This window comes from Humulus lupulus, chromosome 5, assembly GCF_963169125.1.
Source record: "Humulus lupulus chromosome 5, drHumLupu1.1, whole genome shotgun sequence".
Lineage (NCBI taxonomy): Eukaryota > Viridiplantae > Streptophyta > Magnoliopsida > Rosales > Cannabaceae > Humulus > Humulus lupulus.
In genome coordinates this window covers 72,791,787-72,863,875 of record NC_084797.1, presented here as the reverse complement: position 1 = coordinate 72,863,875, position 72,089 = coordinate 72,791,787, and the positions used below count along the sequence as shown (strand labels likewise).

Sequence of the window (72,089 nt, the reverse complement as noted above, 5' to 3'; positions counted from 1 at the left end):
AACTGACTCTAGCTCCCAGGTCGCATCCTCGACCTTGCTATTTCTCCATAAAACTTTAACTAGAGGAATCGTCTTGTTCCTCAGAACCTTGTCCTTTCTATCTAGGATCATAACTGGTCGCTCCTCGACAGACAAATCTGTCTGTAGCTCCAGATCCTCATATCCCAATACATGGGTCGTATCTGACACATACTTCTGAAGCATTAAGATGTGAAACACATCATGAATTCTTGATAATAATGGGAGCAGAGCCAATCTATAGGCTACTTGCCTAATCCTTTCTAGGATCTCGAAAGGTCCTATAAACCTAGGGCTTAGTTTGCCTTTCTTTCCAAACCTTTTTACTCCCCGCAGTGGTGAAACTCATAGAAATACGTGGTCCCCTACCTAGAATTCCATGCCCCTATGCTTAGGGTCAGCTTAGCTTTTCTATCTACTCTGTGAGGCGAGCATTCGGGCTCTGATCTTCTCAATAGCCTTGTTAGTCCTCTGAACCATCTCAGGACCCAAATACTTCCTTTCTCCCATTTCATCCCAATGAATGGGTGAGCTACACTTCCTACCATACAACATCTCATATGGACCTACTCCAATCATTAATTGATCATTTTTATTGTATGAAAACTCAATCAACGGAAGATAATTACTCCAAGACCCCTCGAAATCTAGTATGCTCTAAGCATGTCCTCCAATATCTGAATCATCCTCTCAGACTACCCGTCTATCTGAGGATGATAGGTTGTACTAAACTTCAACTGAGCCCCCATAGCCTTCTGCAAGCTTCCCCAAAATTTGGAGGTAAAAATGGAATCCCAGTTCAATACTATAGATTTTGGAACTCCATGGAGACGTACAATCTCTCTTAAATACAGCTCTGCAAACGAGTCCACAATATAGTTTGTCCTCACTAGCAGAGAATGAGATAACTTGGTATATTTATCTACTATCACCCATATCGAGTCATGTTGCCCCACTGTTTTGGGCAAGCCACCTATTTTTTGTAAAAAATTTATTAGTTTGAATTTTTTGATAAATCTTAGATAATTAATTGTGGTATTTTTGCATAAATTCATAGAATTGCTCATGTAGTAACATGATTAGGCCCATCCAATTATAACATGTCTGTTTGCACTATATGTGGTATTTTTGCAATTGGGCTTAGATGCATATAGTGACCCATATTTTTGTTAGATATATGGTATTTTGCCAAATAAAATATTCATAAAATGATAGGCTTTATTTGGGCCCATTGGAAAATGTAAAGTTTAAATTCCTCTCTTGTGGGTGATTCCACTTGTGAAGGCCCATTTGCTTTGCATGACTATAGTGGGCCTAATCAATTAATAACAATTAAAAAAATGAAGGTTTAAATTCCTGTCTTTTGGGAACGACATACTGGACCCAGCCCTCCTCCATACAAGTCCAATTGTTAAGGCCCATTTACCTAAGTTGGACTTAATTGTATAGGTTCATTATATTAGTTAAACCTAAATATTGATTAGCAACAAATTAATTCTAAATTAATTGAATTTGTTTCAATGTGACACTTTAGAATTAATAGGAAATTATAGGAGTTTGGTTTTAAAATTTTAATCTTTTTCAATTTTTTGGAGAGCCATAGTCATTAATTTTCTAAAAATAAATAATAAAAATACTATTTTCTAATTTTAATAATGAGCTTATTTTAAGATTTTTATTCAATCTCCACCGTTGGTTTAAGATAGTCAATATCTTAATGGGGCCTCGAGGTGCTTTGATTCGTCCTCCTACGAAAGGTGTTCATTAGCTATTTTGACAAGGTTAGATCTCGAAAGATAGATAATTATAGGTCAAATTCTACTAGACTCACCCCTACGGTGACTACGAGGAATAAATCTATGATTATCAAAACCGTGGGTCTAGCTCATAAAATAAGAGATTTTGTTTTCTTATTTTGATCGAATAATAGGTTGTTAATAGTGGTGTCTATTATTAAATGAGTTTACAACTCTATTTAACTAGTAGTATTTTTTTGACTCTCGCCAACCGGGATAAGGATATCATAGATTAGTTAAAAACCTAAAGAAATAGAGATATGATTATTTTTGGTATTTTTTCTCATATCTTACATATTTTGGTATATGTTGTGCTATTTCTTGAAATTTGTGTGAATAGAAGTTTTATTGAGCAAATGTGATTGATTTCAATTTTATTGGTAATTTGTAGTTTTAAGTTATGTAGTGTCTGTGTCTACTCCCATCCTTTCTCAACTTTCGATGGAAAAACTCACTGGAGAAAACTTCCTTAATTGGAAGCAGAATATGAACATAGAGTTGATAGGTGACAACTCCGAGTTTGTCGTGATTGAGGAATCCCTAGAACTAGTACCATGTCCGCACATTCGTGATGGTACCGTCAATGCTCGTGATAGTACCATAAATGCTTGGATAGCACCGTCTCCACACATACGTGATGACACTGTGAATGCTCAGATTGCACCGTGTTTGCACATTCGTAATCAACTCAACTATGGTCCGACGCATCTCATGAACGAGCTTTAGATTTTTTAGCCTATCATGGGTGTGTTAGAAAAACTTTATACAGGATCTTTATTTATTTTCATGTATATCTGATATTAAACAAATTAATACGAGATAGCCTAAAACATGTTTCTAAAATTGAATTCAAAGAGAAACAATGAATAGAATACTTACAGTATACACAGCGAATTAAAGAGTCCTTCCTTCAGTTTCTCTAACTCTTGAATCCTTTCTGTCGCAGAGTATTATCAAGAAACTGAACTGTTCTTCTAATTTCATCACAATCTTCCAATGTATCCTTAGAATCACCTAGACTAGTGTGGGCAATTCTCAACACATGAGATAGATATAGAGAGAAGAAGATAAATTAATCAAGAGGCTTAGAAAAAGGACTTGTGTTTAGAGAGAATCTAAAACTATCAGAAAATCTTACTTGTGACTTATCAAACTTATGTTTTGACTTCTCTCTAAGCACTCCTTTTATAGACTCAATTAGGCCATTTAATTTAATTAAAAAATCAATAAAATAATAGCCATTTTAATGCCCTAGGTCAAAATTATCATGGGCTTTAGGCCCATGAAATTTCTCATTTGATTATAAGTCCATTGGACTTAAAATCAATGCATGTATTATTTTCTATTGATTTAATTAATTAAATAATTATTTAAATCCTTTATCAAATTAATTATTCATAATTTGAACCTTGATTTAAATTTATTTATTAATTTAGATACCAATTTATCTTAATTAATAAATCTGCCATGATTTCTCTTTTCTTCTCAAAATTACATAACTCTGTGAAACTATCCAAAATTGACCTGGTCAACTTTGATAATTCTAATTGATAAGTAAATCAATTAATTGAGACTATCTAGATGATTTTATCAAAGGTACAATGGGGACCATGGGCCTATGAAATCAAGCTCCAATAAGTTTGTACACCCTAAATATCCACAGACTATTGGCGAGCTAGAAAAGGGCCTAATTCGATCTGCCACGTGTAAATCGTCCACCCGGAGTTGTTTTGTTACGGACCTCCATCTGTCTAGCCCGAGTTGATTAGAGAATAAACTGCTACTCGGAGGCATCGTGTCAGCAATAAGAGTGTCACGAGCTGGCGCCACATTAAGCTCGTGATCCGGCAGAGATATGACACCCGAATCCTTGTAAATTCTACCACGCAACATAAACGTGCATATATCAAACATCACATGTTTGTTTTATTCCTGATTTTTCAGATGCGTAGTATAAATGTGCGCATTCAGACATCCCGTATCTAATTTGGACCAGGCAGCCCATTACCCATCCTTACCTGTTGATTAGACCTTACTTCCCTGTAAGGTTTAGGAATTAATCATCAATGTCATAGAGATGACGTGAAGGATAAAGACATCACGAGATGACCCCATTGCCAACCCAGATATCTTCTACCTATAAATACCAAGACCCTGGGTAGTGCAAGGGTGTAATGCCCTACTTTCTTAGAGTCGTTACTAAGTGAGTTTAAAAACGTGCTTTCAACTCGCTAATCGAGGTTTTAAGTCAAACAGTGTAATTAAGCCATAAATAGAGGAAAAACCTTAGAAATAATTCCATTTCATTGAAAATCGTAAAAGTTTGACACCTGGGATACCAAAATACAGTTTAGAAAAATTTACATTATATAAATCGAACCAAGTCGACTAAACGACAAAAGCTAAGTTTATTTACAACCATCTCCCAAAATCCTCTGGCTGTGGCAGCCAGGCTGGCCCAACATGTACACGCCGCCTCACGCCTGCTACACTCATGGTCGGTTGGCTTTCTCCTTACCCTTACCTGGATCACAGAGCATCTGTGAGCCGAAGCCCAGCAAGAAAACCCACAAACAAATAACATATGCAACACATATATCAAGCATATAGACAGGCCACCAATGGGCTAAACACATACGGCCTAGCCGTCCCAGGCGTTTACCAAGCCCTGGGTTCGCAGTCCACACCGTGAGGATATCCCAGGTATCCTTTTAGGGTCTCGTCCTGGCAACTCACACTCCACGTTCTCAACGCTACTCCCGGCCCCTTGCCAAACTCGGCCTTACACTCAACGTGCCTAACGCCGTTCCCGGCCCTATGTCGTTCCCGGCCCTTGCCGACCTCGGCCTAAACCGTTCCCGGCTCTTGCCAATCATTCACATAATTGCACCCATGGCATAACAATCAAGTACATAATACTAGCAAATACAATCAAAGGGCTACGCCCTACAATCCAAACACATTGGGCTCAGCCCTACATACAAGCTCTATGGGAATAAGGGTTTTCTTACCTGAATCTCGAGCTCGCCGAGCACCAATGTCCTGAGCTAGTCCCCTAACTTGAGCCTCACCGAAACCCTAGTCACAACACAATAACCATATCCATCCATCAAGTTCTAATCAATTGAATAACTTCGAGCCATAACTCTAACCTCCGGGACCTTGAATTCTATCAATCCGGGTGATAAAATCCATCCCGAGCCTTAACCATTGAGTTCCCAAACCTAAACACCCTTAAAAACACAAACTAGCTCTAAGAGTCGCGGCCCCATCCTCAAGCGCCGCGGCTAGCCTCAAAACAGAGGCTAGCACTTCCTTGCAACACACACGGGCTGCGGCGCACATGAGACATCTCGGCCTCCCATGGCCGCGGCATGCCCATCCTAGGGTCGCGGCCCTCACCTCCAACCCAGAATTCTTCATCAACTTCCTACACTTTCCTCAAGCCAATTCACCCAAAACTTAGCTAACAATCCCAGATAATTAACACAAACATTCTAGCTCAATATCAACATCAAAACCCCATTAAAACCTGCTCCAAAACTCAACTAAAACACCCAAAAACAGATCAAGTTTTACCCACTTGCATAACCCAAAAACACAACTGAAATCTAAGCATAATTCCCATAATTAAAGCTTACCTTTGCTGTGCTATGCTTCTGAACTGGTTCCTTAAATGCCCAGCCCTTAGCTCCTTAACTCTAACAGCCCAAAGTCCTCCATTCTTGACTAACTCCTCCAAAGTTCTCCTTTGATATGCCTTAGAGAAGAGAAGGTGAGAGAGAGAGTGATGAGAAGCTATCCTTAACTTAAAAGAAAGGTATATGTCGGTTTCCCCAAGTTTCTAAATAATTCTTCCTTTTTGTTTTACTTAACTTAAGTCTATAGGGTTACCTCAAGGCTCGGGGTACCAAAACGTCCCCGAGGGAAAAATTGTAAATTTCCCCAATATCCCCTCCTAGACATTCTATCCTCAAATATATCTCTAAATATTTATTTTCATAACCCGATAACCCCATAATATATCTAATACCCAAATTACCCCTCGACTCGCCCCGAGTCGGATTCTCGACCCCGTTGTGACTTCCTGGCTAACCGCTCCCCTGGACTATCTCGGATCGTGCTGCACAGACATATCACATATATATAGCATTTATCACATTTATTCCCCTAATATCCAGACGGGGCCCGCATGCACATTTAATTCAACTAAACATGCATCATTATCATATTTTCACATTAATTCATATATTAACATAATAATCCATTTATTGCCCTCCAGGCACACTAATCAAGGCCCTAAGCCCTATTAGCAAATTCGGGTCGTTACAAAGGGGTTGGCATATTTTTTTAAAGAAACATTCTGTAAGAAATAGTCAAGAGATATCAATAATATCGACTGGTGGACTATAGGGATTTTAACCTTCGAACCACCTAAAAATAAAGGAGTGACCATCTTCCCATGCTATTAGTTTCTCAAATCCAGAATATAATTATTTTCATATTACGGTTCACCATTTGCACTAATCCATCCTATTTATTCTTATAATTACCTGTTGGCGAAGAACCGCGTCAACAGTTTGGTGCTTTCATTGAGAGGATTTAGATTGGTGCTATCACAAAAACCTGATCACGGTGGTTACTCGTTTGAGGCATGGTAACGAGGCGGATCAACATGATGGGCAGGAGGCCCACCATGCCGCCATATCCGATTAACCAAATCCTGAGGTCCAGCAGCGATCAGGAAAGCAGCCAATGGCCCAGGACGACACCAGGAGTTCGGCGCCCCGACCGCCAAATCTGAACCCGGGTTTCCTGACGGTGATAGAGATGGAGAACATACAGTTGAGGGGTCAGTTATCCAGAGCAAGTAAGCAAATCGAAGAAGTCTTGGCCCGGCTACCCCCTCTTACAACCGACGTTAACGTTGGAAAGAGGCAAAGTGGGACTCGCAAGTCCCGCGGGGATAATCAGCCCAGACCGAGTCGATCGGTCAGAACCTCAACCCCGAGTTCTACACCCATGTCACACCATAACCAGGAAACTATGTTTGAGGAGTTTCCCAGGGCCAATCAACAATTCAGCCGATCAGTCCGAACCTCAACTCCTAGCTCGATTCCACCATTGAACACGCCTAGAAGGGCTCGTGGCAGCTCACGGAGGATATCCGGGGAAGGCTTGCGCAGACAACCTGCTCCGACCAGCCCTCCCGTGCCGCGGTCAGACCGCCGGGCGCAGGATGCTGGAGATGGTAGAGTAGAGCGGCCGCAAGCTAATTTGATCCGCCTGGATGGGACTAGGATCGCTTCACTAGTTAGGTATCCCCCATCGCCGATAAGATACCCGTCTCCTCCCCGTCCAGTTCGAGACATTCCGACACACGGGAGAAGCAAAAGAAATCCTCCTCCCGCCGATCCTTCCCATCGCCCCCGAGCACGTGGGGAGGTCTCGGATCCTCACCCCAGCAGCGAGCTCCAAGATTTTCCAACGGGAGCTACAGGACTGAGAGCCACCGAAGTGGTAGATCCGGTGAAGACCTGCGTAATCGCTTAAGTTCAGCGCAAAGCCCTCGGGCCACCTCGATTGCCGACCTTCGAGACCGCCTCAACTTGCAGAGGGGGAATCCGTCTAGAAATGGAAGTCATGCTTGCCAAGAGGGTGGTCATTCCGAAGTACGTGATAGTGGGAATGTCCCACCTAACCAAGCTCAAGCTTGGAGGGACAATAACCTGCCTAACGCGTACAATGGAACTGGAGCTGTTGAACAACCCCAGAACAACCAAGGGATTAAGGACCAGACCCTAGAACGTTTAGCTCAGATGGATGAGCTAATGAAGAATCTCTTGTCAGAAAAGGAGAAGGATGAGTATGACTCAGGGGACAAACTCGAGCTTTTTGCCTGCAACATAGCAGCCACAACGTACCCGCCGGGTTTCCGGAGGCCCCACCTATCTAAATTCGATGGAGACGGATACCCATCGGACCATTTGGGTATGTTCAATACCCTGATGATGGCCCATAATATCAAACCCGAGTTGAGGTGTTTGATATTCCCTTCCACCCTGACTGGGCCAGCTAGGCAATGGTTCAAGCAGTGTAGAAAGCATTCCATCAGCTCGTGGAAGAATTTTTTTGCTGACATCAAGAGAGCATTCCGAGCTTCTCAAGCTGCCCGCTTCAAAGCTGACACCCTGGCGAACATGAAGCAACAGCCCAGGGAACCTTTGAAAGCCTACCTGAGCAAGTTCGCAAACGTCGTGGCTCTAGCCAGGGATGCAGAAGATAGTTCCAAGCTTATGGCCTTGAGGACTGGAATCCTCGTTGGAGGCGGGCTATGGAAAGATACAGAGAAGAGGTGTCCGTATCATGGATGAATTCCTGAACAAGGCCCAGGAATGGATAAACCTGGAAGAGGCGCGAGAATTAGTCGCGGGAACCAGCCAAACCCTTGATCAGCCCGTTGGAGTGGAAACGAATGTCGTAAAAATGACTCAAACCGTTAACCATAATAACCAAGGGAGTGGAGGCAAGAGAAAAGGGAGTGGCGAGGGCAGCCAGCACAGTCCGAAGAAGAACAAGCTCGTGGAAAAGTTTAAGCCAGTCTACGCGGCTTATACCGAGCTCACAAACACTAGGGAGCACATTTTCCTATCAAATTCTGCCCGCCTTCCCTGGAAAAAGCCGGAACCTTTGAAACACCAGAAGGCTAAGAGGGACCCTTCAAAGTTTTGTCGATTCCACAACGACATCGACCACAACACTGACAATTGTAGGCATTTGAAGGATGAGATCGAGACACTCATCAGAGCCGGACTTTTGGCTCAGTACGCGCGGAACTGGGTTCCTACTAGTCAGCCAGCCCCGGAAGCTCCGGTAAATCAGCACGTGCCCCGGATAAGTCAGGATACCCCTCCTCCTGTAATAGGAGGAGAGATATCCACAATCTCCGGAGGCCCCCATTTGGCCGACACGAGTAGAGGTGCCCAAAAGAAATATGTCAATGAGATGAAGGCTCATAACGGAGTGGAATTCGTCCCGGAGCAGCATCTACCCAAACAGCAACGATTGGAGAGGCAACCAATCATTTTTACCGAGGAGGATGTTGGTCACGTCCAATTCCCCCATAACGATCCTCTAGTCATAACCGCCCATCTCGCCAACCAGAGAGTTAGGAGGATACTAGTCGATAATGGGAGTTTGGTGAACCTGCTATTCTGGTCTACGCTGGAGAAAATGGGATTGTCCATCACCGAGCTGAAGGCCACATCCATGATGCTGTATGGATTTTCCGGAGAAGGTTCGGCAGCGATAGGAACAATAGAGCTAGTAATAACCTTGGAAGAAGGGCCCCGAACTATCTCTAAGCTCCTCGAGTTCGTGGTCATCGATTGTCCCACCGCCTACAACGCTATTCTGGGTCGACCTACGTTGATGGCATTTGAGGCCATAACTTCTATCCGCCATCTCGCAGTCAAATTCCCCTCCTCTACGGGGATATGTACGGTCTGAGATGATCAGCTCACTGCCAGGGAATGCTATAGCATTTCCATGAAGGGAAAATCACGACACGGGCAGCGGACAATGACCATTCAAAGCGGACATGAGGAATCTCAGGAAGTACGATCTATTCCTGAGATAGAAAAACCTTAGGAAGCCAATGGGGAAGGTATCACCTTGAATGATGATATCGAACCCAAGATAGGCGAAGATAGATCCAAGCTCCAGGCCATCGAGGAACTCAAAGAGGTGAACATCGATCCGAAAGACCCCTCAAAGGTGGTGAAGCTCGGGAAAAACCTGTGTAATGAGAGGAAGGCGGAGCTGCTGAGATTTCTACAAGAGAATCTTGATGTGTTCACCTGGTCTCATGAAGACATGATAGGGATCAGCCCAAGCGTCATCATGCACACCCTCAACTTGGACAAAATGTTCCTGCAAAGTCCTAAAAACAAAGGCGCCTGGGCACGACCCGAGCTGAGGCCCTAGAAGAGGAAGTAACTCGACTTTTAAAGTACGGCTTTATTCACGAGGCAAAATACCTGATCTGGGTCACCAATCCTGTTTTGTTCCCGAAGACCAACGGGAAGTGGCGGACCTGCATCGAATTTTCTGATCTGAATAAAGCCTGCCCCAAAGATTGCTTCCCTTTGCCGAGAATTGACCAATTGGTGGATGCCACCGCGGGGCACGAGCTCATGTCCTTTATGGATGCATACTCAGGCTATAACCAGATCACCATGAATCCTGCGGACCAGGAACACACTAGCTTCATGACCCCAACTAACGTTTATTGTTACAAGGTCATGCCCTTCGAGCTAAAGAATGCAGGAGCTACATACCAGAGATTGGTCAACAAGATGTTTGCTAATCAGATCGGGAAAAACATGGAAGTGTACGTTGACGACATGTTGGTCAAGTTGAAAACTTCCAATAACCATGTCCCCGATCTGAAGGAATGTTTTAAGATTTTAAGACAGTACGGTATGAGGCTGAATCCCCAAAAGTGTACCTTCGGGGTCGCGTCAGGAAAATTTCTAGGTTTCATAGTCAACACCAGAGGAATAGAGGCGAACCCCGACAAAATCAGGTCCCTACTCGAAATTCCATCACCCTGGTCACGAAAAGACATCCAAAGTCTAACAGGACGGGTGGCAGCCCTTAATCGTTTCATTTCCAAATCAACCGACAAGTATTTGCAATTCTATAACGTGCTCTGGGGAAATAAAAAGTTTGAGTGGACCGAAGAGTGTGAGCGGGCCTTCCTCAACCTAAAAGCACATTTAGCTGAGTCGCCCATGTTATCTAAGCCAACAGTAGGAGAGCCTCTTTTTCTTTACCTAGCTGTAATGGAAGATGCAGCCAGTACCGTGCTGGTTCGTGAGGAGGACCGATCTCAGAAGCCGGTCTACTACATTAGCAAGAGGCTTCTCGGAGCCGAGTCTAGACATCCAATGATGGAAAAGATGGCATTTTTCCTTATCACGGCCTCCAGAAAGCTCAACCCATACTTCCAGTCCCATTCAATCCACGTCATAACCGATCAACCTTTAAGGCAGGTTTTGCATAAACCTGAGGCATCAGGGCGTCTTTTGAAGTGGGCTATCGAACTCAGCCAATTCGAGATACTGTACGTGCCGTGAACTACGATCAAAAGCCAAGCTCTGGCTGATTTTGTAGCAGAGTGCACGGGATTCCAAGAGGAACCAGTGGAAGAACCGGTAATTGCCTCGTGGAAAGTCTTTGTGGACAGTTCGTCTAACGAGAACGGATCTGGAGCTGGAGTCATTTTAATATCCCTGGAGGGACATCATTTCCACTCCGCGTTACGTTTCAGATTTGAGGCATCCAACAACGAGGCCAAGTACAAAGCTTTATTGGCTGGGCTAAGAGTGGACCAGGAGCTGAAGGCCAGCTCCATCCAGTGCTATAGCGATTCCCAGCTCGTGGTAAATCAGGTATCAGGAGAATACCAAGCGCGGGGAACCAAGATGGCGACCTACCTGGCTAAGGTAAAAAAGGGTTGTCTACATTTGAGTACAGCCTAGTTGAACAGATACCTTGGGAGCAAAATGCCAATGCTGACGCCTTAACAAAGCTCGCCACCTCCAGGGAGGCCGAAACCTTGGGCCTGGTACCGGTGGAATTCTTGGAAAGGCCAAGCATAGAGGAAACTGGAAGGGAGGTCGAGATGATCAACGCCAGGCCGACCTAGATGACTCCCATAGTCGAGTACCTCACAACAGGAAAGTTACTTGAAGAGCGAAACGGCGCGAGGAGGATACTTTACCAAGCTCCGAGGTATACAATGGTAGACGGGACGTTGTACTGGCATGGTCTTTCTTTACCTCTTCTGCAGTGTGTTCTGCCAAGCGAAGCAAAAACTATTCTACAGGAGGTACATGAAGGATTTTGTGGAGATCACGCTGGGGGGCAAAACCTGGCGTTGAAGATATTAAGGCAAGGATATTATTGGCTCACTCTATCGAAGGACTCGATTTCTTATGTCCAAAAGTGCGACAAGTGTCAGCGGTTTTCCACGGTCGCCCAAGCCCCTCCAGTCGAGCTGAAGATGATTTCGTCCCCGTGGCCATTCGCAATCTAGGGAATTGATTTAGTTGGTACCCTGCCCACGGGAAAAGGAGGAGTTCGCTATGCGGTGGTGGCTATTGACTACTTCACGAAATGGGCAGAAGCGGAGCCCCTGGCGATGATTACCTCAAATAGGGTCCTCGACTTTGTGGTTAAGAATATCGTCTGTCGATTCGGGCTGCCGAAGAAGATCGTGTCGGATAATAGAACCCAGTTCGATAGCGACCTCTTCACCGAATTCTGCGAAAGGCATGGCATAATTAAAAAAAATTCCTCCGTGGTCTACCCCCAGGCTAATGGGCAGGTCGAGGCTGTGAAAAAGACACTAAAAGCGAGCCTTAAGAAGAGGTTGGATGAAGCCAAGGGAGTTTGGCCTAAACAGCTCCCCCAGGTGTTGTGGGCGTACCAAACCCCGCACCGAACTTCGATGGGTCACACTCCTTTCTCCCTGACTTTCGAGAGCAAGGACGTCCTTCCTATCGAAACAAAGATAGCCTCGCATAGAGTCTGGGCGTTTGATCAAGACCAGAACGACAAATTTCTCAGCGTGTCCCTCGACCTAATTGATGAAAAATGAGAAGCTTCGCAGCAGCAGCTCGCACATTATCAACAAAAAATCACTCATTATTTCAACTCAAAGGTCAAGAGACGCATCTTTAACTTAGGCAACCTGGTGCTCCGAAGAGTCTTCTTAGCCGGTAAGGATCCCAAGGATGGAGTCTTGGGACCAAACTGGGAAGGACCCTATCAGATAATAAAGGTTGTGAAGGAAGGAACCTTTAAACTAGCTCGACCTAATGGAGAAGCAGTCCCACAGACATGGAACGCTATACACCTAAAGAAATATTATCAATAGTCATACTTTTGTAAGGCTTAATTATGAAAGCCACCTTGTTTTATTAAAAAAATGAGAAGTACTTTTGTATATCGTTGTATGTTCCTGTGTGTGTGTAGTGTTAGAAGAGCATGTTCCAAGTAACCAAGAAAAATCCCTTTCTATTTACTTGGGGGGAATATATCCTGGATACAACAAGGTCCTAAAGCTTAGAAGTTAGTTAAATTGACTAACCAGTTTTTTTCCTAAAGAACACGAGGTGTCGATAAAACTAACGCGAACTAAGCTTTTAAATAAATTTCCTGGATACAACCAGGTCCTAAAGCTTAGAAGTTAGTTAAATTGACCAACCAGTGTTTTTCCTAAAAAACACGAGGTGTCGATAAAACTAAAGCGAACTAAGTTTTTAAATAAATGTCTTGGATACAACCAGGTCCTAAAGCTTAGAAGCTAGTTAAATTGACTAACTAGTGTTTTTCCTAAAGAACACAAGGTGTCGATAAAACTAACGCAAACTAAGTTTTTATATAAATGTCCTGGATACAACCAGGTCCTGAAACTTAGAAGTTAGTTAAATTGACTAACTAGTGTTTTTCCTAAAGAACACGAGGTGTCGATAAAACTAACGCGAACTAAGATTTTAAATAAATGTCCTGGATACAACTAGGTCCCAAAACTTAGAAGTTAGTTAAATTGATTAACCAGTGTTTTCCTAAAGAGCACGAGGTGTCGATAAAACTAATGCAAACTAAGTTTTTAAATAAATGTCATGGATACAACCAGGTCCTAAAACTTAGAAGTTAGTTAAATTGACTAACCAGTATTTTTCCTAAAGAGCACGAGGGGTCGATAAAACTAACACGAACTAAGTTTCTAAATAAATGTCCTGGATGCAACCTATTGACCCAGATTTTGGACAACTAACACGGAGTCAAAATATGCTTGATGTGAATGAATGCGTTGAAAAGAATCGAATGACAAAAATAATAAGAACACGATGTTTTATAGTGGTTCGGCCCCAGGATCTGGTAATAACCTACGTCCACTTAGATTGTTATTGATGTGAGAATCAAAGGAGTGATCAAAGAACAAGGGTTCAATGAGTTTCACTAACCTCTGAAGAACAATACAATATTTCGGGTAGAATTACTCTAGTCTCAAATAATTCGAAAGCCAAAAGTCCCTTCCTTGAGCTATCTTTCTCTATTTATAGGCTCAAGGGGGATTACACGAGATTGTTACAGATATTCTCTCCTGAATAATCGGATACTCAGGAGATTGTGTGAGTTAATTTCGGGATTTACAAAGATCTTTATTGTAACAATATGTTGTATGCGAAACCATCGACCAGACTGGTCGCAGGAAAGACTGGGCCGCCTCCTGCTTATAATGTACCTTTTGGTCGATACACTAGCAGAGTTCCTCCAGATGTCAGCCAAGTATCCAGGGATCACTTGCCACGTCATCAATGCCAATTTTTTGGATAACATTTGCCCCCCAAGTTTATTTATTACGAGCAATAAATAAACTTCTGAGCGAACGACCCTTCGGTGACCCCGCCATACGTGTCAGAATCCTTCGTGCGTTCTTGGAAAAAGCAACCTACTCCTGTCTAATCATGACTTTTCAGTTCCCCAGTAATAATTCAACGGCTATCCCGCTTCCCCATACTTCGAAAAAGGGAAACTGATGATTACACCTTTTTAATACCACAGACAAACTTATATAACATCTCCGAAGTTTTCTTTTTCTTTTTACGCACGCTATTACTCATTTCAAAAACCCTAAAACCAGAGGTTCCATCTTCTCCTGGAGACCGCTCTTCTGTGCTTTCAAGACTGGGCCAGAGAGTTCTTCGACTTCCGAAGACCCTTTACCAGTCTCCACGATCTTCTTTCTGGTAAGTTTTTGAATCCTTATGCTTCATATTTCCGTAATGCATGCTTCTGTATGTTGACTGTTTGAGTTCATCTTCTTCTGGTTTGAGATGTTTGTCAGTAGAATGTCTTGTAGGCGAAAAAGGTTACGAGTTAGTTTGATAGTTGGGATCATACTTTTAGGACGTAAAACCGAAGTAAAAATTCGATTTTTAGGCCAGCCGAAAAATAGATTTTTCCCGCCCTAAGGGGAGTTGAAAAAGCTTTTATGAAAAAACTTTTTTCTTTCACCCTCTGATCCGTTTCTCAAACTGTTCGTGTGGAAAATTTTAATTTTTGTTAGAATGTTGCTGTATAAAAGCTTGGCTTTTATACTCGACCAGCGTTATTCTAAAAAGCCTTTAAAAATTCTCTATCCTCACCTCCCCATTCTTCTGTTTGCAGACTTTGATGCCAGATTTGTGGGGAGGTGAACGGCCCATCGACGACGATCTTCTCGCCCAGCTGCTCGAAGGTAAAGAACAACCGACCGACCGAATCCACGAGATTCCTTTTTCACGATCTTCATCCAGACCTCGTCCTTCTCCTCCTCAAATGGCTCGTTCCAAATCCTTAGGCAAGAAAAGACCTGAATCCGACGATAGTCCAAACCCTCCTGCCCAGCCTAATTCACAGGCCAGGGTTCCTTCGACCAGTGGCCGAGAAAATCCTGCTCCTGACCCTAACATCCAAACTAGAGCCCGCCCTCACCATCAGAATTTGCCTGATGTCAAGTGGTATTTCTCCCCAATCAGCCGAGTGACTCCTAGGATGCTTGCTAACTACCTTAGGAAGTATCCCCTAACAGGGGTTACTCTCAAAATTCCTGCTGCAGACCAAAGGGCTAACCTCCCCGGAGGTGTATACAGTGCTTGGTCTCGGTACCACATAGAGGCGGGGGCTATCCTCCCTCTTCATCCTTTTTATCAGGGGGTGGCCGACTATTTTGGTGTCGCCCCCTTCCAAATTACTCCGAATGGATATAGAATGCTGGCCGCACTCTATATCCTGTACAAACTTAAAAAATGGCTAGAACCTACCCCCCATGAGGTCAATTATCTCTTTGACCTCAAGTCCAACGCTCAACAATATGGGACGAGCTTCTTCCATCTTTGTCACCAGGAGACAAACCGGACGTTCCTGAGTGCCACCACGCACATATCCAACGTGGGGCAGTACAGCAAGGAGTACTTCCTTACTCCAAACATAACCAGCAACAACTTGGCCTTCGCTCGAGGAGGTAAGTGCTGCTTTTATTGGTCGGTACTTTTCATCAGCGAATTTCCCTTCATTTTTCTTAAAGTACATTTTGTCTTTCAGGCCCATGGTTACGTCCGACCCCAACACCATACATGGTGTTGAGGTCCAATGCACTGGCCAGGATGACAGACGCAGAAAAAAGCATCAAGTCCCTGGTCACTGATGAAAATCTGAGGCTAGCTGGCCTCCTGGCTCCTCGCCATGAAACAAGAGGACCCGTGGTAGCCGATGCCACTGTCGAGGGGGTTCCCGAGCAGCAACCCCCTGCGTCCCCTCCACGAAGGAGGCCGACGGGAATTACAATCAGGGAACCCATGGGCAATCCTTCTGCAGAAGGGCCTTCTGCTCCCCAAGGCAAGGGGAAACAAAAGGCAAAAAAGCCGATTGTGGACTTGGGGGAATCCTCCGATGAAAACGGTACAGTAATTTTGCATTTAAATAGCTTGCCAATTCCCTATCACTTGTTTGACGGGGAGGGAAACTTTACATATACTCCAAATCTAGGGCCAGACTTCTTCGTGTCAGATAGTGAGTCTGTGACTAATAGAGTCAATAGTATAGCGACCAGTAGTTGTAGCTCGGGTATTAACCTTGTGACCTCTTTTTTGTTTCATAAAGAGATTTTATCTGCTTTTATCTTATCATTTGCCTGTGTTTACTCGTATGCAGATATGGCCACTCCCAACGTCTTCGACTTATACCAAGCTGAGGAGGAAGTAGAAGTTCCTCTGGTTCGGAGAAAGTCGTCTAGGAGACACACTGGCGAAACAAGCCAAGGGCCTCCTGCCAAGAAGGGTCGAACAGAAGATCTTCCCAAGGACACGCCAACTGGGCAAACTTCTGCTCAGCCTTCGGCTCCTGCTGAAAAGGAAACTCCGCCTGCGACGACGACCCCTCAACCTGCAGCTGCCAAGGAACAGACCCAGCGGGACGAAGCTCTCGGGGCCAAACTCTCGAGCCGCGCTCTACGAGCGGCCAAGGACCTCCTTGCACACATCGTGAAGTACGATCGTTGTAAGGATACAATGGCTGAGGCAGAGAAAATGGTGGTTGACCAAATTCTGAACAGGGCCCTTAATGAAATGGCCAGCGTAAGTGCTTCTTATTTCTTTGGCCTCAATCTTTTATTCTTTGCAACAGGTTCTAACTTTTATCCTTTGTCTACAGGCCTTGCTGACCGCAACTGCTGCTCGTACCCGTGCCCAAGCTACCATCAACCAGGCTCGGGCACAGGCCATCGAGAGGTACCAGGTGAAAGCAACCGAGGACCTTTCGGCTGCAGAGGCCAGGCATGCGAAGGAGTTGGAGGCGATCGTTCAGCAGAGGGATGCTGCGGTGACAAAGCTATCGGAGGCTGAAGCTTTGAAGGCAGCTATAAGGAAGCAGAGGGAGGAGTATCAGGAGTCCAGCCGAGTCCAATATCGCGAATGCAAGAGACTGGGCAAGGAGCTCAAGTCTAAGGATGAGGCCATCACTACTCTTGAGAGCCAAGTAGAGTAGCTGAAGCTTGACAACTCCAAGAATCTGGAAAGGTATAAGAACGAGACGCTCCGATGTTTTTACAACTTCTGGAAAAACAATCAGGGCGCCAACTTCGGTTATCTTTCAGAAGATGTTAGGAATGCTGAGCTGGCCCGCTGCACTGCTCAACTGGCTGAAGAGGAGGCAAGAGCAAGGATCCCTGCTTCCCCAAGCATCGCTGGTGCAGAGGAAGAAGGAGTCGCTGAGGATGCAACCAACCAGAATGCTGATAAAGACCCTCCTGCTCCTAATGCCTCTTGAGCTTTTATTATTATTTTTTCTTTCTTTTGATTACACGACCCACGGGTCATGATGTCAAGACAATATCTTTTTTGAATTTGCTGTATGGGCAGCAAACTTTTCCTTTTATTTGAACAGTTACATCCAAGCAGTGATGCTTGCGGTGTAAGAGATTGCTTTATAATGTTATAATATTTTCATCTACTATAACATCTGTCCGCATGACCGAACTTAGCATAGTACTTTGGCTTGATTTAACAAAATATAAATTTTGAAAAATACTCTAAGTACCTTAGCATGCTTTCACTCATTTTGTTCATGTGCTTACATACCTCATGGTACGCTTTGCTATCGATGTGCCTTATATGCCCCCCAAGTGATCGAGGAGCTTTAGGTCCTTGGTCACTTGCCTTGACCATGACCTGTTCGAACATTTCTGCTCGGGTGAAAGAGTAATACTTGTAATACAGCAAAACAACACACGTAATGAACAAATACTTGTAAATATAAATTTACAAAGGTTGGCAAGAATGACTGGCTGCGCACAGTCCCTTATAATCTCGTATTAAAAATGGACTAAACATGTCTTTACGAGTGATTCTAAAATAGAATCTTACATATACGAGCGATTAGCCATACAGCGTGGCTAACCCTCTTTGCTAAACTTGTAAAAAGAAAAACTTAATACAAGCCAGTCCTTTAAAAAGGATTGTTCACTGATAGTACTTGCGCAGGTGTTCTCCATTCCAATAACGTGGAACGAGATTTCCGTTTAGGCGTGCAAGTTTGTAGGTGCCCGGATGAAGGACTTCTTCAATCTGGTAAGGTCCTTCCTAATTAGGTCCGAGTACTCAGGCAGTGGGGTCGTGGGTATTTAAGAAAACTCATCGTACCACCAAGTCACCGACGTTGAATTTTCTTTCTTTAACTTTGGAGTTAAAGTACCGGGCGACTTTTTGCTGGTACGCAGCAACTCGGAGTTGGGCCTTCTCCCGTATCTCGTCAATTGAGTCTAGGGACTCCATCATTAGTTGGCTGTTCTGGTCCTGGTCGTATGTTAGGCGGCGATGTGAGGGGGGATCTAATTCGATAGGTAACATAGCCTAATATCCGTAAGCTAAGGAAAATGGGGTATGACCTGTCGCTGTTCGGTGAGATGTTCTATACGACCAAAGGACTTCAGGCAGCTGCTCCGGCCATACTCCTTTAGCATCTTCAAGCCTCTTCTTCAAGGTATCTTTAAGAGTTTTATTCACGGCCTCGACTTGCCCGTTTTCTTGGGGATGCGTAACTGAAGAAAAGCTTTTAATAATTCCATGCCTTTCGCAGAAGTCGGTGAATAGGTCACTGTCAAATTGGGTTTCGTTGTCTGAAATGATCTTTCGGGGCAAACCATACTGGAAAATAATGTTCTTGATGACAAAGTCAAGAACTTTCTTGGTTGTGATGGTAGCGAGCGGCTCAGCTTCGGCCCATTTGGTGAAGTAATTAACTGCCACAACTGCGTACTTTACTTCTCCTTTCCCTGTAGGTAGGAATCCAATCAAATCTATCCCCCAGACTGCAAAAGGCCACGGGCTTTGCATCTGTTTCAATTCGTTTGGAGTTTCTCGTGGAATCTTGGAGAACCTTTGACATTTATCGCATCTTCGTACAAACTCCATCGATTCTTCATTCATAGTTGGCCAGAAGTAGCCTTGCCTTAGAAGTTTCTTTGCCAAACTTTACCCTCCAGCATGATCCCCGCAGAAGCCTTCATGCACCTCTTTCATGAGTTCCTTAGCTTTTTCTGGTGTAACGCATCTGAGTAGTGGCATTGAATACCCTCTTCGGTATAGAACACCATCGACCAGTATGTACCTGGCGGCCTGCCTTTGTAGAGTTCTGGCTTTGTTTTTATCTGCTGGTAGCACACCGTTCGTCAGATACTCCAAGTAAGGTGCCATCCATGTATCCTCCATTCGAATCTCCATATTGGTCTCAGCCCCTTGTATGCTTGGCTCACTCAGTCTTTCCACTGGCACAATGTTCAAAGTGTCAGCATCCTTCGCGCTCGCGAGTTTGGCTAAGGCGTCTGCGTTTGAATTCTGATTCCGCAGAATTTGCTTGAGGGTGTACTTCGTGAACTGGGCTAGCAGGTCTTTTGTTTTATTCAAGTAGGCCACCATTTTTTAAGCCTCGCACTTGATATTCCCCTAGAACTTGATTCACCACTAGCTGTGAATCACTGTAAATATCAAGTGTCTTCATGCTCGTGTCTTTCGCCATCCTCAATCCAGCGAGGAGTGCTTCGTATTCGGCTTCATTGGTCGAATCTAATAGCGCAATGAAATTGATGCCCTTCCGGCGTTATCAATATCACTCCCGCTCCTGCGTGGGATTCGTTGGACGACCCATTCGTGAATAACTTCCACGAAGGAGCTTTCTCTTGAGGCTCTAGCGCACTAGGCGATTCGCACTGCTCACTGTCTGGGAGTTCTGTGAACTCTGCAATAAGATCAGCCAAGATTTGTCCTTTTACTGCTGTTCACGGTGAATAAGTTATATCGAACCGCCCTAGTTCGACTGCCCATTTTAGCAACCGTCCAGCCGCCTCTGGTTTTTGGAGGACTTGCCGAAGGGGCTGGTCAGTTAAAACTGTGATAGGATGGGCTTGAAAGTAAGGGCGCAGCTTCCTAGAGGCCAGGATTAAGCAGTATGCTAACCTCTCAATTGGTGGATATCTCAGTTCTGCCCCGATCAGTCTCTTGCTAACATAGTAGACCGCTTTTTGTACGCCTTCTTCCTCTCGCACTAGCACCGCGCTAGCAGCAACTTCAGTAATTGCCAGGTAAATAAACAAAATTTCTCCTTCGATTGGATTTGATAAGATGGGAGGTTGTGCCATATGAGCTTTCAAGGACTGGAATGCCTGCTCGCAGTCTCCTGTTCATTCAAACTTCTTATTTCCCCTAAGTAGATTGAAGAAAGGGATGCACTTGTCTGTTGACTTCGAAATAAATCTACTTAGGGCTGCGATTCTCCCGGTTAAACTTTGTACATCTTTGATCCTTTCTGGAGATTTCATGTCGATCAGGGCTTTTATCTTGTCGGGGTTGGCCTCGATTCCTCTTGAATTTACAATGAACCCCAAAAACTTCCCTGATCCAACTTCGAAGGAACATTTGAGGGGATTTAACATCATTTGGTATTTGTTCAATACATCAAAGCACTCTCGTAAATCCTTTACATGTCTTTCTACCTTCTTAGATTTTACCAGCATGTCGTCCACGTATACCTCCATGTTTACTCCGATCAGCTCCTTAAACATGTGGTTGACTAGCCGTTGGTAAGTCGCACCTGCGTTTTTCAGTCCGAAGGGCATTACTTTGTAACAGTATAAGCCCATGTCGGTCCGAAAGCTGGTGTGATCCTCATCAGGGGGATGCATGCTGATCTGGTTGTAGCCCGAATATGCATCCATGAACGAGAGGATCTCATGTCCTGCAGTAGCATCGACCAGCTGGTCGATTCTCGGGAGTGGGAAACAATCCTTTGGGCAGGCTTTATTGAGGTCTGTAAAATCCACGCAGGTTCTCCATTTGCCGTTAGGCTTGGGAACCAGCACTAGATTGGAGACCCGCGATGGATAAAATGCCACCCTGATGAATCCATTCTCCTTTAATCTTTCAACTTCTTCTTTCAAGGCTCTCAATCTATCCTTATCGAGCAGCCTTCTTTTTTGTTGCACGGGTGGAAAAGTCTTGTCTATATTCAGGACATGCCTGATAACTGCAGGGTCTATCCCAACCATGTCTTTGTGCGACCAGGAAAAAACCTCCTGGTTCTTCCGCAAAAATTCCACCAGTGCGTGCTTCGTGGTGGGCTCTAGGTTTTTCCCGACCTTTACAACTCTAGTCGGGTCTTTTTCGTCGAGTTGGACCTCTTCCAGGTCCTCGACAGGTCCAACGTTTTCTTCAAAATCCCCAAAGCGAGGATCTAGATCTCTGTCCTCACTTTGGGCAACACCCTATTTGGTGACTCCATCACTGGCTTGGGCTTGTGTATCAACTGCCATCTGCAACCTATTCGAGGTAGTGCCCTTTGGTATTCCATTCTTTGCCTTTGTGATTGAGGCGTTGTAGCACTCTCTGGCTTCCCTCTGATTTCCCAATACGCGTCCTACCCCTGTGTCTGTCGGGAACTTCATGGCCAAGTGCCGCATAGAGGTGATGGCCCGAAGATCAACCAGTATAGGCCTTCCAATGACGGCATTGTACGCCGAAGGACAATCGAATACTACAAAAGTAGCGAGTAATGTCCTGGTAGCAGGTGTTGTACCTGTCGTCACTGGTAGTCTGATCGATCTGGTGGGGGCGAGTCCCTCTCCAGAGAAGCCGTATATCGTTTGGTTGCAGGGCTCCAAGTCCTTAACAGACAACTTCATGCATTCCAGCGAAGACTTATACAGGATATTCACCGAACTTCCTGTGTCGACCAGCACTCTCTTTACCATCATGTTAGCCATCTAGATATCCACGACCAGCGGATCGGAATGTGGGAGTCGGACGTGTTGGGCATCGCCATCAGAGAAGGTTATTTCATCCTCTTCTGATCGAACCTTTTTTGGCGCACGGTCCTCCACAGTCATCATCTCGATGTCCTGGTCATGGCGCAGGGTCCGAGCATATCGTTCCCTGGCCTTTCTGCTATTTCCCGCGAGGTGCGGGCCTCCACAAATGGTCAGTAATGTGCCAGTCACGGGGGCAAGCTGTAAGGGTGGCGAGCGTTGGCGTGTGGGTGCCTGCTCGTTGCTACCCGGAGCTTCTCGTTGGGAATTTCCCGAGGCCCGTACATATCTTCTCAAGTGTCCTTGTCTAATAAGGAAGTCGATTTCGTCTTTCAGCTGGTTGCATTCGTTGGTGTCATGTCCGTAGTCGTTATGATAACGACAGAACTTGGTAGTGTCTCTCTTCGAAATATCCTTTTGAATGGGGCCATGTTTTTTATAAGGCACACTAGAACTTGTGGCCTGATAAACCTTTCCCCGTGACTCAATGAAGGCAGTGTAGTTAGTGAACCAAGGTTCATAACGGTTACCTTTAGCTCGTTTATTGTCGGAGGTGGAACGCTCATTGTGCGGCCGTTTTCCACCATTCTTGCCATTGCCGCTGCCGTTCCCGTTGCCTTTGCCGTTGCCGTTAGGTTTGGACCCATTGGCGGCTTTGGCGGGCTTGGCTGCTTTCTTGTCCTTGCCTGAGGGCTTTCCATCATCGGCAATGGCTTCTTCGAGCTTGATGTAACGATCAGCCCGGTCCAAGAATTCTTGGGTAGTTCTAACTCCTTCCTTGCGGAGGCTCTTCCAAAGGGGGGAGTGACGCTTAACTCCTGCAGTTATGGCCATCATTTTGCCTTCGTCCCCCACTATTTTTACTCCAGCTGCTGCTCGCATAAAACGCTGGATGTAATCCTTCAGCGACTCTCCATCCTGCTGGCGAATTTCAACCAGTTGGTTTGCTTCGGTCGGATGCACACGACCTGCATAGAACAGTCCGTAGAATTCCCTTACGAACATTTCCCAGGAAACTATGCTTGCGGGAGGGAACTTAAAAAACCACTCCTGCGCGGCCTCAGAAAGTGTTGCAGGGAAGATCCTGCACTGAGCATCTTCGGACACTTTCTGAATGTCCATTTGTATCTCAAACTTATTGACATGAGATACTGGGTCTCCGTACCCATCAAAATTCGGTAGAGTAGGCATTTTAAACTTTCCAGGAGTCTCTGCCATAGCTATCCTCTGGACAAAAGGAGTGCCTTTCCTCCTATCGTGGTCGATGTAAGATGTCCTTCCCCCGACCAGCTGTTGCACCGCCTGGTTGAGGGCATCTATCTGGGCCTGTACAGCGATAGGAATCGCTGTGGCCTCTGTTGCTGGGGGGACGTTCTCGCCGTGCCACTCGCGGCGATCGTTGAGTACGTCTCGCAAATCTTCGTCACTCGCTACCCTCGAGCCGGTTGAAGACATTATTCTGCCTGGGCTGCCCCCCAGCATCCCGTCCATTAGGTTGGTCATCTTGGGGTATCTGGCTCCCGCCTCTACCTCTTTCTTCATTCCTCTGACCAGTGTTTCCCTTGCCTGAGTCGGCCTCATTATATCCATGGCCATCTCTGAACCTCGATTGGCTATGGTGGGATCGACTGTTCCCTCGATTTCCATCCCTGGCTGAAACGTCCCGAGCATTAGAGGGTGACCTGCGCTGGTCGTTGTGTCCCCGTGCATTATCATGTCGTGGGGGACCCCGGACTGCAGAGCCTAACTCCGAGTTCCTACTGTTACCAGGCGGATACTGACCTCTATTCGGTAGATTTGGCTCATTGCCCCTACGGCGTCTAGGACTGCGAGGCTGATGCTCGATCCTATTCTGCCTCTGCTGCGGGGGATTACCACGACCAGCTTGGGATGGCGGCTGTGCCTCAGGGTCCAATGGGACATCGTCATGAGGCACCTGAGGCTGCTCGGGCCTTTGCGGACTTGAGGGCTGGATTGGTGGGCTAGGATTAGGACCTCTTTGGGGTGGCCCATTTGCTGGTAGATCAGGCTGCGAGGCAGGTGCAGCCTGATTCCTAGCTAACTGCAAGGCTGCCTCGAGGGCTGCCATGGCTTCGCTCTGGCGGTGGTCCATCTCCGCCTGCCTTTCGCTTAACTCTGCGCGCTGCCGTTCAATCTCCTGCTGCTGCCGCGCCATGATTTCAGCAGCACTTTCTTGGCTGGCTCTCAGATTGGCCAGCTCTTCATGCAACGCCCCCAGAGTACTCTTCAGTGTCGCATCATCCATTTCTTCCTCCTCAAAGTCTAAATGTGGCTCATCCTCAGCCACGCTTGCAGGAGGAGGAGGAGGTGGCGGGTTTGATGGTGCAGCGGCGGCCGCCTGTCCAGTTTTCCTTGTAGTTTTCGCCATTGATTTTTTCAACGGTGATATGTCAAGCTCTCAATGAAAGCACCAGAATGTTGACCCAGATTTTGGACAACTGACACGGAGTCAAAATATGCTTGATGTGAATGAATGCGTTGAAAAGAATCGAATGACAAAAATAATAAGAACACAATGTTTTATAGTAGTTCGGCCCCAGGATCTGGTAATAACCTACGTCCACTTAGATTGTTATTGATGTGAGAATCAAAGGAGTGATCAAAGAACAAGGGTTCAATGAGTTTCACTAACCTCTGAAGAACAATACAATATTTCGAGTAGAATTACTCTAGTCTCAAATAATTCGAAAGCCAAAAGTCTCTTCCTTGAGCTATCTTTCTCTATTTATAGGCTCAAGGGGGATTACACGAGATTGTTACAGATATTCTCTCCTGAATAATCGGATACTCAGGAGATTGTGTGAGTTAATTTCAGGATTTACAAATATCTTTATTGTAACATTATGTTGTATGCGGAACCATCGACCAGACTGGTCGTAGGAAAGACTGGGTTGCCTCCTGCTTATAATGTACCTTTTGGTCGATACACTAGCAGAGTTCCTCCAGATGTCAGCCACGTGTCCAGGGATCACTTGCCACGTCATCAATGCCAATTTTTTGGATAACACAACTAGGTCTCGAAGCTTAGAAGTTAGTTAAATTAATTAATTCAGTGTTTTTCCTAATGTCAATAAAACTAACACAAACTAAGCTTTTTAAAAATTAATGTCCTTGGTACGACCAGGTCCTAAAACTTAGAAGTTGGTTAAAATTGATTGGCAATGCTTTGTAGTTTCGAAGAAAAAGTCAATAAACTAATGTGAACTAGGTTTTTATCAATCACATCATATTAAAAAGAAAAATAAATGATGAAATTCAGGGTAACTGAAATCAATTTTCTCGAGGAGGAAAAACCTCGTGATAAATTATTACAGATGAATAAAAAAAGAAAAGTACAAAAAGTGCTAGGCCCCCCTAGGCCGCTCCGACGAGGTCACCCCCTCGGTCTCTTGCTCGCCAACAGCGGAAGTCTCCCCAGTCTCAGAAGGTGGCTCATGTTGAAGACGAGCTTTGAACTTCTCAAGGAATGGCTCCCACACCTCGGGCACCAAAAAGGAGAAGTCGCCATCCTGGTTGAAGGCCCAGCAATGGTAGAGCATGGCCTCCATGGAGGAGCTGGAAGACGCCCTCTCTTCCATGGTGGCGGCCTCGGCCTCCAACTGCATAGTCTTGGCCTCCTCGAGCTCAGTCTTTGCAGTGACCAAGGTGACCTGTGCGGCCTTTTCGCATTCTTTGGCAGCCGTCAGGGCAGCCTTGGCACTTTGCTCTTGCTGTTGTGCAGATGCGAGAGTGGCCTGAGCAGTCTAGAACTCGCCCCTGATCTTGTCAATCTTGGCCCTGGACTGAGCTATGCTGTGGTCTAGAGCCAAAGCCGCCTGCAAAGACATAGATAGTAATGCACGTGCTGGGAAGAAAGCAAAGAAATTTAACTAAGTAAACTTACCATGAGGGTCATCCCCAGCAAAGACTCCATGACATTCTCGGGGCTCCTCGTCTCGATCTCCCTCAAGTCCCTCGGGTTGGCATTGTAATAATGCATCACCGTATAGCTCACGGTCACATAGACCGTCCCTCGAAAGGCCTCGGGGATTTTCTCCAGGGCCTGGGCATTAACCGGGATGCGCACGGTGGGAGGAAGAAGAACTGGTGAGGTTCCAGCTGGTGCCTCCTGTTCCCAAGTAGGGGCTGGAGGTCGCGGGGGAGGTGGGGGCATGTTCTCTATGGCTGCAGGGACCTAGCCCCTCCCCTTGGCGGGAGACTTGGAGGTGGTCCCGGAAGGAGGAGTCTTCTTGGTCAGCTGGGGTTTCTTGACCAGTGGCCCGGATGATCCGAAGGGAGGATTCCCCCCCTAAAAGATGGATCGCAGGACGTTGTCTCCGGGCTGTGCCATCTCTTCGCCTGAAACAAAAAGAAGGGAACGTTAATATACATGTAAGGTTACTTTATTACAAGAAAAATCTAAAGGTGTATTGAAAAGGTCCTACCCTCCGAGCTAGAGGAGGAATCTATTGCCACGACCTCCAGCCTCAGAGCTTCTATAGGGGAGTCTAAGTTTATTACTTCATGGATGAGAGGGGGCTCCGGGTCCGGATTCGCCTGGACTCCTCTACGTGTTGCCTAAGCCCTGGAGAGACTACACCCTCCAGGAGGGAGGGCCACGACCTAAGGTTGGTCCCGTACTCCTCAAAGAAGGTCGACCTAAAGGACAAAGTGTTATCTACTACTACGGTGCCCCTAGGACAGCCCATATCATGGCGGAACACTAGTTGATCTACACACTAGAGTAGGGTTATGTTAAGGTCTGGGTCATCTCGATGATGATGTACGAGCTGGCTTGGGTTAAACCTAGCATGCCTTAGGTCTGAGGCAGCCTTGTCTAAGTCCCTAAACATGTATGGGTTACCTTGGCCGGAGGGGCCAGCTGCTGCCCCCGACTGAATCTAATCCACGTCGAGGGCCTGAGCAGCCTCAAGAGCTCGCTTTCGTCGCACGAGCAACACCTCATCTTCTTCGTCCTGCTCGTCACTGTCCGCGGCATCCCCCTCGGGGATAGGCACCAGCTCGCGAGCTACTGGGACAGCCCGCGACCTCCTCAAGGCCAGAGTCTGGCCTGAAGAAATTAACTTACACGCTAGCATCGTCTCATCAGACACGAGCTGGCGATAATCTTTCTCACTTGGCGGAAGCCCCGCCAAGGTTTCGTATTGACCCCCAAGGGTCGCTGATTTGGTCGTCCTCGCAAAAATGGTTGCACGATGATATTCAAGTCAGTGCGTGCGAAAAGAAATAAAGCAATATGGTGATTTCGCGAGCTGAGAATAGAGAGAACTTACGAGGACGGTTGAAGTAGTGGGTACTCGCAGTTGCAAAACCCCGTCGACATGAAGAACTGGTCCTTGAAGTCATTGGGGTGGCTAGGCAGCTCGATGACTGTGGGAGAGTTGGGAAAACGGGTCAAATAGTAGAACCCGTCGCCTCGCCCCCGTTGATCCGGGCTGGCTTTGAGGCAGAAGAAGTAAAGGATGTCCGTTGGTGTAGGGACCTCCCACTCGTGCCTCAGGAAGAGATACCTTAGCCTCGCAAGCAGATGGTAGGAGTTAGGGGGAAGTTGGAAGGGAGCCAGTTTCATGTAATTCAGGAAATTCGCAAGTACTGGTCGAGAGGTAGGAAGGCCTTGGCCTTGAGGTGTTCGTCGCTCCAAGCTGCGAACTCCTCATCAAGAGGCGTACAGCTCCTCTTGCCCTCGAGGGGAGGTCGGGCAACAAGAGTGCCTGTCCCAATTTTGATGTTATGGGACAGCAGGATCTTGTTGACCCTCCCTTGGGTCGTAATCTTCAATTCTATCCTCTCTGCCTCAAAGAAAGCATCAGCCACCTCGACCTCTTTCTCCACCATGGGACCGAAGTGGGGGATGGGAGAATCCACCGCAATCCCTTTCCCCTTGCTGGCCTGCTGGGATGATGAGCCAGCCATGCTTTTCTTGGGTATGTTCTTCCTGGGTCCCATCTGGTCGCCTAACGAACAAGAATGGAGAAAAGTTTAAATAGGTGACCTAAAAATAGAAAAGGGAATATAGCGCGAGAAATGATTTTCGTACAGGGACTTAGGTAATCTCAGCCCGCGGTATGTGAAGCCACGCGTTGCCATGGTCACGCGCCCACGTTTCCAACAGATCCCCGATTGCTCGAGATCTGTGTGTCAGGAGGGTCAGGATAATGCTTGCCGTGTAAGGAAAGTTTTAAAAAGAAAAACCGCCTAAGAAGCGTGACCCTTAAGCTATCCCGTTTTTTACCCTAGAAACCTCTCACCTTCCATTTTCCTAACAGGCATTCCCTAAAGCTACCCAGAAAAATTACCCATAATTTATCTTGTCCTAAACATCACATTCCTAGACATGTTCTCAAATAGTCGATATGCCTAGGATCAAAACCTATGCACCAAAAACCAGCCAAAAATAACCTACAATGTGCGACTAAGAAAGAGGTTTACCTAACAGAGAAACGGAAAGATCAAAACATGCAACAGGCAGAGGACTTACAGTGTATTTTCCGTGTGAAATTCATAAAAGGCGTAGGAATCGGAGTCCTGGTGGAGTCTTTAAAGCTGGACTGGTGAAGAAACTCTTGTGGCGAGAGCGTAGGGATCTCTAGGATGATAACCGGAAGAAGGAAAACTTCTGAGACTAAAAAGGAGAGAAAATGAGGAAAAAATTTCAAATGAAGGGTGGCTAATAAGGAAGATGGCCAACCTTATATATACGCAAGAGACATAAAGGAACGAGGACCGTTTGATCAAATTAATGCGAGATACGATGGTCATAACTCGAGAGGTGAAACGACGGTCGAAAGCAGGCTAGGCCATTTAATGCAATTCAAGGAAACCGAACAGTCGCCGACCACGGCGCTCCACGTGTCTGATACCCACGAAGTGGGCGGGACATGAAGAGTCGAAAGGGAAACTTAAAAGCCCCCACCGTGAAGGTCACAGATGACATCATGGGTCACGAGCAGGGGCTTGGGGGGCGAATGTACACCCTAAATATCCATGCACTATTGGTGAGCTAGAAAATGGCCTAATTCAATCTGCCACCTGTAAATCGTCCACCCAGAGCTGTTTTGTTATGGTCCTCCATCTGTCCAGCCTGAGCTGATTAGAGAGTTAACTGCTACTCGGAGGCATCGTGTCAGTAGTAAGAGTGTCACGAGCTAGTGCCACATTAAGCTCGTGATGCGGCAGAGATCTAACACCCGAATCCTTGTAAAGTCAACCATGCAACATAAACGTGCATATATCAGACATCACATGTCTGTTTTATTCCTGATTTTTCGGATGCGCAGTATAAACGTGCGCATTCGGACATCCTATATCTGATTTGGACCAGGTGGCCCATTACCCATCCTTACCTGTTGATTAGACCTCACTTCCCTGTAAGGTTTAGGAATTAATCATCAGTGTCACAGAGATGACGTGAAGGATAAAGAGATCACGGGATGACCCCATTGCCAACCCAGATATCTTCTTCCTATAAATACCAAGACCCTGGGTAGTGCAAGGGGTTGGCATATTTTTGTAAATAAACACTCTGTAAGAAATAGTCAAGAGATGTCAATAATATCAACTGGTGGACTAGAGGGATTTTAACCTTCAAACCACCTAAAAAGAAAGGAGTGACCATCTTCCCATGCTATGAGTTTATCAAATCCATAATATAATTATTTTCATATTACGGTTCACCAATTTGCACCAATCCATCATATTTATTCGTATAATTACTTGTTGGCGAAAAACCGCATCAACAAAGTTATCATAAATCTAACAAATAAATTTACTAACTTATTAATTCCTCATGACTCCACTATAGACTCGAAATTGCACTCTTGAATTCATAGAACGCTCTATAACAAATATAGATACGTTATTAATTATCCATTGTTACAACCATAATTGTCACTCAATCCTCTATAGATGGTCTACAGTGAGATAGGACTAAAATATCATTTTACCCCTCATTGTATTTTATCCTTAAAACACTTAGTTCCTTGTAAATGATATTTCAGTAAACTAATTTAATTACTGAAATGAGATCTCTATCATTTAACACCTTGAACCAAACTAAAAGGAAACCATCGTTTCACTTCTTCATCAGAAGCTATAGATGTTCATATTTATGATTAACACTCCCACTCAATTATACTACCGAGTTCCCAAGATGTAAGTATGGGCTAGTTCGTAGGGTAAGTTGGTAACGAACAAGTCAAAGAACTCAAATAATACAATCAATTAGAATACTAACCACTAAGAATTGAGATTGAATTGACCTATGGTCAACTATATGATATGACTAGAATAGATAATAATGGTCCTGTCCGACGTAAGAAATACATCCGATCTTATCTACTTTGCTAATGTTCTGGAAAGAACATAACACTGTAATGTGTAAGTAGATCATATCATAGATTGGCAAGTCAGTGTAAATCCAGTGCAATAACTAATCTTAGGACTAACTTATTTTGAACATATAATCATATTTATATTCCATTATGATTACATCACTATAAATAAGATTAGCTATATGCTCGGGATTTAATAGAAGTTTATATTAAACAAATAATCATGAAAATAAAACATGTGAGAAAAGTGATTGACCAAGTCAAAAAATGATTTCTATTCTTTTATTGATAATAAAATGAGATTACAAAAAATTTGAGTTTTAATTAGGGCATGAAACCCCAACAGGGTGGACCTAGTAAATGAGGAGAAAATGAGACTACTATTGTTGCTGCTGATCCAGCTAAGGTTGAAGCTAACCAAGCTTTGTCTTCGAAAGCAAGAAACAAGAGGAAGAATGGACAAAACAACAACCCCAAGCCTGCAAAGGCTACAAAGAGGAGTGCACAACCAAGTGCATTAACGCCTAAAGGGAAGAACAAGAAAAACAAGAAAGGTAAAGATAAGTGCTTTCACTGCAAAGAGAAGGGGCATTGGAAATGAGATTGCCCTAAGTTTCTAGTAGCGAAAAACAAAGCTTCTTGAATCATGGAGGAAGTGGATGAAGGCGGCTTAAAGCTTAGAGTTGGGAACGGAGCGTTCGTTGCGGTCCAAGATAGAGGAAGAGTTCGTCTGAAGTTCGGAAATAAATTTTTAATTTTAAATGATGTATTTTTTATTCCGGATTTTAGTAGAAATTTAATTTCGATTTCCATGTTGCAATTAGAACAATTTTTTATGACTTTCACAAGTTCTAATGTATCTATTTCTTTCAACGGATCACAATTGTGTATTGCATGTTTGTCAAACGGGCTTTATATTCTGCGACCTAACGAACCCCTCACTCTTAACAATGCTTTATTCAAAGTAGCTAAACCTAGGATCAATAAATGTCAAAAGACCGATAACGATAATATGACGTATTTATGGAACTTGAGACTAGGTCACATTGGCTATGATAGGATTCAAAGACTTACAAAGGATGTGCCCTTGAGGGAACTCACCTTAGGTGAATTACCTGTCTGTGAATCTTGTCTAGAAGGCAAACTGACCAAGCGTCCATTCTCTGCAAAGGGTGATAGGGCTAAAGAACCACTTGGACTTGTTCATTCAGATGTTTGTGGACCTTTGAATGTACAAGCCAGGGGTGTTTTGAGTATTTCCTCACTTTCATTGACGATTACTCTAGATACTCATGTCTTTACCTAATGCATAGGAAATCAGAAACATTTTCAAAGTTTCAAGAACTCCTAGCAATGGCTTAGAACCAATTAGGTAAAACATTAAAGATCTTGCGAACTTATAAGGGTGGAGAATATTTGGATATTCAGTTTCAAGATCATTTAACTGAACTTGGGATTTTATCACAACTTACTGCCCCAAGTACTCCGCAACAAAATGGTGTAGCGGAACGTCGGAACAGAACTTTATTGGAAATGGTTTGATGCATGCTTAGTTATTCAACTCTACCAACTTCGTTCTGGGGACATGCAATTGAAACCGCGAATGACATTCTCAATGTCGTGCCGTCTAAATCAATCCCCAAAACACCTTTAGAACGCTGGAAGGGTCGTGAACCTAGTTTACGCCATTATAGAATCTGGGGGTGTCCTGCCCACGTCCTGATGAAAAAGGAGGGAAAGCTAGAACCGCGAACTGAAGTTGGCTATCCTAAAGGTACTCGGGGTGGACTTTTCTGTAGTCATTCAGAAAAGAAAGTGACTTCTACGAATGCTACTTTTCTGGAAAATGACTATGTCCAAAACTTCAAACCTCGCAGCAAAGTAGTTTTAGAGGAGATGGTTAAATAATTGACTCCAACCAATGTTCCATCATCATCAACAGAAGTTGATGATGAAATTCCCACTCTTCATGTACCGACACAAGTCGATTCAAATGAAGAAAGTACCACTGTTCCTGAGCAAACTGTCACAGAGCCTCATCATAGTGGGAGGGTTTCTAGCAACTCAGTTCGCTATGGTTTGGATGGTGAAACTAATATGGTTGTTGGTAACACTAGTGATGATGATCCGTTGTCTTTCAAACAGGAAATGGCTAGCCCTGAAAAGGAACTATGGCTCGAAGCCATGAAATAGGAAATGGAGTCCATGTACTCAAATTCCATCTGGGATCTTGTGGAAGCACCTAGTGACTTTAGGGCCATTGGGTGCAAGTGGATCTACAAGAAGAAACGAGGTGTTGACAAAAATATTGAGACTTAAAAGCTCGATTAGTGGCAAAAGGTTATACCCAAATAGAAGGCGTGGACTATGAGGAAAATTTTAGTCTGGTAGCCATGCTCAAGTCCATTCGCATCCTCTTATCCATAGAAGCCACTCTTGACTATGAGATCTAGCAAATGGACGTCAAGACAACTTTTCTTAATGGAAAGCTTGACGAAGTCATTTATATGGATCAGCCAGAAGGATTTGAAGTAGCTGGACAAGAAGGAAAAGTTTGCAAGTTGAATCTTAGGTTTGATGAAATAATCAAAACCTATGGCTTTGAACAAAATATTGATGAGCCCTGTGTTTACCAACTGAAGGAAAATCAATGTAGAGTCCAAGAACTTTACTTAGCTAAGATAGATAATAGTATGATAGTATTTATAGCATTATCTTTGTTACTGTGGATTTTTGGTTCAGACCGGGAATTATTTGGACACTCATAGTAGTACTTATAGATTTTCTAAGTTTAACCTATAGTTTAAGAATATTAAGTATAACCTAAGGTTTGATTATATGACTGATAATTAAGGATTATATTTATTATACTATAAGGTTTAGATATCAACCAATAGGATTTTAAGCACATGTTATGAATGGTGATTAAGGATTAAGTATTTTTTAGGATTAAATTTAATAAGGAGTAAAATTTGAATGTTATAGGGTCAGTCAGCAGCTTTGAATACGTTGAGGGCTTAGTCAAGGCTGTTTACTCCATTCAAACTTAGCTAAAAATGTGTAATTTCGTGTTTAAATATTCAGCGTGTGCCGATATATCGCAGCTATAGGGGGCGATATATCGCAGCACGTAGATACGGAAAACACGAATCGATGCACGGTCGCCTCGGGAACAATGGTCCAGGCGATATATCGCCTATAGGGGGCGATATATCGCCTCCTCCAGCATAAATTCAAACATTTTTTAATTCTTTTCCTTTCAGCCATTCAAACTTCTTCAAAAGTCCAGCATCTTTTGAACGAGTCTTCAGCCTCTGCTGAACGATTATTCAAATGATTTTCACCTAAAAAGCCATTATTTTTATTCAAGTAAAATCAAGATACTTTCATTCCCAAACTCTATAAATAGGACCTAGTACCCAGCCATTATTCACCTTTTGCTCTAAGTTCAGAGGCTGCTAGTGCTAAGTGAGTGTGAGAGTGTAAACACCTGGTTTGGGAAATCATAAGCTTAAACATCATAAGCTTATCAAACACTTTGGGAAGTGAGGTTCTATAGTATTTCGGTTGAGGTGTAGATTGATCTTACAAGTCTTTGAGGTAACCAAAACTCTAGTTCATTTCTGTATTATGTTATTTACTTTCTCATAGTCTTCTACTCAATCTCTAACCTTAATCTTCATTTTGGTTAGGGAATCTAAGTTCTTGAGCACATAAGTTTGGTAAGTGTGACTTTCAATGGTTTAGTCTTCCCATTCCTTTTCATTTCTTCTTCTTAAGACTCGCTCTTTCTCATATGGTTATTAGGAGTGTTCCAAAAGGTCCCAACTCAGTCCATCATATCCCGGTAACTTTGGTAAGGAAAATAGGCTAGAATCTATATGTTTATGTTTATGTTATCTTATGTGTTATGTTATGAAACATGCTATGAATATGTTATGAATGTGTATGTTTGTAGGCTTGGGCTTATGCCCTATTTGACTAACAAGACCCCAAAAAGATTATGGGCATATGCCTACTTAGCTAGTAGGACCCCACTAATCTCATGGGCATAAGCTTGTTTAGTCTATGGGACCCCAAGTAATAATGGCCATTATAATAAGTGTGTTAAGTGTTATGATATGTCTTTACATTTATTATGAAATTTATGTGTATGACTATGTGTTAGATTTTCCTTGCTGGGCATTAGGCTCATTCCTTTCTGTTTTATGTGCGGGAAAATAAGCTTTAGAGGTGGTAAGATTCGTGACGCTTAGAGGATGTGTATTGATGGTGAATGGAGTCAAGGGGGCTGAGCGTTATTCGATTCGAGGATGTAGTCTTGTTTATGTTTTTATGGTTTTAGATGTATTTTCCGCATTTTCTATGTAACTCTTTTTACTTTAAGTTATTTTTGTTTTAAAGACAATGGGTACCCATATCCTACTTATTTTTATGAAAGTAACCTTTGTTTCTACAAGTTTATAGTAAATTATGGTATTTTCGCAAATGTATGTTTTAGTAAGAATTTGTATGTATAGTTTGATAATGGTCCAAGAGTCTAGATTAGTGGGTCATTACAATCAAATAGTGGTATTCTTGGTTCTTTATGTAGATGATATCTTACTCATTGGAAACAATGTTAAGAAATTATCAGATGTGAAGAATTGGCTGAGCACTCAATTCCAAATGAAGGATTTGGGTGTAGGAATTTATGTTCTAGGTATCCAAATCATCAAGGATAGAAAGAACAAACTTTTAGCTCTATCTCAAGCAACTTACATAGATAAAGTGCTTGAACATTTCTCAATGAAAAATTCCCAGAAAGGGCGTCTACCGTCCCGCCATGGAATTCATCTTTCAAAGAAGCAGTCTCCCCAGACCCCTAAAGAGGAAGATGCAATGAGAAAAGTTCCATATGCATCTGCAGTTGGAAGTCTAATGTATGCTATGTTGTGTACTAGACTAGATATCTGCTATGCAGTGGGAGTAGTGAGCAGGTATCAGTCAAACCCAGGACCGGAACATTGGATAGCAGTTAAGCATATCTTGAAGTATTTGAGCAGACTAGGATTATATGTTAGTCTACAAGGGTGGTGTTCTGAACCCTATAGGCTGCACCGATTCAGATTTTTAGACTGGTGTCGATGACAGGAAGTCTACGTCTGGAATGGTGTTTACTCTTGGGGGTGGAGCTGTGATATGGAGAAGCGTAAAGCAGTCTGCAATCTCAGATTCCACCATGGATGCTGAGTACATAGCCGCGTCAGAAGCAGCTAAGAAAATAGTCTGGCTAAAGAAGTTCTATTCGAATCTTGGTGTTATTCCAGAAATGGATAAACCACTTATGTTGTTTTGTGACAATACAGGAGCGATAGCCAATTCGAAAGAACCTCGAAGTCACAAGAGGAGTAAACATATAGAAAGGAAGTATCACATTATTCGAGAATATGTTGTCATGGGAGATGTGAAGGTTTTGAAGATTACAACTGAAGACAATCTTGCGGATCTGTTTGCAAAGACACTACCAGAAGCTACATTTGATAAGCATATCAAGGAAATGGGATTAGTAGAATTAAGGAATTAGTTTCAATTAGTGCAAGTGGGAGTTTGTTGGGGTCTTATGCCCTAATTAAAACCCAAATTCTTTGTAATCTCATTTTATTATCAATAAAAGAATAGAAATCATTTTTTGACTTGGTCAATCACTTTGCTCACATATGTTTATTTTCATGATTATTTGTTTAATATAAACTTCTATTAAATGAGCATATAGCTAATATTATTTATAGTGGCGTAATCACAGTGGAATATAAATATGATTATATGTTCAAGATAAGATAGTCCTAAGATTAGTCAGTGCACAAGATTTACACTGACTTGCCAATCTATGATATGATCTACTTACACATTACAATGTTATGTTATTTCCAGAACATTATCAAAGTAGATAAGATCGAATGTATTTGTTTCATCGGACTGGACTGATATTGACAGTTGATAAGATAAGTAAACATACTGTTATTTTCTATTCTAGTCATATCATATAGTTGATCATAGGTCAATTCAATCTCAATTCTGAGTGGTTAGTATTCTAACTGATTGTATTATTTGAGTTATTTGACTTGTTCATGACCAGCTTACCCTACGGACTAGCCCATACTTACATCTTGGGAACTCGGTAGTATAATTGAGTGGGAGTGTTAATCATAGATATGAACATCTATAGCTTTTGATGAAGAAGTGAAACGATGGTTTCCTTTTATTTTGGTTCAAAGTGTTAAATGATAGAGATCTCATTTTAGTAATTAAATTAGTTTACTGAAATATCATTTACAAGGAACTAAGTGATTTAAGGATAAAATACAATGAGGGGTAAAACTGTATTTTAGTCCTATCTCATCGTAGACCGTCTATAGAGGATTGAGTGACAATTATGGTTGTAACAATGGATAATTAATAGCATTTCTATATTTGTTATAGAGCATTCTATGAATTCAAGAGTGCAATTCCGAGTCTATAGTGGAGTCATGAGGAATTAATAAGTTAGTAAATTTATTTGTTAGATTTATGATAACTTATTGGAGCTTGATTTCATAGGCCCATGGTCCCCATTGTACCTTGGATAAAATCATCTAGATAGTCTCAATTAATTGATTTAATTATCAATTAGAATTATCAAAGTTGACCAGGTCAATTTTGGATAGTTTCATAGAGTTGTGTAATTTTGAGAAGAAACGAGAAATTAGGGCATATTTATTAATTAAGATAAATTGGTATATAAATTAATAAATAATTTTAAATCAAGGTTCAAATTATAAATAATTAATTTGATAAAGGATTTAAATAATTAAATCAATAGAAAATAATACAAGTCTTGATTTTAAGTCCAATGTGCTTATAATCAAATGGGAAATTTCACGGGCCTAAAGCCCATGATAATTTTGACCTAGGGCTTCAAATTGGCTATTATTTTATTAATTTTTTAATTAAATTAAATGGCCTAATTGAGTCTATAAAATGAGTGCTTAGAGAGAAGTCAAGACAGACGACAGATGTAACGACCCGAATTTGCTAATAAGGCTTAGGGTCTTGATTAGTGTGTCTGGAGGGCAATAAATGGATTATTATGTTAATGTATGAATTAATGTGAATATATGATAATGATGCATGTTTAGTTGAGTCAAATGTGCATGTGGGCCCCGTCTGGATATTAGGGGCATAAATGTGATAAATGCTATATATATGTGATATGTCTATGCAGTACGATCCGAGACAGTCCTGGGGAGCGGTTAGCCAGAAAGTCACAACAGGGTTGAGATTCAGACTCGGGGCGATTCGAGGGGTAATTTGGGTACTAGGTGTGTTATGGGATTATTGGGTTATGAAAATAAATATTTGGAGATATATTTGAGGATAGAATGTCTAGGAGGGAATATTGGGGAAATTTACCATTTTGCCCTCGGGGACATTTTGGTACCCTGAGCCTTGAGGTAACCACATAGATTAAGTTAAATAAAACAAAGTAGAGGAATAGTTGGGAAACTTGGAGAAACCGGCATACACTTTCCTTCTCAGCTGAAGAAAGCTTTCATCTTCCTCTCTCTTTCACTCTCTAAGACAAACTCAAGGAAAACTTGGGGGAAACTAACTTGAAGCTAAGGGATTGCAGCTGGGGATTCAAGGAAGCTTGAAGCTTGGAACATAGGGAATTGGTTCTGAGGCTTTAACCAGCAAGGGTAAGCTTTAATTATAAAGGTTATGTTTAGAATTGCTGTTGGTTTGTTAGAGTTTGCATGTTAGTTAAGTTTGATCTGTTTTTGGGTATTTTAGTTGAGTTTTGGAGCAGGTTTTTTGATGGGTTTTGATGTTAATAATGAGCTAGAATGTTTGTGTTGATTGCCTGGGATTGTTAGCTAAGTTTTGGGTGAATTGACTTAAGGAAAATATAGAAAAATGATGAAGATTTATGGGTTTGGAGAGGAGGGTCGCGGCCCTAGGATGGGCATGCTGCAGCCCGTGTGCGCGTGCGACCATGGGAGGCCGAGAAGTCTCATGCGTGTCGCGGCGCTTGGTGTGCGCGCCGCGGCCCGTGTGTGTTGTAGGGAAGTGCTAGCCTCTGTTTTGAGGCTAGTCGCGACGCTTGAGGGTGGGGTCGCGGCTCTTAGAGCTAGTTTGTGTTTTTAAGGGTGTTTAGGTTTGGGAACTCAATGGTTAAGGCTCAGGATGGATTTTATCACCCGGATTGATAGAATTCAAGGTCCCGGAGGTTAGAGTTATGGCTCGAAGTTATTTAATGGATTAGAACTTGATGGTTGGATATGGTTATTGTGTTGTGACTAGGGTTTCGGCGAGGCTCAAGTTAGAGGACTGTGCTCAGGACATCAGTGCTCGGTGAGCTCGGGACTCAGGTAATATTTTCTAATAGTTTTAGATTCTCTCTAAACACAAGTCCTTTTCTAAGCCTCTTTGTTATTTTCTATTCTTCTCTCTGTATCTATCTCATGTGTTGAGAATTTCCCACACTAGTCTAGGTGATTCTAAGGATACATTGGAAGACTGTGAAGAAATTAGAAGAATGGTTCAGTTTCTTGATAATACTCTGCGACAGAAAGGATACAAGAGTTGGAGAAACTGAAGGAATGACTCTTTCATTCCGTTGCGTATACTGTAAGTATTCTTATCTTTGTTTATCTTTGAATTCAATTTTAGAAACATGTTCTAGGTTATCTCATATTAATTTGTTTAATTTTAGATCTACATGAAAATAAATAAAGATCCTGTATAAGTTTTTTCTAACACTAACTTGTTTGAAAACTTCTAAGATGTCATTATATTGGCCGCCTTTATTAATTGGAAGTAATCTTTGTGGGAATGGGGCTTTTGGAATGAAAGGATGGATTGGATTTTCCTTGTTTGAAGAGTCATTGGCATTAGAACTAGAAGACTGACTCTTTTCTTTTTCTTTTTCTTTTTCAACCTCGGCTATGTAATCGGGTTTGACAATGTTCTTTCCGGACCTAAGAGTTGAAATTGATTTGACTTCTCCATTATGACTATACTTTCCTATCCCATATTGACTTTTTGGATTAGGGATAGGTTGACTAGGGAATGTTCCTTTTTCTCTATTAGCTAAAGCAATGGCGAGTTATCCTACTTGTGTCTTGAGTTTGGTAATTGATTGAGACTGATTTTGTAGGATTTGTTGAGTGGATTGCATAAATTTTTGTAAAGTATCTTCTAAGGAAGGTTTCCTTTGTTGAGGATATGGTTGATTTTGTGGGGCATGACTTTGGTTTTGCGTGTTGTATTGGTGCCCTTGATTCATTTGAGGTTGGTTTTGTCTCCATGAAAAGTTTGGATGGTTTCTCCAATTTGGATTATAAGTGGATGAAAATGGGCTATCATTTGGTTTCCCATAAGCATGAAGAGCATTGGCCTCCTCAGAGAAGGCTTCTTGGTAGGAAAGACATGATTGGGCATTATGGCAAGGATTATAACATATAGAACAAACATCTTTCCTTGGATGTGTTCGAGAATTTATAGTTTGGCTTATGGCTAAAGCTTCTACTTTTCTCGCTAATTTGTCTAAGAATGTTCTTAAGTCTAATTCCTCTTTTACTTTATACCTTCCTCCTCTTTTTGGTGAATTAGTTGACCTAGACCTAGGATCAAAAAAATTCCATTGTTGTGAATTGACAGATAAATCTTCAAGGGCGTCCCAAGCCTCTTGTCCTTGAAATTTAAAAAAAATCCTGGTATGCATAGATTGAATCATTTGACGATTAGAGGGAGTCAAAACCATCATAAAAATATTTTACAAGTCTCCATTTTTCAAAACCATGATGAGGACATTTTAATAATAAATCTTTAAATTTTTCCCAACATTCATAAAATTCTTCATTATTTTTTTGAAAAAACTCGGAGATTTCTCTCCTTAGATTATCAGTTTTAGACATCGGAACAAATTTCAGCAAGAATTTATTATAAAGTTGATCCCATGTAGTTATAGACCCCGTGGGAAGGGAATTTAACCAAGCTTTTGATTTGTCTTTTAATGAAAAAGGGAATGGTCTTAGTTTGACCGACTCATCAAAAAAATTTTGAAATTTAAACGTCGCCAAAAACTTGATGGACCCAAAACGGGTATGTTTTAAAAATTTATAACTCGCAAGCGCATGAGTCGTATATGAAGTATAGTGTTCGTGTAAGCACGAGATCGAACCTAAATGAGTTGTCTAAAATAAAAAAGAAAATTATTTTAAACCAAAATTAATAAATCCTAACCTAGCTCCAAAGATTGATGAGATTTAATGTCATGAACATAAAATAAATTTATTCAAGAGAATGAAAATAAACCAATAATGATTTGAAAATAAGTGTTAAAAGGAAAAATTATTAAGATACTAGAATCCACAAAATGTAAGTTTAATAATACTTATTATTATATTGATTCCCAAGTTTTAGTGATAGTCAAAATAAGTCAAACTATCATTTTCCAAATATATTTATAATTTGAAGCACAAATTATTTATAAAAAGATAGGATTTTTCTTCACTTTTCAAAAAAGTATAATTTCAAAGTATTTAATATAAATCAACCTAATGAAACAACAAAAAATCAAATAACATTATTTATAAGGAAAAACATAGTATTTTTGTTCTAAGCATTGGATGTGTACAATTTAATGACACATCTTACACAAAGTGCAATATTATCTAACAATCCAAAATATGAGATATCAAAGATGAAAGACATATATGAAGAAGAAAAATCTATAAACTTTGTTGCATTACAAGGGAAATCACCATACAACATAAATATTATCCAGTTACAAGTTGCTTCATCGTAATCTTAATAATCTTATGAAAAAGATTAGAAGCACATAACTAGAATAGAAATTACAAAATAAATAAAATACAAATTTGAAAATGCTCTTAAAAAACACCAAACTGGAAGAGAGAATGGTAGAAAAGAATATGGTAACCCAAAAATTAAGCACCCTAAAATGGTCTTGAAATTCCATATTTATAGCCAAAATGAGAACATTAAAATAATCAACTTAAATTAATTAAATTGATTAAATTAATCAAATAAAGTAAATATGGTATGTAAAGGTAAATTATAGGGTGTAATGATGATGTTGTGGTGAAATATGTGGAAAAATTGAGTAAAAAATGGCAATTTTATAAAAAAAAAAAAAAAGGGGGGGACAAGGGAACATTGACGCTTTTGTTGGGCTCAAGAAGAAACATAAAAAGGTGGCTTGGTGGCTGATGGCAATGGTGGGCCGAAAAGGGGCTTCGGGCTGGGCCGTGGGCTGTGAAGGCTGCTGGGAGAGGCAGTTGGGTGTGGGCCGTGGGGCTTGGGGAGATGCAGCTGGACCACGGGCCTGGTGGAGAGGGGAAGGCCCAAGCATGACTTGAGGGGCTTCTGGAGGCGTGATGGGCCTGGAGGCGTGGGCCCGTGTGGCTGAAGGCTGGAGGGGGAAATGGCTGGAGCTTGGGCCTCCTTTTTGCTCTTTCTTTTCTCTCAAAAATGCCATTTTTTCCTCTATTTTTCTTGCTTTTCAAGAGCAAAAAATGCAACAAATTCTCTACAAAATAAATATAAATTAAATCATAATTAAATATTTTCAATTATAAAATAAATCAAGTTAATTCTTTGAAAATATTAATTATAACTTAATTTATATTTAACACTTAAGTTCAATATAATACAACATTTTTTTTACCTCAAGCTAAACAACAATAATTCAAATAATTAACTACAACATTTTACAACAAAATAACTATAAAAACACACAAAAATATATAAAATCAAAATAAACCCAATAAATTCAAAATTACTTAAAAACTTAACAAATCAATTAAAAACTCAAGAACTAAGCAACAATTAGCAAATAAAATATAGTAAAATAACTCTATTTTGTAGAGTTATCATTAATTCCAGTTTGGTTCATTCTTACTTGTGGCCTACATTGACTATGTTTTGACTAACTGAAAATAGGCGAGCAAGATTAGATCTAATGTTTTCATATTATGTGTTGGCAGTAGGCAATGGATTGCCACCCAACACAAAAGATGAAATCATAAAAATACCAAATGGGATGCTTGTTCCCTATGATGATGCCAAAACTTCATAAGATCACTTAATAGAAGACGTTTTCCACAACATTCAAGAATATCCAGGAAATATGTCAACTATGATGAACCGGGCCATACTAACACCAAAGAATAGTTTTGTCGATGAAATAAATGCATTGTTAATTCAAAGATTTCCAGGTGAAGTCCAGCGATATTACAGTGTAGACGAGACAATAGATAAAACTGAGCAATCGGTTATGGAAGATTTCTTAAACACATTAACGCCTAATGGACTTCCACCTCATGAATTATTACTAAAGAAAAATTGTCCCATCATGCTCCTAAGAAACATTAATCCTTCAGAGGACTATGTAATGGAACCCGTTTGATTTGTCGGGCTTTTGATCAAAATATCAAAGATGTTGAAATTGTCGTTGGACATCATATGGGAAAAAGAGTCTTCATTCCAAGGATACCATTCTTACCAAATGTGGATGATAATAGTGGTTTTCCATTTAAGCGAACTCAATTTCCTATAAGATTAAGTTTTACAATGACCATAAATAAGTCACAAGGCCAAACATTGGATTATGTTGGAATTTATTTACCACAACCAGTATTTTTTCATGGTCAATTATACGTGGCTTTATCAAGGGCAGAGACAGCATCTACAGTGAGGATTTTAATTCAATCAGCGACCACTGATAAACTTGACAAAAACTACACCAAAAATATTGTGTACACAGAATTATTATCATTATCATGTTTAAATTAATGTTTACGTAGGTAACATTCACAAATGTTATTAATCTATTTTCAATCAATTATTCAATTATTTCATAAATTAATAATTCAAATACATTATACTTATGTGTGTAATATTCTTCTATCTTTACGGGAAAAAAAATGCTGACAATACGTACCTCGAACAACGAGATCACCCCAAATACAAAGCCTTGGAAAATCAAGATGATTGTGGCAAACAAATCTCCAAAGTAAACAAGTCGTAACTCAGCAGTCAAATACCAAAATCTAATATTATTCAACCAATAGGTGTCATATTTGTTAGAATATACATTGCTTTGAAAATTATTAATACTCTCCTAAATGAATATAGCCTACCTCTATTTATCTTTTGCAACTCATATAATACAATGGTAATCATTATTTCTTTAAATTTTGGTTCAGGGGAATCAAATCCAATTAGTAATTTATGGAACGAATATTGACTCTAGGGAAGACACTTTAAAACAGTTTCACTCTTATTATATCAGTAACGCCCTTGTCAAAAACACCAACCCAAGGTACAAGATTGGAACATATGAATATGATTGGACCCTCAACTCAAGAACACTAATAGAAGATGTAGAAGAACAAGGCAATCAAATAGAGGCGCCAAAATATAACATCGTTCTATTTATAGACTTGCACTCTTACAAAGACTCAGCTGAACGAAAAGGTATTTCAAATTTAATTATTATACAAATTGATTATCATCAAAATAACAATTTTCTTATTTCAATATGTAGATTTCTTAGCTGTTGCAATCCAAATTAAACAAACAAAAGTGATAACCACAAAATTTCAACAACAAACAATCCAAGAGATATATCTTATCGATGAAAGGTAAAAAAATAAAAACATACTTTCAATTAAATTTAGTATTGATATCACTTTAAAAAATGTACACTAACATTTTTTATTCAATCTAATTTGTCAGCTTCAACCCAATACAATTGACTATGTGGGGTCGGTTTGTCCAAGACGAATGCCAAACAATAACAAAAATTATTGAAGAATACCCAATAATATTGGAAACACAAATAGTTGTTCGAACATATAGAGATACTTAGAAATACATAACTTATATATTCTTCTATCTTTGATACTTTCATTAATATAAATCTCAATTTGAACAAAGGATTGTCCCTATCATCACGTTCATCAAGTACCTTCACAATTAATCCTCAAATTCCAGAGGCAACTGCATTGAAGCAATGGTAATACTCGCATATTAAAATACACATATTGCTCAAATTACATTACATTTAATTATATTATTTTCATATAATCTTCCTATATTTATTAACTTGTATTACTATTCACTTTCCATTCTAAAGGGCAGATAACAATACACTAAAAATCAAAAGTATCATTGAAACATTGTTGACACATCCATCTACTACTCTATCATCTCTTGGACTTCAAAAAACCGTGAAGATTTGTGATATTCCCTATGCGATGAAGGCTTTGAAACCTATGGAGGTAAATATTACTCTTTATGTTAATTTAATAACAAAATACAACTTTAAACTTTATAATAAATAATTCTTATTTGATGTAGAAAGCATACTTTTGGATAGAAGCAAAGATAAATATAATTGATTCTGCCCAAATGTATTATTACATGTCGTGTGCGACATGCCACAAAAAAATACAACAAAAGTATGGCGAAATAATTGTTTGAGAAAATCCAAACTGTCAACAGCGAGGGACCCCCACACCACAGTGAGTACTTTTTATTTAAATTTGTAAATAAATTAAATTTTTTTTAAAAATTACTAATATTCACATTAAAACTAATATATTTAAATACATTTTAAGTGCTAGGGCATATGTGCAACTACAAGATGATATTGGAAAGCTCGATGTTGTTATGTTCGGAGAAGTAGTAGAAGAGACATTTGGTTGTTCTGCAGTCCAGTTGATGGAAAATTCTACAAAGGTATTACTACATTTCAAAATAATACATATGAAAAAAATAATAATTTATATAAAGTAACTCTAAATTGTTCTTGTAGGAAATTCCTCAATATATTGAAAGTGTTGCGAAGAAATTAGCAACAAAAAAATGGACAATCAAATTGTCTGCAGATGAAGAAAAAAATGAAGAATATCAAATGCAAGCATTTTACTATTCTGTCTATTGAAGCCACACAAGATGACAACAACGATGAATCATCATCATAAATTACTAACACAAATTAACTCCCTTCTTCATTATTTATTTATTCAAATAAAATCTCATTCTTTATTAAACTATAGACAATTTTATTTTTATTTTTTATTTACGAATGTCTAGCCTTTAAAACCATTCACTAGAAAAATCAATCTTTCGGAAACAAAACTACCAAATACTTATCAACAATGTTACTGTTTGAATTCCAACAATACTTTTAGTAATATCTTTATGTCATACATTATATTAAATATTGTCTTTTAAAATATATGACAGTGATTATAGGAAATTTACTCATTTGGTACCAAATGGTTACCTACCATTGATTATATAATAAAATTTAATATGAAAGTTAAAAAATAAAACTCAAATGGTTACCTACCATTGATTATATAATAAAATTTAATACGAAAGTTAAAAAATAAAACTAAGGTCACACATTTTCTCAATACAACTAAGCAAACGTGCATTGCACGTTGCTTTCTGCTAGTATATTTATATATGTGAGGCAATTAAAAAAAAATCAATTGTTTTGGATTTGTATCTTTAATTCCTTAATAAATGATATATTTTTGTGCAAATAAATATCTTTTTGGTAAAAAAATTTCTAAAAAGAGAAGATATATATTTTTTTTCAAATGGGAACAATTGAAGTAATTTTTATTTGATTGATATTTTGAAGATTGATTGAATTAAAATTAATTGTGATTAATTAATTGATTGATTTCATGAAATTGATTGATTATTTTTTTAGCTATTCATTTATTTTGGTAATAAATGTGTACATGCATAAATTAGTAACATGACATATAGATTGTATGTTAGACCCGTCCAATTAATTAACATGTCATGCACCATTATAATTGTCATTTTTGCAAAATTGTGCTTAAATAATAGGCTTACAAAGATGTTCCATTATTTTAGATAATGGGAAAAAGATCAAATAAAATGGGTCATAATCTTGATAGGTTTTATTTTGGTCAAATTGAACATGTAAAGTTTAAATTTCTGCTCTTGTGAATGGTTTTACTTGTGAATGCTCATTTGTTTTGCATTACTAGATTGGACCTAATCAATAGAATAACGATCAATAGAATGAAGGTTTAAATTCATGTCTTTTGTGTTATGTATGAAAGTTAGGGAGCCTTGTAGTGGGAATGACAATTGGACACAGCCCCCCTCCATGCAAATCTAAATTGTTAAGGCTCATTTAACTAAGTTGGAATATTTATATATACTATAGAAATATAATTAATTCTTTTTTTTATATATATTTAAAAAAAATAATAAACCAATTTTTATTAAAATTGTAGACAATGTTTACAATTTTAAAACTAAGCAAACGTGCATTGCACGTTGCTTCTACCTAGTAGTATATATAAGTATGTGATATTTTACAATGTGGTCATAGTTATTTCTTTTATAATTAAAACTTAAAATATAATGGTTGACTTTATTAAAATTTTAATTATTATTCATAAAATTTATTCCCGCAAGAATATAGTTTTATCTTTGTTATGACTACTGCTCTTTAAAATAAAAGAAGTAGAAGTTAATCACTTTTTAGTTATTTTTTTAAGAGTAATGCTAGAGATACTCAATTTACACATTAAATTTATACATTGTCACAAATATCAACTATTTAATATTTTTAAGTAATTTCCTCACACTTTAAATTGTATGATTACAAATAATGACACAATATAGTGTACAATATTTGTGTGTAAATTAAGAGTGTATCAACCATTGTTTTTTTTTAATAATTCCAACTCCTATCTTTAACTAAAATAGAAGAAAAATCAAAAACAAAATTATGATTATTTAACGGTGTATGATCATGACCGCCAATAAATAGAAAATTTAGCAACCAACTTGCTATAACTTATACAAAATTTAAAAACTATTCATACAAATAAATATTTTTATAATTATTTTTACAAGTATTTTTTATAATTATTTAGGTCCGCTATTTTCGTAAGATTTTCTTTTTCTATTCATACCAAATTAAAGCATCACACATGAATTTATTAATTTCTTCCAAATCAACTAAGACTATTTCACATTCAAATATTTTTTTCCACATCAAAACAAAATATCGCTTCTATTAATTGAAACTTTTAATTAAATTTCCATTTCATATGAAGTATTTACAAATACTATTACAGTACAATAATTTTATCAACAAAGTAAAATTTCGACGTATCTGCATGTCTGCTTAAAAAACCACGTCCACTTTGCATTGAAAAGCACAAAATGTAAAACTTAGAAAGATACGAGAGTATCATACAAACCAAAAAAAATATAATATTGTATATCACTCTCGTGCATCCATATGGGCTTGCTAATATTTCGTTGTCTTGGGGTCACTAAGATGGGAGCTCCACAAGTCATAAATAAATACAAAGAGTGAAGAGAGCGCAATATGGATGATAAAAGTAATAATATCTCTAAAAGAGAGTTTGGAAGCAACCAGAGCTCTTGAGAATGTTTCCAAGAACCATAACAATAGACCTTTAAGAAGATAAAATTTAAATACTTTAACATAAACAGAATAATAATTTCAGACTTTTCTTACATACAGTCAAACCAAAAACTAAAGAATATGGAACATAACATGAATATATATCCCTACAAAAGCGACCCTTTCTCTCCCTAAAAATATTATGTGTATATATATATTCCACACTTAACAAATTGTGTCACTAACACAAGAATAAATCCAATTAATGTATTAAGCTTACATTAAAAAAACTGACCTCACCAAACCTAAACTCAATAACCAACTATATGAATAAATTTCTTTTCAGTTTTTGCTTCGTTTTTTTGCCCTTCCCATTTTCTTCTGTCTGTTGTTCACAAGGTAAGAAAGACAATAAAAGAAAACCCACCAATGCATAGAGCTCACCAACAAAATCTGTTAGCCTAATAATCTCTTTAAGCTGTGATGAATTTTGATGTAATGGAGGGCTTTCTCAGCCATAAATTTCTGGAGCAGAGATGAATCAAGAAATACTAATTTTGAGCTCTTATCGACCTGTTTTAGCACGCTTCATTCCACTTGTGTTGAAGGGAGAGACACTGCCACTAGGTCCAGGACTCTCTTCTCTGAAATTGGAATTCAGCATAGCTAGTTCACGCAACTGCTGCCTCTTGATATAATCTTGTGACTCATCCTGTGTGTGAAAGGATTTTGTTCCAAAAGGAAGAGCCAAGGTCAAAACTAAGACGACGAGGCCAACTTAGTTAATAGAAGTTAGAAGATTGTAAATAACATCCATAATCAAGTGGTTCAAGCAGGGGAAGTATTGGACCATGAGATCATAAGATATGCAAAATTATTCAGGTTAGCTTTCCGTCAGTCTCTCCATATGCACCTCAAAAATAAGACTTATCAGAGAGCATTGGACACTCAATTTAGCTTAACCAACCGAATTAACACATGTTCTATTACAAATATCTGCTGACTAGTAAACAAGTAATATGCGAGGAAGATAATGTTTCAAGAACAATATGTGAGCAGGAGCCATGACCAATGTTCCACAATTTTTTTTGATTAGTTAACAGGACAAATAAGGTTGCAGAAATTACCACAGGTTTGAGCAATTCTTCGATAATTTCCTGTGCCTGTCTGAGCCTCATATCAACTATATTGGCAGGTAAATCAGCTTCAATTAAAATGTGAAGCGGCTCATTCAGGTGCTCATAGCCTGGTCTTCCCCTTAGCTTCTCTTCCTTCATAGGAAAGAATTAAGAAATAAATGTCCAACCAGTCTAGAGCAAATGTCGTATAATCTATCACAGTTTTACAGACAGCTTGAATAACAGTAACTCTACTATTAAACCAAGAAAGAAAGAAAAAGAAAAAGAAAAAAAAAGGTAGATTTTACCTTGTCTGGATCCTTTATAGACCCCTTGCCTCTGATGTATACACGGCAGCCAGTAGTAGCTTCAACCCTTTTCAGAGAATTGCCTCTAGGTCCCAAAAGTCGGCCTACAAAATTGAACTATATAGTTGCATTGTTCAATTAGTTATAACATTTTGACAAGTTAAACCCATCCAATCAGACAGTTTTTTATATGCTAGCCTTTTTGTGCAAAGCTTACATTGGGGTAGGTATCTACCGGAATTTCCAAACGCAAAATCCTCTTCACAGTGTATGAACTAGGGCTTGCAGGTGCACCTTGCCAATCCATTGTCATTCCAGGAGGTCCACTTAATCTCTGATGGAATTGAGCATTACTCTCTTAAAAACATTTCATAATTTGATAGAAACCATTACAAATAGAAATGAACTGGAAAATAAAACTCAAGAACTTGAAATATGCTGCATAATTAAATAAATAATATGGTCAGAAAGTGATAGAGAGAAGCTTTAAATTTCACATCCATGTAATCGGCCAGAATGGAACTTGAGTAAATACCAATATGGTGTGATATAAAAGATACGAGCAATGAAGGCAGTACTATGCCCCTCTTGTGCTCACAAAGTGAACAGTTCTTAATATGCTTATGAGAATGTATACAACCTATACAATGTATCTGCAATAAATAATGCAAGCTTGGCTCTGTAAGTGTTGAGATACAAACTCCTTGTAATTTGAGAAACAGACACCTTATAATATGATTCTTGACAAAACTTACGTATGAAAATGAAAACTAAAATATCAGTATGTTGTGTGTTTATTATATTTCTCTCTTTTTCTTTTTTACTTTCTTTTTAAAGCATACATGATTAAATATGTTTAAATAAATTATCATGTCACAAGTATAGTAATTGTTCTTCAAGATCAACCCTTAAAACTTCCCATTTTTATAACTTTATCTATAATCCTAACCCAATCGCTCAAAGAATAATCACCTTATAAAAATGGATGCATAATTTGGCCTGACTGATCAAAGTACCTCGTAATCACTCGATTTTATACTGGAGGAAGTGAAGGAATTTTATGTAATGAATTAATGACTGAAACATTTAAATTCACAAAAGAAAAAACCAGCTTATGAAGAAGAAGAATACAAGAAAGAAGCAGATGAGGTGGAAAGATTTTAAGTAATGATTGGAAAACTTAAATTGGCAAACGAGAACCTAGGTTGTAGAGAAAAAGTATTAAAGAAGCGAAGGAGGTGGAGAGATTTTATGTAATGGTTGAAACATGTAAAGTCACAAAGAAGAAGCTGATTCATGAACACTCCAGCAAGTTAATGAGAACATATGAAACCCTAATAGGTCCTTTTTATTACATATTCACTTTGCAGCAATTTAAACCTATTCAAAACTGAGGACGGACATAGTGAATACTGAATACAACATAGCAGACTACCACAAAACAGATATGATGAACAGGCACAAATATGAATGTCCCATATCAAGACTTAAGATATACAATTCAATGCATTTAGGTCATGTTTAAAAAAATAAATACGATTGGATTGAACAATTTGTCATGTGTTAAATTTGAGAACATAATATAAAAAGCAATAGTTCGACAACCAAATCAATCCATCTGAAATGGAATAATTTCATTTCCTCTCATTGAGATACTTGGGATAGTTTAATCCTACACAATCTTCCTCTCCATTCAATGACAACACAAAAAACTTAGAATTTGTATCCATTTTTCCTTAAAAAATTATTATTTGCAAATGATCAACTCACTAATTCTTTCCTTTTTTTAATCTAATCCAATACTATCCTGTCCTACCAACTAAAAGAGGCCATATAGCATTAATTTAGTACTGGGTAACCATTAATTAGTTTTTCTGATTTTGATAATTAGACATACATGGAGAGTTAAGCAGAATAACTGTTGCCGCTTGTTATATAATGATATAGAAACTTATAATCCAACAGCTAGTTCTAAACTAATACTTGCAACAGTAGCAGTCATTTTAAAGTGAATATGATCATATTAAACATCATAACTAGAAGCGATCAATTTAAAATAACTAAGACATCTTTAAACCATATTTTCGACTGCAGAAAGACAGACAACACCATTTCATATTTCACTAATAATAATGAATTGATTTTGGTCGGAAACAGGAAAGATAAATAAAAGTTAACATGAGAAGAACTCAAGAATAAAAATATGCATTGCTACGAACAAAGATAAATGCTAATATAGATATCTTAACCACCTCTTGGGGAAGCCCATTCCAGCCACCTAATCCTGTTCCACTAACATTTGACATGAGGTTTGAAGAAGCCATGGGACTAGGACTTCTATGTCGAAGCCTGTCAAAGTCACCAAACCCTTGGTTGGACATCATTCCAGAAACGCGTAAAATCTCTGCAGCATAAAGAAGCATTGGGTGTGACTAGTTAGAAAGTGATCTAGACTTTGGATAGCAAAGCACAAGAAAAACAGGCACTGAAAAGTCAAGAAGCTTAAAGAAAATTGTAACTTTGAAGTCATTTAAAATGGGCCACAAATAAATTTAGTGAAGAATGGAAAGCATCAACTAAAACGAGAATCCAACTTTTGCAACACAAGATCATACCTTTGAACCTCGTATGAGAATAAGTGAAAAGAAGATGTTAAATATACCTTGTAAAGCAACAAAGAAGCTTCACTCTGTCATAATTTAAAATATTGAATGCTCACAATATATTTACTCTCAAGAGTAACATTTTCGAACTCTTAAAGAAATATGAGGACAAAGGTGATAAATGATACATGATAATTAGGAATTTTAATGCCATCTTAATTTAAGACCAAATTTAATAGTATTTCTGTATATCTTACTTTTCCTAATTAGACAAAGATTACATATATATAAGTGCTTGATTACACCGAAACTTACAAGCATTAAAATTACAGGCAAAGCACCGAGCATAAACTTTGGGATGCCTGCTGTAAATTATTCCTTTTATGGAAGAATTTATTTAATAATAATTAGGTGGTAATATGTCAAAGCTACGTAGGAGTAGGATTCACGCGTATGTTTGTAAGTTTCCTTTTCTCTTGAAGCTAATACCTTTATCTGTTGTTACTCTACTTCACTTGATTAGGGAAATAAAGTCTGAATTTTCTCGGAAATTTTTGGTTTGGAGGATTAAATTCTAATAATGCTGAATTATTGCTACTCTTCAATTTCTTCTTTCCCTAAGTTCTCTTTAAAAGAGTTAAGAGCAGTAAAGCATTCAAACACCAGTAACTCTATTCAAAGTTAAAGGCAGCCAGAGACCAAAAGACTTCATCCAGATTACCACAGTACAGAGTTAATTATGTCAAATAACTACCAACTCCCTATGACATCAAGGTATTACATAAAGCTTTTCCAAAACAGAGAAATTTTTATTAGTTAATTAAATGCACTAGCCACAAATGAGTGATTATAACAACTAAACCATCACAAAACTTCAAAGCAGGTACAATTGATGGTGGAAGTTCCAAGACTCATCAACACAAACCGGAGTTTAAATCCCAAAGACTCTTCCACCATTCTTTTGGAAGTTGGAGCAAACAAACAATCAATTAGCATACTATGAACCTAGGGCAATTCCACCCAAATAAAAAAAAACTAAAATGATGACATGTGATTTGTTCCCAAACAAAAACACTCCACTAAAAAAAACAGTAAAAGCAAACCAAACGGATCTAAAAACATAAAGAAGCACATTTGCAAGGACCTGAATGATTTTTGTGGAGACATAAATACGAAATAAAATGAACCTAGAAAATTCTAGATCCAGAAATCAAAGTCTTAAGAAAATCAACAACCTTGATTCAAGAGCCGGCTACATATCGGAAGCACTTGCATGAAGGGTCCGAGCTTCTGATGCTCTGCTAAGAGCTCTGATAAGTACTGACTACAAAAACAAAAACCCACATACAGATCAAAACAAACAGATTTTTCAAGTCAATCAGATGTTAAAAAACATAAAATTCAATACCTTAGAATAAGATTATGGTTTCTTTTATCCATTTTTTTTAATATGTACACATATACAGTTCACAAGAGAGTAGTACCTGTCAACATCTGGGGTGCTCCTAATCTGGGGAGAAGCAGCTCTGGCAGGTGAGAAATTGGGATTATACAATCCTGACATGTCCTCCCTTTCTCCCTTTTCCTCAAGGATTTGAACAAACAAAAGAATGAGATGGAAGAAAAAGGGTTTTAGTTGGTGTTATGGCAGAAGAAAAGGAGGCACACAGCACCATCAATAAAAGGGGGTTTGTAATAAGCACAGACTACAGCAAATAATAAATAAATAATAATAATAATGAAAAGGAAATATAAATAAAGAAAAATTAAATAAAAAAGGGGTCAATGCGACAACCCTTTCTCTGAATTTTGCAGAAATAAAAGGCAAACCTCTTTATTTATTTTATTTTGTCTTCCACTAATATCTCTTTTATTTGGTATTATTACAGAGGGTTTTCTTATTTTTATTTTTGAAAAAAAAAGGGGAGAGATGGACTCGGAGATTGGGAGCAGGCAGGGGAATGAGACAGAGAGGTGAAATTCGGCTAACGTAACGTGGATCTTTCTTTGCTCCATTCTAGGAAAGCTAAAATTAAGGTGGTAAAGATTGTGCACACCAATATATAAAAAAATATATATAATTTTCATTCAACAGTCACTGATTTTAACTGAAGAGTTAAAGTAAGAAGTAGTGAGAGCAGTGTTGTTAAGTGTTTTGGTTTTGGGCCTAGCTTTGGTTCGTGAGAAAGTAAAATACGGTCAAAAAACACGTGTTGAGCATGCAGGAAATCAAGTTGTGTTAACAATGTTAGAGATATGGAACAAAATGTGATTTTTTTTTATTTCTCTAAAGATTTATGTTATAATATAGATTAAAAGTAAATTAGTGTAATACTTTACAAAAATAGGGGGAAAAAAGAAGTTAATTTGTCCTGGTAGTGATTTGAAAAAGAAAATAAAAATAAATTCCCTCTCAAAGTCCATTCTCAAAAGAAAAATCTCAATTTTCTCATTGGAATTTCCCCCCTCCCCCAACCTCGTCCTATCTCCACCTTCGATCTCAACTTCACATAGATTTTTTATATGAAATCGTGAGCCCTATTCTTCTCTTAAGAATATGTTCTCTTATAGGACTTGTCATTACCTTTATGAAATAAGTAAAGTATTTAAATTGTTTGTATATATGTTTTATGTTGTACCAAAAAATACGAGCTGGATTACTTAGTGCAGGGTACAGCTGGAGACAAGCGTATGAGCAAGCGTACAGATAAAGCATCTAGCTAACTCTAGAGTGAGCAGCTCGAGTCAAACTAGACAGCTTACGACAACCAAATAGTCTCCAGATCGCCTCTTGCGCCAACAACTTAGTTCAAAGTGTGAGAGAACCAAATCGCCTTCATGAAATTCTGAGCATGATTCGTATTAGTTTCGAGTATTTCTTCGATACCCAGCTCGAAGGAAGTGTTCAGCTCGAAGGAAGTGTTCAGCTCGTGGAAGCCTGATCATGACGCACAGTGAAGGATCCCAAAAGACTCAGAGATTCCTTATACACTCATTAATGCTAAGATATTATTTTGTATTTATTACCCAATATTGGAGACATAGAATCAATAAGCATTAATGTATTTATGTAAATGAGATGTTACCCAACTTAATTACTATACTAAATCTCTAAGATGTAAGTATGGGCTAGACCGTAGAGTAAGTTGGTATCGAAGAAGTCAAAAGATTTAAATAATATAATTAGCAGAATATTATCATTCAGAATTAAGATCGACTTGACCTATAGTTAACGTTGTGACATTGATTAGATTCGATAACAACGATACTTATTAATCTATCAATAATCAATATCGGTCCTAGTCTGATGTAGCCAAATACATCCAATCTTATCTACTTGGTCAATGCCTTGGACAAGACATCACACCCCGAATGTGTAAGTAGATCATATCATAGATTGCCCAATCAGTGAAAATCCAATGCACTGATTTAATCTTAGGACTCGTTCTTTTGAACATATAATTACAACTATAATCCACTGTGACTTAGTCACTATAATTGTAACTATCCATATGTTCGGGATTTTATAAATGTTTGTATTATTTCAATAATCATGTAATAAAACAAGCAAGCAACACGGTTGTCAAACTAAATGATTTCTACTACTTGTATTGACAATATAAAATCGTGTTATATGTTCGACATGGTTTTATAAGGACATAAAATCCAACAAACTCACACTTGCTCTTTTAAAAAAAAATGGGACATGTTTCTCAAAACCATTCATTCTACATGCATCACAATTATGCTCTCTGCTTATATCTTTGTAAAGGGATATGAAAGATTGCATTCCAATGCTATCTTCATCACCTTCACATCACGCCTTTGCCACACATCCTCGATAATGTGGTACTTTCTCTCTATATGCTTTGCTCTTTTGTGGCTTCGGGGTTATTTCGAATTCGTTATTACCTCATTAATATCTCTAGACAAAATGAGTGGTTTATCAATTTTTGGAATAACACTGAGATCTGTATAAAACTTCCTCAACCTGACTATTTCCTTAGCCTCCATAGACACAGCTATGTACTCAGCTTCCAAGGTGGAATCTGAAATGACAGATAGCCTAACGCTTCTCCAAATCATAACTATTGAGATGGCAGATAACTTATCTGTAACGACCCAAATTTACTAATGAGGCTTAAGGGCCTTGATTAGTGTGTCGGGAGGGCATAATTGGAAGATGGTAACCTTTGAGCCTGGGGGTGAGGATCCTGTTGTGTTCGTTGGCGCTGTGCATGAACCCCGTGTACCTATGATATCTGTACTTAGAGCTAGAGACCTATTGTAGGGGAGTGCATAGGGTTCTGTTGACGGTGAGAACTCGTCAACTAAGTTAAGTTATAAAAATAGTAACGTAGAGATTATCAAAAGAAAAGCTTTAGAAATCTAAGTAGAAACTCCAAGAATAATTGCAGAAGAAAAATGGTGAACTCAGTTTTTATTGATTATGGTGCAATGATACAGTAATTTTTCCAACCCCCTTCCATGTGGAATTGGGGTTCATTATATAGTGGGCTCTAATGGCCCTGGATACACTGTGGTCCAGGGGACCAGGTGGTACACAAGTACACTGTCAGGAGAGTGGTTTCAGAGGTGGTGGTGTTGGTACTAGTACATGGCCAGGTACCATGAGGATGTCTCCACTACTCGACCGTACGAATGTCAGAGGAGTGGTGCAGGTGGTAGTGGTGTCGACTCTGACATCTAGCCATAGACACATATGCCATGCCCCATCTCCTGGCGTTCCCACTACTTGTCTGGCAGAGGTACCATATTCGTACTCTGACTCCTTTAGGTTTGCAAGTACATTCCATATTCATGCGTGTACCCTGCAACTTGCGAGTATTCTCACCTCCTAAAGGTGTGCGAGACGGTCCCGGGGGCTCGAGACGACGTGGCTTTGCCAGATGCCTGGGTGTGTGAGTCGAGATGCCTCCCTCGCGAGGCCCTTGGTGGTAGGGCTGGGCATGGGTTGGGTTGGCCGGGTTGGGGGTGTTTGAATGAGCCAACCCAATTAAATCGGCCTAGAAAATTCTAACCCATTTAAAACATTTTTAATATATAACCCAACCCTACTAATTACATTAAGGGTTGGGTTGGGTTGGGTTGGGTTGGGTTGGGTTATAACCCATTTAAAAAAAAATCTATTTAAAATCTAAACAATAATTTAGAAAAGTTGATCAAATTAAAATCTAAAATGAAGAAAATAATGTCTTAGTAGTTTCTACTAGTAGTTAGTACTTAACAACTCAAATATTACAGTCATCCAAATTTGAAACACAAGTCTTAAAATCATTACAATCATCCATAAAAGTAAGTAGATAGTTCATAGAGTAAAAAAAAAGCTTGAATCCATCAATGAACAATGGCGATAGGTACATTGGTCTTCTCTTTTGTTGTCGCTTTCTCCTTAAGTTTGTTGTCTACAATTCAAAAACCAAATTTAAACATTTATTGAAAATAAAAAACAATAAAGTAAGGACATTATTATTTAAGAAGTCATTTTGTTTACCTTCTTCAAGAAACTCATAAGCTTGTATATCATCCAAATACTCCCTTGTTTGAATCCCTTCATGACTCCCCTTCAACCAATTTTGAGTGCAAACTAGTGCCTCCACCATTTTTGGGCTCAAAGAACTCCTAAATGAGTCTAAAATACGTTCACTAGTACTAAAGGCAGATTCAGAAGCCACAGTAGACACAGGTATAGCAAGAACATCTTTAGCAATCATAGACAGAATCTTAAACCTTTGAGAATTATCCTTCCACCAAAGTAGGATATCAAATGAGGAAGTCATTGGATTGATAGTTTCTTCAGCCAAGTACTTATCAACATCATTCATTTTCTCAGTCACAAACATCTGTTGTTGTTGCAAATAATTTTCCAATAATCTCCTCCAAATAGTTTCTTTGACACCACCTGTTATCCAGATTTCCGGATAGCGTTTAGATTGATATCCTCGGGGAAGCAGAATTACCAATGTCTTTCACGGTAGGCGACTAGAGCTCGCGGATGGACAGAAAGGCTTCGCCTCTCCTGTTTAGGGTCCGGATTACTCTTCCAAGCAAACGCGACACGGAAGCTCGTCAACCCTCCCGGACTCCCTAAGGGGTATCCTTCGGGGAAGCTCCTTCCAGGAGAAGCTCTTCAAGCGGTCTTTGCGGAAACAGTTCCGTGCCTCGCACGGAACAAAACCAAGCGGTCGAGTCATGGAGGAGGCATATTTGGAATGATATCCACCTGACACAGGATCCCGCCTGACACGCCCGACAGGTCAAAGCCGCACACATCCCAGCACGCCTAAGGGTACCTTTTCGCCTACTGTTCCGCTGACAACTTGGAAAAGACGGCTGACTTTGTGTATTCCCCATACTTTCACGTAAATATACCCACATAGAGTCTTGTAGCCATGCTACTACAGTAATTGTATCCCCTATTTATGGCTGGTGTAATTAAGACTCATGTACGTAGAGAAAAACCCTAATCCGAAACCCTAGCTATAAAGACCCCTTCATTTTACAAGAAGGGGGACGGCCAACAAATCACATAGCAAGAACTCTACTAAAATCTCTCTAGCTTCATCTTCTTCAAGAGAACCCGAGAGAAACACTGTGAGTGTGTGAAGTTCTTGTACACCAGCCATCTTACTGTAACCTTTTCCAAGTATAATAACATCGACTCGTGGACTAGGGCTTGTTAACGCCTGAACCACGTAAAAACACTGTTTGTTTAGTTACATTTCAGCACTTCTACAGTTCTTATCTTTTTATTATTCTGTTTGTATTCGTTTCCGAAAAACTCGGTAAACATTTTGGTGCTTTCATTGAGAGCTGTAGGAAGTTGTTAGTCAGCTCTTTTTCTGTGTACGTTTTTTGTATTCACTTCGTGCTAAAGAGATGGTGACTACGAGAAAATCCGCGGTTGACAAAAATGCTAAGGTCAACCCCGATACTGCGATGGAAGATGTGGTGCAAAGCGAACCCTTGGACTACCAAGGTGAAGACCCGACATCCCGCCAGGATCGGGTCAGTACCGAAGATACGACATACTTAGAAGACGAAGAAGAGTATGTCCAAGACGGTTATTACAAGGACGGCTGCTACTATGAGAAGGACCCAGAACTGGTCCAAGTAGCCGAAGAACTGGAGGTCACCAAAGCCAAGCTTGCTGAGCAGGAGCGCCTCTCCGAAAAAATGCAGCGCATGATGGAGCGCCTCCAAAGCAAGTTCGGAGACCTAGGCGACTCGGACGAGGACGCCTCTGTTTTAGGTGGTGCTGATGCCGCTATGCCGGATCCAGCCGCTGCTGGACCATCCAAAGCCGCCCCTAACAAGGGCAAAGAAAAAGTTGGAGAGCCTGTACGCGCTGACGCCCCTGCACCTCCTAAAGGCGTGAATCACCAGGCCGACTGCCCCCCCCCCCCCCCCCCGCGCGCAGAAGGTCTCTGGCGCTCCTAAGCCCAGACGTCCTTCAGCCCCAAGGGGGCACTCCGTGCCTAAAGGGCCCGGTGCTAAGGCACCCAGGCCTAGGGGAAGGAACAACCGCCCCAGTGATTCCGTCAACCAGGACGGTCGGGCTGCGAACTCGCACTCCGAAGATAGCTGGTCCACGGTGGACCTAAGAAGAAGGTTGGAGGCCAAGTATGAAAAGGCCAAAGGAGAAAAGGCCCGGCCTCGCGGAGATGACCTCTGAAATCATATTAATGACAAGCTCCGGGGACATGACCTCCCGGAGAGTGATACGAAGAGGCTCGAGGAACAGATTGCTGCCTTGACCAAGCTGGTCCGGAAGCAAAGTGGGGCCCTGTCAGACTCTGAGGAGGAAGACCCGGAACCATGTATTCAGAGGATCGCGGAAACGTCCCTCCCGGATAACTTCAAAATGCCTCACATAGAATTATATGATGGGAGGACAAACCCGCGTACCCACCTAGCTAAATACAACAAAATGATGCAAGTGGCGGTTGTCAGTGAGGACGCCAAATGCATGTGCTTCTCACTCACCCTTACCAAGTCCGCGGAGGACTGGTGGAAAAGATTAGCTCTCGGATCAATCCACAGTTGGAAGGAGCTACAGTCCGCATTCAGGAGGCAGTTTATTGCTGCCCGCGACCACGACATGGAGGTTGGTTCCTTAACCAACATCAAGCAGCAACCCAATGAGAACCTCAAAGCTTTCATTCAGAGAATGATGGAAGCTGCTGCAAAGACCAAGGTCAGCGATGACATGAAGCTGATCGCCCTTCAATCGGGCCTTACTGTCGGCTCCCTGCTATGGGGGGAAATGCAGAGGAGACGGGCAGAAACGCTGTCCGAATTCATGTCAAAGGCTCAGGGAATCATCAACCTTGAGGATGCCTACCAGCAGGCCTTTGGAGTTCCCCCAGCTCCAACGCCTTCCGTGACTGCGCCGAGCTTTGCTTCGCAAGCTCCCGCACCAGCCCTCACGCTTCCAGGAGCCCAATTCACTCCAAGTGTGTATGGGCCTTCCGCGTCTGCTCAGACGCCGAGTCAAACCCATTTCTCTGGGTACGGAGCTGTACAAACCGGATGTAGTATCGCTCCTGGCATGCCGCAGCCGCAAGCGGAAGGCCCAGAACGAAATTTGAGCCAATCGCGGAGCAAACGAAGCGGAAGAAACTCTAACCGGGGAGACCATTCAAAGAAACCCCGGAAGGACTATGAGCCCAAGTTCACGGAATATACCAGTTTGATAGACTCGTGAGAGAATGTCTATCGGGCGACCTGTAATATGGTCAACTACAGGAAGCCCCCGAAAGTGTCTCACGGAGGAAGGCGTCCGCGAGACTCCAATAAGAGGTGTGAGTTCCACGGAGACGTGGGGCACACCACGAATGAGTGCCTTCAGCTGAAGGATGAGATCGAGTCCCTGGCAAGAGCGGGACACCTCGGTCAGTGGGTGAGGATACCCATTATCTATCCCGGACAGGGGGTAGTTCACGGAGCTTCATATTCCCCGGGACAGAGGGGGACCGCTAGCGCTCCTGGAGCCGGTCACCCCCAAGCTCCCGGGTCTCAGTTCCCAGCGCTTCCTGCTCCACCCGCTCCGGCACCCATTGCCTTGTTGGCTCCAGGACCGGCCAACCCATATCCGCCCGGCCTTGCTCCGCCACCCGTTGACGGACACGTAGCCACCATTTCCGGAGGACCGCACCTTGCCGGAAGCACCCGCAACTCCCAGAAGAGGTACTTAAGGGAGTTAGAGCACACCGGGGAGATGTGCGCCTTGGTTCAATCACCTGCTCAACGTCCCCGAATGATGGACCTTCCCATCACCTTCACGGAGGACGACGCTCGACATGTGCACTTCCCCCACAACGATCCCCTCGTGGTGGAAGCCCAGATTGCCAATAAGAAGGTCTCACGGATCTTGGTCGATAACGGAAGCTCCGTAAACATCCTCTTCAAAGCGGCCTTCCACGCGATCGGATTAACCGAGACAGACCTGGCCCCATGCCCCATCCAGCTTCAAGGGTTCAATGGGGACGCACTCATGCCATTAGGCAAAATTCAACTTCCAGTCACCCTCAGAGGAGAAAGCGACGCTTGTGCCTTCAAGCACAGCACATTCGTGGTGGTCGACTGCCCCACGGCGTATAATGCCATCTTAGGCCGACCGGTCCTAATCGATTGTGGGGCCATAACCTCGATACGCCACTTATGCTTGAAGTTTCCATGCGACGATGGGCGTATTGGCACCCTCCGAGGAGACCAACGAAGTGCACGGAGCTGTTATAACGTCTCCGTCCGATCCGTCTACACGGTCCAGGAGACGTTTGCTGCCATTCCTTTGGCAGAAGAATTACCAGAAACTGGGGGTGCTCAGGAGGCATACTTTGACGAACTCGACCCAAGAGTGGGAATCGAGAAAGCAATAGAGCCGATGGAGGAAGTCGAAGAGGTGATCCTCAACCCGGGAGAACCCACCAAAGTCATTCAGGTGGGGAAAAACCTGCCGTCGGCCATTCGAGATAAGATCGTGGCCACTGTGAAGAATAATCAGGATATCCTGGCATGGTGCCACGCTGATATGACGGGGATTAATCCTAATGTTGCGTGCCACGCACTCAACATAGACCCATCTGCAACTCCAATTCGCCAAAAGAGGAGGCCGTTAGACCCAGTGAGGGCCGAAGCCGTCAAAGCTGAAGTGGACAAGCTGATGTCCATAGGCTTTCTCCAGGAGTCACACTATCCCGTGTGGTTGGCCAACCCAGTTCTGGTCCCGAAACCCGATGGGTCCTGGAGAATGTGCATTGACTTCACGGACCTAAACAAAGCCTGCCCGAAAGATTGTTTCCCTCTTCCGCGAATCGATCAGATGGTAGACGCTACTTCCGGGTACGAACTCTTATCCTTCATGGATGCGTACTCCGGATACAACCAGATCAAGATGCATGTCGCGGACCAAGAACACACCAGCTTCCTCACGGACAAGGGTGTCTACTGTTACGTGGTCATGCCTTTCGGTTTGAAGAATGCTGGGGCGACGTACCAGCGTCTAGTAAACAGGATGTTCAAGGACCAACTGGGGAGGAACATGGAGGTGTACGTGGACGACATGTTGGTAAAATCCAAGACCTCCAGGGACCACAGTGACGACCTTGAGGAAGCTTTCGCCGTGATCCGAAAGTACGGGATGTAACTGAATCCAAAGAAATGTACTTTCGGGGTCTCGTCTGGGAAGTTCCTCGGTTTCATTGTCAGCTCCCGCGGAGTGGAAGCCAACCCTGAGAAAATAAAGGCGTTCATAGATATGCCTTCCCCCCGGAAACATAAGGATGTCCAGAGCGTTACCGGAAGGATAGCTGCTCTCAGCCGCTTCGTATCCAAGGCCACTGACAAGTGTATCCCCTTCTTCAATGTGTTGCGAGGAAACAAGAAGTTCGAGTGGACCCCCGAATGCGAAGCAGCCTTCCAACACCTCAAAGAACATTTAACCCGGGCTCCCATTCTGTCCAAACCTGTCGAAGGAGAGGCGTTGTTCTTATACTTAGCTGTGACAGAGCACGCAGTGAGTGCCGCTCTTGTCCGGGAAGATGGCCGTATCCAGCTCCCTGTGTATTACGTAAGCAAGAGGTTATTGGACGCCGAGTCCAGATATTCAATGATCGAAAAACTCTCCCTCTGCTTGCTAATTGCTTCGCGGAAGCTGAGGCCATATTTCCAGGCGCACACCATCAAAGTACTCACCAATCACCCTCTCCGACAAGTCTTGCAAAAACCCGAATCTTCTGGCAGATTGCTTAAGTGGGCGATGGAACTGAGCCAGTTCGACATCCACTACCAACCACGTGTTTCCATAAAAGGTCAAGCTCTCGCGGACTTTATTGTGGAATGCTCGGGAATGAATGACCTCCCGGAAGATCCTGTCCCGGAACTTCCCACCTGGAAGGTCTATGTAGACGGAGCCTCAAATGAAAAAGGAGCTGGAGCAGGGGTCATCCTAATATCTCCCCAAGGGCACCAGCTCCAGAGCGCCATCCGTTTCGCGTTCCCAGCATCCAACAACGAGGCAGAACACGAAGCCATGATAGCTGGATTACGACTGGCCAGAGAAGTCGGAGCCCAAAAAATCGAAGTATACAGCGACTCCCTACTTGTGGTAAACCAAATATCCGGGGAACACCAGACGAAGGGCGAAAAAATGGCTGCCTACGTGTCTCTCTCCCGTGGCCTACTGCAGCATTTCAAAGGCTACCAAATCCGCCAGGTCCCCCGGGACCAGAACTCACTCGCGGACACGCTGGCCAAGCTTGCAACGGACCCGGAGATTGAACAGTATGGCCTAGTCCCCATCGGGCACTTAGAAGCCCCCAGTACTGAGACACGAAGGATCAACGCCATCATCGACCATTCCCACTCCTGGATAGGACCCATCCTCAGATTTCTCACCACCGGAGAGCTCCCCACTGATAAAGCTGACGCAAGGAAGCTCCAATATCAAGCTCCCTGATACGTGGTTATGGATGGAAAGCTTTACCACAGGGGGTTGTCCATACCCTTCCTTAGGTGTGTTGCCGGAACCGAAGTCAGCACCATCATCCATGAGGTTCACGGAGGCTTCTGTGGCGATCATACCTCCGGGCTGAGCCTCTCCAAAAAGATCCTTCGACAAGGATACTTCTGGCCCACCATGAAGAAGGATTGTGTGGATTATGTCAGGAAATGTGAGCAGTGCCAGAGGTACGCCAAGGTTCCGCGAGCGCCGCCTACAGAAATTACCCTAATGACCAGCCCCTGGCCGTTCGCCGTTTGGGGCATTGACCTAGTAGGTTCCCTCCCAACTGGAAAGGGTGGAGTGAAGTATGCCATAGTCGCGGTAGACTACTTCACCAAATGGGCTGAAGCTGAACCTATGAACACGGTCACATCTAAAAAAGCACTGGACTTTGTCATCAGGAATATAGTGTGTCATTTTGGGCTTCCACGAAAAATTGTGTCCGACAACGGAAAGCAATTTGACAGTGAACACTTCACGAACTTCTGTGCTTCGCATGGAATTATCAAAAGCTTTTCCGCAGTCGCCAGACCCCAGGCTAATGGGCAAGTGGAGGCTGTAAACAAAATATTAAAGACCACGTTGAAGAAAAAACTCCAAGCCTGCAAGGCTCACTGGCCGGAAGAACTTCCGCGAGTACTTTGGGCCTATCGCACAACAGAGAGAACTTCGACGGGGCACACGCCTTATTCCATGACCTTCGGTTGCGAGGCCGTCATCCCAGTAGAAACTATGATCCCCTCTCACAGGCAAGATACCTACGACCCAACCCGGAACCATGCCCTTCTCCAGGAGTCCTTGGACATGATCGAAGAGCTCCGGGAGAAGTCGCAGGTCCAACTAAAAATGTATCAAGACAAGATAGCCCGACACTTTAACACGAGAGTTAAGAGCCGTACATTCGAAGTTGGGGATCTTGTCCTACGGAGAGTATTTCCTGCTACGCAGGATCCGGGAGTGGGAGTCCTCGGACCCAACTGGGAAGGCCCCTACGAAGTCCAAGAAAAAGTGGGCCATGGGACGTATCACTTAAAGAGACTCGACGGATCTAAAGTCCCGCGCGCCTGGAACGCGGAGCACCTCCGCCGTTACTACCAGTAGGCCCCGGACCATCTAGTCGGAAGTCCTTGGTGAAATTAGCAAAAGTGAAAAATGTGGAAATAATCCTCCCTCTTGTAAAACTCACGCCTAGCAGGCTAATTTAATGAAACACGGAGAGATTCACTCCGCTTTTACTGCACTTTTTATCCCTGTGTTCAAAGCTGCGTTTTAACAAGTGACCACGCGGTCCGGAGACGTCCGGACCCCACGCTCACTTGGGGGGGTATACATGGCTAAGGCATAGCCATACGCCCCTTGAACAAAACGTACACAGAACACCACTTATGTGCTAGCATTGTGTTTGAAAATTTTAAATTGTTTGAAATGTTTAAATTGTTAAGCTTAGGTTTATTTGTTGCCATGAACATGCTTGCATTACGTGTCATATGTGCATTATGTGCTTATGTGAAAATGGCCATGGAAATGCCTGCCATTATGTATCATGAAAATTATCTCCTGTGTAGCCCAGCGATGGACAGGACTGGGGGTTGAGGCACGTTCATAGAGCTACGCCAAAACACCCCCAACTCCCTGACAAGTCCTTTGCAGAATACTCTGCGATCGCTGTAGAGCATTGCTTCGCAAGCTCCAGCTCCGGGTCCCGCAAGGCGAAAGATGGCAAGATCTGCGATCGCTGTAGAGCTTTGCTTCGCAAGCTCCAGCTCCGGGTCCCGCAAGGCAAAAAATGGCAAGATCCGTGATCACTTTAGAGCTCTGCTACGCAAGCTCCAGCTCCGGGTCCCGCAAGGCGAAAGATGGCAAGATCCGCGACCGTTGTAAGCCTTGCTTCGCAGGCTCCAGCTCCGGATCTCACAAAATAATGCATGGCGAGCTCCTCGACCATTGCAAGTTTCAGCTCCAGGAGCAGACATGGTCGATCCCCCACTCACAGTAGGCCTTGCTTCGCAAAGCCCCTGCTCCGGGATCACACCTGGTGGGCGTGGCGATTTCCCCGACAGCAACGAGCCTTGCCTCGCAGGACTCCATGCCAGGTCCCTGAAGTCAGCCACCATGAGGTTCGCAACAACAGTTAGTTTTGATTCGCAAAGATCTAACCTTAAGTCTAGCGACGCTCACCAAAAGAACTCCCGTTCCAAACCATGGAACGGCTCACCTTAGCAATCCCAGCGAACAGTATAACTACAAGTCCCGGGATTGGCTATTTGCCTTAGGAAAGCTAAAATACGGTGAAAGGAGCCTGGCCGTTGGAACCAGGAGACTTTCGTAACCTAGAAGCTACGTGGGAAAAGACATCATCCGTTAGAGCTTCAAGTGGGAAGTGCATAGGTTTTGGCCGTTGGAACCAAAACCTCATGCGCCCCTACAACAGTTTCTACCGTATAAAAGTCTACCCTAAGCGCAAAGATAAATAAAGAACTCGGCAAAAAAGAAAGGAGAATGCTATAATTATGGCAAATATGTCCGCAATGAAAAGCTCAAAATGAAAAATAATTAAAGATAAAACCCCTTCAAGCATTGGGGGTAGCTGCAGCTTCCACGACCGCGGCCTCGGGGGCATCGGCTTCAACTGAGGCTGGCGGAGTCGGCTCATTGGAAGGCGGAACTTTGTCACGGGAAGGTTCAGAGGTCCCCGCCTCTCCGGGATCTCCCGCCTCAGGGGCTCCAGCACGTTCGTCAATATTGTAAGTTTGGACGTACGCCTCTGGGCCTTGATCCCACACGAGTAGCTTCTCCCTCATGGCTTCGGCATCCTCTCCCAGATAGCCTAGTACCTCCGGGTTCACTTTCCAGAGTTGATGCATGAGGACCACATGCGATATATTAATCGTCCTGTTCAGTATCACCTCAGCATCCTCCTTCTCCTTCAAGCGCTCCGCCTCGGAGGTTGCCAGCTGTGCCTCCGCGATAGTCAGTTGAGCCCTCAATTTTTCCATTTCGGCCTTGGAGGCATCCCGCTCTCCCTTAAGAGAATCAATCTCCTTGCGCTGCTCCTTGTTTTGGTTCAGCACGGATTGCTTCTCGGTCACATGCCCCCTGGCAGTGAATTGCAAGGCTCCGATCTCTTTATCCTTCTCGGCGATCCCCAACTCCAGCATAGACACGAGATCCCTGCTCCTCTTGTGAAGTTGCTCCTCCTCGTGCAGCTTATTCTGAAGAGTGGAATATTCCCCTTGCTGCTTAAGGACGAGATCATTTTTTGATTGCAAGCGGGCTTCCAAGGTATCCTTCTCCACCCTGGCTTGGGACAGCTCTTCCCGGAGCTTGGAGTTTTCGGCCTTCATCCCATCCGACCGCTGTCTAAACTCATTCTCTGCCTTGGCCCGGTACTCTTGATATTTGGCAAGATATTTCTTGTCCGCCTCTTCCTCAGCCGTGCGCCGGGCCTGATCAATCTTCTCCGAAGCCTCCAAGGCCTGTTGGGTCAGTTTCTGCTTCTCCGCCTCCAAGGCCTGGCGAGCCAGCTGGCTCTCCTCCAGCTGAACCAGAAGTGCACCAACCTCCCGGAACGAGCGTTCCGCGATCATAGAGGCCTGCAAGGAAAGACAACAGAATGAGCTAAGCCGGACCAAAAGACAGATGATCCCAAAAAATAACAACTGACGGCTTACCCCGGATAGTTGCTGCTTCACAGCGTGTGTCAGTAACAGCGGATCCTTACTGCTACTGATGGCCCATTTCTCAAAATTGAGCTCGCATAAGCTCAGGGCCATGTCCTCCATCATCTCAGCTCCGAACGGCGCCAATGCACGTCCGAGCCTAGGCACCAGCCTCTTCTCCAAGGCTGGACCATCCAAAACCGCTCCGGCCGGGTGAAGGGATCTCACCCCCTCGGCCAGCTCAGCTCTCTTCACGGCAGACAAGTTATCTGCCCTTCCCTGAGTAACAGCCTTCTCCGCCTCTAACCGCCTCTTCAAAAAACTATCGGCCCGTCTTACACCCTCCAAGAGAGCAGCGGGGAAACTGGTTGGCTTCCGCGGAAAGTGGAACTTCAGGCCAGGCAGGGGAAGATTGGTTGTCTGAGAAGAAGGAGACCCCGGAAGGGTGGACCCCCTTTGGGCTGGAGGAGGAGGCAGACGGGGTATTAAGGCCCCGGTCTGTTGCTTTTGCTGCTGCGGCAGCAGAAGTAATTGCCCTTGTTGCTGCTGCTGTTTTGGATGTTGTTGTTGCTGCTGCTGCGGCGCTGGTGATTGTCTCTCTTGTTCTTGTTGCTGCTGTTGTTGTAGTTGTGGTTGCTGTCGTTGCTGTTGTTGTTGCCTTCGACCGGGAGAAGAGTGTTTGAGGCGTTTGTTCTTAGCGCCCTCAGCATCTTCTCCGGGACGCTTGCTCACCCCAGTTGTCCTCACGGGGAACACAAGCCCTTCCCCGTCGCTGCTGCTACTCGAGACCATCATAGTCTCGGAAGGCCCGTCAGCAGGAGACTTCTCTACCCTCGGAGACGCTTGCGCCTCGCCACTTGTCTTCTTGGGGGAGGCAGCTTTACCTCCCCTACCAGCCTTGGTCTTCCGTCCTTTCCCCGTGGACGGGTCTTGGCTGGTGGCAGCCTTCTTAATGAGCAAAGTAACCCTCCCCAACATCTTGGCTTCTGGATACTCTGCAAGAAACGTACAAAGCAAGGTTAACGAACCAACAAGCAATGAGAAAGAAGATAAGCGGAAGACAAGACAATCAACAACATAAAAGCACAAGCAAGCCCGCCAGCAGGGAACAAGAAACAAGAAAAAGAAAAGTTTGAAAGGGACGACCATGCACGAGAAATGTGGATGGCCTTCCCCGAGCAAAACAAAACATCGCTTCCTGCTCCAGGAAGCTCCCGTACTCCTTGAAGTCCGGGAATGACATGCTGAGAGAAGAAGGGTCAACCATGATGACACCTTCTGGCAGACTACCGTCACTCAGACACCAGAGGAGCTCATCTACCCTATCGCAATACCTGTCGAAGGGTATCCTACGCGGATCTAGCCTAAGGAAACGGGGATCAAACCCCATCTGAGAGGTCCGGGAAACCTCAGACAGGCTGGGGGTGTGGATCAATCGAAAACTAGTCTTACCTCTCCCGGAGGTACTAGCCCCCGGAGCCCCTTCGTTAGGGTAAGCCGCGGCGTGGCGGGCCTCGATCTCCTCTTCCTCCGGCTGGGGGTCGGGGAACCTCTCCGCCCAACTAGGAGATAAAGTATTCTCGTCCCGGGCTGCTTGGTTGATCACCTTGGACAGCTCCAGGGCAATCTGCTCCCGGATGTCGGCAGACACCTGACTTTGCCCCCTGCCACTCACTGGCTCGATGTTTTGGAAAGAGGCGAGTAGCCCATACTCCCTCAAAGATTCGGAGGTCGCAAGTCCCTCCACTTTCAACTCTTCCTCAAAAAGCCCTTCGTAGAACTTGGACCTCCTTATCATCTCCGCACAGCGAGGTGTCCGCGGAACGACTTCTGCAAAATTCAAATACAAGCATTAGAGATCCTCCCAAAAGGCAAATCAAACGCAAAGAAATAAAGTTGAAAAGGAGAGGAAGGAGCACTTACCAGGGATTTTGAAGTCCAAAGATAGGGCTGGCACCCTCTTCAGCGGGAAGCCAGTCGTCAGGAACCAGTATTCCCGGAGGTCTGGAACCCTCGCGGTATGACAGGTGGGGCACATCACGTCCGGGTGCCTTTCCAGCCTGTAAAACCCCACCTTGTCTGAATGACCCCTCATAGGCTGAGACTTCAACCTGTAGAAGTACAGCACCTCCTCCGGAGTAGGAGCTTCCAGTTTCCGGGACTTGCAAAAGATGAACCACCCCGCTAGGAGCTTGTAGCTGGGAGGAATCAACTGGAAGGGGGAAATCCCCGCCTTCACACAGAAATTGGCAAAGTAACTTCTTAGGGGCAAGTGCGCCCCACACACTATGTGTGCCCAGCTCCAGGCACCAAAGCCCTCGTGACTCTGGCTAGCCGACTCGCCCAGCACCGACAGACGGTGCCACATCAGACCTGGGATGTTCTTCAGGCCTGCCTCAGAGGAATACAGCTCCAGCATGCCATAATTCCTGAAAAGGTTCGGCTTTTGGTCCATCTCCCAGGTTGAACTATTGGAAGTCGGTGGGCTAGCCGCGACCACTTTCGCCTTTCCTTTCCCCTTTGCACCAGCGACAGGGGAACCCTTCTCCTGGGCAGAATCAGCCTCCCCCACAGCAAGGAGTTGTTCCTTTGAGATGTTCGTCACTGGACAAAAGAAAGAAAGAAGAAAACACTCTAAGCAGTCAGCACCCTTGTCATACCCTAGTGGTATCAAAGGCGTCGGGGAGACCCTCCCCGAAAACTGCTTGGAGAGGCTCCCACCGAGCTTACCGAGGGATTGGCACCATGCCACCCGAAGGGCAGCAAGGAACCAGACTCAGACTCCGAGCCTAAGCCCACCAAAAGAAGTGTTTTTCCAGAGAAAGACACCCTAAAGGCGTTCATGCTTATGCCCTAAAACAGCAAAACAAGGAACGACTTTCCAAACGCAAATCGTCAAAACATGCAAAAAAGGCTACTTATCGACTCACATCAATCACATGCCTACCAAAGCCCTATTCACGCATGCACATAAGCGATGATGGCAGAAACCCCAACTCTAACAACTACCAACAACCTAAGGTTTGGGAGGAAAGAGCAAAGTAGAAATACTTACTGATATTCGGGTAGTCGGAGGTTGAAGGAGTAACCGGATCACTGCACAGCACAATCGCGAGAAGTAAAAGCTGCAAAGACGAACGGCGATTCAAACCCTGAACTTCGGCGAATAAGCCCACTGCCAAACTAAAAGAAAAGTTTCTAGATCCCTTACCAAAAGAGGTGGCAAGGAATGAAAGCTTGGAAGCCTGAGAGTTCGAAGGTTTGAAAAATCTGAAAATCCGAAAAATAGAGAATTTGAAAGCGTAAAGAGGAAGAAAGGTCCGTTCCCTCGTTTTTATAGCAGGGAAGAAGTCGTTTCGAATTCCTCAAATGGACGGTCCCGATCTTCCCATTCCGTGTGCATCAGATCCAACGGCTGGAGATGAAGCGACGATCCTATTTATGACTCCTCGGATGGGAATAAAGTATTTATTTCCCATAATTATACCACCTCGGGCCCGGAGTACCATTAAAAACCGTCAAATCATTACTCAGATGACTGACGCACGCATACTCAACCAGTCGCCTCACGCACACGTCTTGGTCGCAGAACCATTCCCAGCATGACGCGTGGTCCTTGCCGCACTTGAGTACTTGAGTTCAAACAGAAGAAATTCCCTTTCTTTTTCATACTAACGTTCAGGAAGGAAAAAGGAACCCTTCCGGGAACACAGAAGGTGGCCCCTCGCCTAATCTAAGAAACCGAAGTACCCGGAGGACTGTACAAGCTCCCGGACCTCTCAAAGCTCCGTGACCTTGGGGGGTAAATGTTATCCAGATTTCCGGATAGCGTTTAGATTGATATCCTCGGGGAAGCAGAATTACCAATGTCTTTCACGGTAGGCGACTAGAGCTCGCGGATGGACAGAAAGGCTTCGCCTCTCCTGTTTAGGGGCCGGATTACTCTTCCAAGCAAACGCGACACGGAAGCTCGTCAACCCTCCCGGACTCCCTAAGGGGTATCCTTCGGGGAAGCTCCTTCCAGGAGAAGCTCTTCAAGCGGTCTTTGCGGAAACAGTTCCGTGCCTCGCACGGAACAAAACCAAGCGGTCGAGTCATGGAGGAGGCATATTTGGAATGATATCCACCTGACACAGGATCCCGCCTGACACGCCCGACAGGTCAAAGCCGCACACATCCCAGCACGCCTAAGGGTACCTTTTCGCCTACTGTTCCGCTGACAACTTGGAAAAGACGGCTGACTTTGTGTATTCCCCATACTTTCACGTAAATATACCCACATAGAGTCTTGTAGCCATGCTACTACAGTAATTGTA

The 72,089-nt window shown here is 42.3% G+C and overlaps 1 protein-coding gene and 1 non-coding gene across 3 annotated transcripts; one reads left to right on the top strand and one right to left on the bottom strand.

Annotated features, from left to right (window-relative positions):
• Nucleotides 1-40,391: 40,391 nt before the first annotated feature.
• On the top strand, nt 40,392-40,498 carry LOC133781006 (small nucleolar RNA R71). Its single transcript, XR_009869806.1, has one exon. It is a non-coding gene; the product is annotated as a small nucleolar RNA R71 (small nucleolar RNA).
• A 7,613-nt stretch (nt 40,499-48,111) lies between these two features.
• On the bottom strand, nt 48,112-53,878 carry LOC133777440 (KH domain-containing protein At2g38610). Of its 2 annotated transcripts, none has more exons than XM_062217029.1 (7): nt 53,574-53,878; nt 53,325-53,413; nt 51,739-51,890; nt 49,722-49,820; nt 49,487-49,603; nt 49,188-49,331; nt 48,112-48,772 (listed from the first exon to the last, which is right to left on the bottom strand). In XM_062217029.1, exons 1-7 carry the CDS (start codon nt 53,651-53,653, stop codon nt 48,626-48,628), a joined length of 828 nt encoding a protein of 275 aa, XP_062073013.1. In that variant the 5' UTR covers nt 53,654-53,878; the 3' UTR covers nt 48,112-48,625. The 2 variants fall into 2 exon arrangements, with proteins under 2 accessions (XP_062073013.1, XP_062073012.1); XM_062217028.1 differs by having other exon boundaries at nt 49,704-49,820; nt 53,574-53,875.
• Nucleotides 53,879-72,089: the final 18,211 nt, after the last annotated feature.

What these genes read in the sequence shown, in the direction of transcription:
- LOC133777440 (XM_062217028.1), bottom strand. Translation starts at nt 53,653, where the DNA reads ATGTCAGGATTGTATAATCCCAATTTCTCACCTGCCAGAGCTGCTTCT. An exon ending in AGCACCCCAGATGTTGACAG is followed by an intron (nt 53,414 to 53,573) that starts GTACTACTCTCT and finishes TTGTTTTTGTAG; the next exon opens with TCAGTACTTATCAGAGCTCT. An exon ending in CTATAAAGGATCCAGACAAG is followed by an intron (nt 49,332 to 49,486) that starts GTAAAATCTACC and finishes TTTCCTATGAAG; the next exon opens with GAAGAGAAGCTAAGGGGAAG.